General features: G+C 38.0%; 4 protein-coding genes across 11 annotated transcripts; 1 reads left to right on the forward strand and 3 right to left on the reverse strand.

The window, feature by feature from the left end:
* Positions 1-11,951: 11,951 nt before the first annotated feature.
* Positions 11,952-13,180, forward strand: LOC145160811 (6,7-dimethyl-8-ribityllumazine synthase). The gene is made up of 4 exons (XM_079080147.1): positions 11,952-12,350; positions 12,466-12,531; positions 12,656-12,828; positions 12,897-13,180. The coding sequence occupies exons 1-4, from the start codon at positions 12,050-12,052 to the stop codon at positions 13,089-13,091; spliced, it is 735 nt and encodes a 244-aa protein (XP_078936273.1). The 5' UTR covers positions 11,952-12,049; the 3' UTR covers positions 13,092-13,180.
* Positions 13,181-15,314: 2,134 nt separating this feature from the next.
* Positions 15,315-22,695, reverse strand: LOC145160812 (uncharacterized). Of its 8 annotated transcripts, XM_079080154.1 has the most exons (9): positions 22,473-22,695; positions 22,322-22,398; positions 21,979-22,124; positions 20,626-21,863; positions 19,232-20,365; positions 17,996-19,147; positions 17,454-17,919; positions 16,094-17,381; positions 15,315-15,998 (listed from the first exon to the last, which is right to left on the reverse strand). In XM_079080154.1, the coding sequence occupies exons 7-9, from the start codon at positions 17,789-17,791 to the stop codon at positions 15,585-15,587; spliced, it is 2,040 nt and encodes a 679-aa protein (XP_078936280.1). In that variant the 5' UTR covers positions 17,792-17,919; positions 17,996-19,147; positions 19,232-20,365; positions 20,626-21,863; positions 21,979-22,124; positions 22,322-22,398; positions 22,473-22,695; the 3' UTR covers positions 15,315-15,584. The 8 variants fall into 8 exon arrangements, with proteins under 8 accessions (XP_078936280.1, XP_078936279.1, XP_078936278.1 ...); XM_079080153.1 differs by having other exon boundaries at positions 20,626-22,124; XM_079080152.1 differs by having other exon boundaries at positions 21,979-22,398.
* A 2,841-nt stretch (positions 22,696-25,536) lies between these two features.
* On the reverse strand, positions 25,537-30,577 carry LOC145158413 (uncharacterized). The gene is made up of 7 exons (XM_079077318.1): positions 30,294-30,577; positions 30,142-30,196; positions 29,711-30,061; positions 27,118-27,428; positions 26,337-26,474; positions 26,005-26,278; positions 25,537-25,893 (listed from the first exon to the last, which is right to left on the reverse strand). The coding sequence occupies exons 1-7, from the start codon at positions 30,575-30,577 to the stop codon at positions 25,537-25,539; spliced, it is 1,770 nt and encodes a 589-aa protein (XP_078933444.1).
* Positions 30,578-51,669: 21,092 nt separating this feature from the next.
* Positions 51,670-52,918, reverse strand: LOC145160814 (non-specific lipid transfer protein GPI-anchored 14-like). The gene is made up of 3 exons (XM_079080156.1): positions 52,524-52,918; positions 52,267-52,368; positions 51,670-51,983 (listed from the first exon to the last, which is right to left on the reverse strand). Exons 1-3 carry the CDS (start codon positions 52,849-52,851, stop codon positions 51,862-51,864), a joined length of 552 nt encoding a protein of 183 aa, XP_078936282.1. The 5' UTR covers positions 52,852-52,918; the 3' UTR covers positions 51,670-51,861.
* Positions 52,919-72,089: the final 19,171 nt, after the last annotated feature.

The raw sequence follows: 72,089 nt of genomic DNA on the forward strand, positions 1-72,089 counted from the left end.
CAGACGTACCGTACTCCTCTGAATGTACTGCTATTTCATAAGACATACTCTAAAGGCAAGATACCACTCTTACGATATCTTCTGATAGGTGTCATCCACTATCATAAGCCTTTTTCATTTCCTCCATTTACTCAATTTCTCTACGAGTCTTCACCATGACCCTTTGTACACCCAAGCTGACATTCGGTGTACCAAGCGAGAATTTTTAAGATAAGAAAGTTGTAATTACGATAAACGTATAAATCTCCTTATCACCCCGAAACGTTTACATGCTAGATCTAATATCGTAGTCATACGCTTAGAATCCTACACACATAAGGTTTCCAGATCCGGTCGGCAACAGACCATAGATCCGAACAAATAATAGCATCAATTTAGCTATCACACAAAACAATTAGCACATAAAAGCATTTTAGGCATCATTCCTAAAATAAACTAGTGCGTGTGTCCATTTAGGTGTACTACCTAACATATTTTAGACACACTCCTCACGATCAATACTTAGCATTCTAAGTTTAAGTCTAGAAATTTCCTACAAATTCCTAGTTCGCTTAAACTAATGCTCTGATACCAACTGTGACATCCCCATTTTCACGGCCAGAAAAGACCGATTTGTTTATGCTTTGTTTTAAAATCAGAGTAATCGTTTACAGAAAACAGTTGCGAAATTTGTTCCCAAAACAAAATGTGATAAGAATTTATCAAAGCATTTCTTTAAAGAAATGTATTTTCATTAAATAACAAAATCTCGGGATGTCATGTTCCGATACAGACCAAAAGCATAAACAGTATAAAATAGACCTTACAACAGTTATTTATAACTATTGATCTATAATCCAAAATCTCTCGTCAAGTCCACCAACTTATACTCACATGCCATTACCTGTAATGCAAAGAAAACTGAGTGGGTCAGGCTTGGGAGCCTGGTGAGCATATAGGGTTTTCAACCCACAATAATATAATTATTATATTTAATCATCAAACAATCAACCCAATTACCCATCCCCATTATCTTCTTTATTTCTTAAGGTTTTACCCTAAGAATCAACTATCTTTTATTCATTCGTTCCTAAGGATTGACCTAAGGAATTGGCACGAAGTCCATTGCTGCCAAAGTTTATCTATTAGGTACTAAATCCATAGCTATCAGGTGCTAACTCCATAGTCACCAAGGTTCACTTAACAGTAGGCGCTAACTCCATAGTCACCAAGGTTTATACAATAGGCGCTAACTCCATAGTCACCAAGGTTTACTTAACATTAGGCGCTAACTCCATAGTCACCAAGGTTTACTTAACAGTAGGCGCTAACTCCATAGTCACCAAGGTTCACTTAACAGTAGGCGCTAACTCCATAGTCACCAAGGTTTATACAATAGGCGCTAACTCCATAGTCACCAACTATCCCATCTACCCATGTTCTACCCAACATTTTCATAGATACAAATACTTACACAGTTTAAATCATTTAACACCTGTATAAAACATCAATTCTATGCCCATTTCAAATAGACAAACAATATATAAACACATAGCACGTATTTCATAGCAAATACTTCGTATTTATGTGTTAGAAGAAAGTAACTACGCACTCACACATATAAACAACAATATACTTAATACATTCAAACAATACTTGTATTATTATCGTGTTTATGAAAGGGACTATACACTCACTTGATCAGAACTATACACTCACTTGATCAGAAGATGATCGGACAACACTACGACTCTAAGAGTAGTACTTCTTCGGTGAAACTGGAAGATCTTCACACACCGGGCTTCTCGCAGGCAGAGCTTCGGCTCGAAAACTCTTTTCTTCTCGGGATCTTGGGGCTTCGGGACTTGCTTCGTGTCTCGGGATGATACTGGGGCTTCGGGGGGTTAAAATAGGGCTTAGAGAGGGTATCGGGAGTGGGAGAGAAGAGATAGAGCAACCAAAATCGGCTGACCCTCGATTTCTATTTATAGGGTCATTTTTCAGCTCTCACGTCGTGAATTTTAAGTTCTCACGTCGTGAATTCAATAGTCATCAGGTGCGTCATCGCCACTTGCGTCTGTCAGGCTCCAGAAGTCATAAATACTGAGTTCACATCGTGAACACTGTATTCATGTCGTGAACTCTGACAGTTTTGGGGTTTCGCGCCCCGAACTTCAGAAATTCATAACTTTCGCATACGAACTCCGTTTTCGATGTTCTTTATATCCACGTGTATGTGAGATTATGCTCTACAACTCTCGTTTAGACTTCGTCGGCTAATTTTGAATTTATTTTTATTATATTTGTATTATATTATTTTTAGTAGGCCGGGACAGGAAAACTCCGTTCGAAATTCATAACTCCTTCATCTGAACTCCGTTTTCGTCTGTCTTTTTACCGTTGCACTACCATTGACGAGATCTTCAATTCTCGTTTAGATTGTTTCGGCTAAAAACCGCTCGATCTCAAATCGAGTATTCGGGCTGCACACTGCTAAGTCGAAACTTCGGAAAATCATAACTTCCTCATACGAAGTCAGATTTGGGCGTTCATTTTATGCACGCTCTCGGTTTAACTAATTCTACGACTTTCGTTTAGATTGCTAAGGCCAAATATCGCTCTAACGTAAATTCACTATTTACGTCGCGCTGTGTCGTGCCGGTTCTGTCGCGAAACTTCGACAGGTCATAACTTCTTCGTTATAACTCGGATTTCGGCGTTCTTTATATGTACGGAATCCTTGTAACATATACTACAACTTAGTTAAGATTATTCATCCTAAATAATCTTCTATCAAAAAGTCATTTTTGACGCTTATCGTCTCTAAATTGACTAGCCCGGATCTACGGGCGTTCAAGAAATTAAATAACTCGATAACAAATGCTGAAAAACTTGTTTTCCTGGATGACCGAGCCTTTGATGTCAAAAGGAAGTCGATTAGACACATGTGCATGTGTAGTGGAAGTAATGACTTGGTACATGTCAATGGTGCTTGTAACATCCATAAAATTTCATAAAATTTAAACTTTTCAAAACAACCCTTTTTCTATAGAAGTGTTTACAAAAACCGTCGTTCCCAAAACATTACTTAAAAATCAGAATCTCTTTCAACATAGTTTTCAAAACATTCACATTATCAGAGTTTCCCAGAAATCATAAGTCCAAAACGCGAGGATGTATATGGTCACACCTTCAACTTGCCACTGTCCACTGAAGTACAAGAAACCATAAATCAAAACTGTAAGCTAGAAGCTTAGTGAGTTCTCCCAAAGTACCAACACCCAACCAGATAACATATACAAATAAAAGCATGCATACAGAGCCTTCACCATGTCTGGACCACCTCACCGGGCCTTCAGCCTGTCTGGACCGCTCACAGAACCTTTAGCATGTCTGGACCACCTCACTGGGCCTTCAGTCTGTTTGGACCGCTCACAGAACCTTTAACATGTCTGGACCGCCTCACCGGGCCTTCAGCTTGTCTGGACCGCTTACAGAACCTTCAGCATGTCTGGACCGCCTCACCTGGCCTTCAGCCTGTCTGGACCATTCTCCGGGCCTTCGGCCTGACTGGTACACCCCACTGGCCTTCAGTCTATCCGGGCCGTCCTGGGTCTGTTGGCTTCGTTATTGGATTTCAAAATACTGATTGATCTACTTACAGGAGATGTGTATAGAATGGTCATGTTGGCTTCGTTGTTGGATTTCAAAAAAGCTATTATGTCGAAATGGTCATGCCTCCCAACCGTCCTGCATGGTTGATCCTTACTTGACAGATCTTGATGTAGGCATTGAGATTAATGAGGAATCTAGACTATAATTATTATAATCGTTGGGATTATGAAACTAGACTAATACCTAGTTTTATACATTTAGGTAATTGAAAGTGCTAAGGCGAGGTTCTGCCCAAATTCTGCGGCATCCACTTTTATCAAGTGAATGCATAGTCCCTTTCATGAACATGATTTTAATACAAGTATTAAATATATGTTAAAAAAGTTTATGTGCGAGCTATATGATTATTGTATGGTTCATGTGTTAGAAATGTATTTAAGAATATATGACATATATGGTTCTATATATGATAAAAATGTATATGTATATTTTCGCATGATAACAGTAATAAAAATATCATTAGGGAAATAAACAAAGGTATATTAATACTTAAAACACTATACGCTAAATATATATATATATATATATATATATATATATATATATATATATATATATATTTGGGTTTTTATTCAAAAATCCAGTTTCACAAACGGTAAAAAGGGCAACGGAAGCTTTAAAATTGTTGAATAAACTAAAATCTTTTTCACCCACCAAGGATCATTTTGCAAGAGTTAGAAAGATTAAAACAACCATAGAAGAGAAAGCATAACAACATTTGAAGACTTTGATTCCAATGGGAGATTGGAAGTTGATGAAGTATGACATGAAACTTCAAGGTAGAAGTTCTCTAGAGATATACACCAACAATAAATCAACTTGTAGCTAGAAATGCTCGCCTAAGTACACCGAGCGTCTTCTTGGGTGTACAAAACGTAATGGTGAAGACTCGTAGAGAATTGAGTAGATGGAGGAAATGAAAGGCTTATGATAGTGAATGACACCTATCGGAAGATATCGTAAGAGTGGTATCTTGCCTTTAGAATGTGTCTGATAAAATAACGGAACGTTTAGAGGAGTACGGTACGTCTGAAGTACACCTTCGATTGGCAGGATGATGGAACGATTGGTGTAATTCTCGAAGTTGTCCCATCGTCTGGAATTTCCATCACCAACCGAGTTGAAGTAGAATTGATGATTGAAGATACACATGGAAGAAGTCCTAGTAGAGTCTAGGAAATTTTTTATGATTAATTGAACGCATTCGTATGTGTTAAATTGTTTTGTGATTTTAGGAATTGGGGACTGCGAGACAATACTTGGGACGAGTATGAGTAGGTGTGAATAGTAGTAGAGATCTATACTACTAGAAGCACATGACTCACACTTGGATTAGGGAAAGTCACAAGGTTACCAAGAAGCTAGTAATTGATTCCGTTTTATTCAAATATGTCATTACCATTGTTTTGTTAATGACTAAGAAGATGATTGTTATTCCGACCCTAGTGCTCATATCAAATTGAGTCCGACTACAATGAGTTTGTTACGTGGTTCAGAGAACCAAGTTCGATGTAACATCTGACTTAAGTCAGAAGATTGAAATCAATGTGATCAATAGCATCGCGCTCGTTGTTAAAGAAGCTTGTAGCTAGAAATGCTACATGCTAAAATGTGATTATATCACACTAGAATATGAAGGAAGGTATATTCGATTCTGGAATTTGACTCTAAGAGACTTGAGTCTAAGCGTTGCATCATACGATGAGAGATCGTTAGAGCATGACCCATCGGTATGTTACAATAGATAAAGGAAAGTACTTATCCTAAGAAGAAGAAGGAGTCCTCAATAAGGATTTATTTTGTAACTCGAAGGTTACGATTGAGCGTCCAACATGGTACGAAGAGCAGATGCAGGATTGAGCACTACCTGCGATCGAGAAGTCCAAAAGCTAGATACTCGTTCGAAGAAACATATAGATTACGATTATTACTTAGGATGGAAAGATGATGTATGGAATCATTATACCAGACCTATTTCGTTGATGATTCCGGGACGTAATCATCCTAAGGGGGAGATAATTGTAACGCACGTAGATCAGAGCTAGTCAATTAAGAGACAATAAGTGTCGAAATATTTAGAATAAATAGTCTTAATAAAAGTCGTAGTATATGTTACAAGGATTCTGGATATATAAAGAATGCCGAAATCCGAGTTATAACGAAGAAGTTATGACCTGTCAAAGTTCCGCGACAAAACCGGCACGACATCGAATGACGTAAAAAGTGAGTTTTTGATAAACTACTTTTTAGCCTTGGGTATCTAAATGAAAGTCGTAGTGTTCGTTAAACCGAGAGTATGCATAAAAAGAACGCCCAAATCTGACTTCGTATGAGGAAGTTATGATTTTTCGAAGTTTCAGCTTAGCAGTAGACAGCTAAAAACTCGAATTTTAGATCGATTGATTTTTAGCCAACACAACCTAAACGAGAATCGAAGGTCTCGTCAATAGTAGTACAACGGTAAAAAGGCAGACGAAAACGGACATCAGATGAAGAAGTTATGAATTTTTAACGGATTTTCCTGTCCCGGTCTGTTAAAAATAATAATATTAAAATTAAATTCAAAATTAGCCGACGGAGTCTAAACAAAAGTTGTAGAGCATAACTTTACCTATGCGTGCATATAAAGAACGTCGCAAACGGAGCTCGTATGCGAAAGTTATGGATTTTAGAAGTTTGGGACACAAAATTCGAGAAAAATGCTAAAGCCGAGGAATTTCGCATGGCTGGGGTTCGGCCACGTCACCTCGCATGGATAAGGTCCGATCTCGGTGAGTCACCTGCCCCGTGTCCGATCCGATGACGTGTCCGAAGCGTGGTCCGGTAAAAATCAGACGTGTGTCACATACGTGGCGTGTCCGAAGCGAGCCACGCCTCGCCTACGAGCTTTCGACGCACCTCCCACTCCTCGCATCCGTGTCTCACCCTCTCACCAGCCACCTGTTCGCTTCGCATCCGAGCCACCTTGCGTCCGAGCCTCGCAGCAGCTGCCACGTGCTTCTTCCCCCTTGCTTCGGATCCGAGGCTCTCCTCTATAAATAGAACGGCTGCGAATCCTCCTGGGTAATTTTGGAAAATTGCCACTTTTCACCCTAAATTCAATATTTTTACTATCTTGACTTCCCCCGAAACCTCGGTATCATTTCCAACACCCGAAATACGTTCCGAAGTGCCCGAAGAGCCCGATAAATTTATCTTTTCGGTTTGAAGCTCAACCTTCGCAAGGCCCGGTTTTTCATTAAAGCTCACAGTTTCATCGGAAACGATCGTTTTAGGAAATGAAGTGTTGCCCGATTATCATTAAATCAAGTGAGTGTATAGTCACTTTCACCTTACACATAGATATGAAGTATTTTATATAAAATACGTGCTACGTGTATATATGTTGTTTGTTTATTTGGGATAGATGTTGAATGATTGTTTTATACAGGTTTTAAACTGTATATGTATTTTATATCTACAAATATGTTGGGTAAAACATGGGTTGATGAAAGAATGTTTTATACATGTTCAAAATGATTTAAAATGTATATATATTTTATCTACAAATATGTTGGGTATAACATGGGTAGGTGAAATAAGTTGATGTGTGATAAAATGATGAGATAAATGATGAGCGATGAAACATGAGTGATGATATATGAGTGGTAAATTATGGTGAGAAGCAATGACCCAAACGATGACCCAAGCGATGGCCCCGTCATCTAGCAGAGTATGGATGACAACCATGGACTATTCTAGACGGTCCATGGAACACTGGCAGGTTCGCAACCTATAGGTGTGTGAACTATATGTTCATCAGATATACTCTAAAACCCCATTGACATGTATTGTAGGTGAATTCCTGTGAATAATACTGTCGATAAATGAGAGCTATGGATTTAGCACATGTTGTAAAAACCCTGGCAGCTATGGACATAGTGTCTGTTGTATAAACCTTGCGACGATGTGACTTCGTGCCTATTCCTTAGGATGAATCCTTAAGAATGAATGATAAGATGATTCTTAGGGTAGATCCTTAAGAATAAAGAAGATAATGGGGATGAGAAATTGGGTTGATTGATTGATGTTTAAACATAATAAATTTATTTATTGTGGTTTGAAAACCCTATATGCTCACCAGGCTCCCAAGCCTGACCCACTCAGTTTATTTGTATCACAGGTATCGATATGAAGCTGCTTTACACTGAGAGATTGAAGGAGATGTAAATCACTAGTGTAAATGAATGTAAGTTCTGTTTATGCTTTTGGTCTATATCGACGATGACATCCCAAATGTTTTAATATGAATAAAAATACATTTCTTCGGAAATGCTTTGATAACGTATTTATCATATTTTTCTGGGAACAAATTCCGCAACATCTTTTGGAAAATTACTCTGATTTTATTATAAAAAGCATAAACTAAATCGGTCTTTTCTGGCCGTGAAATTAGGGATGTCACATATAGATACCTAGTTCAATTAAGTTTGATATCGGGTATACACACACACACACACACATATATATATATATATATATATATATATATATATATACGTGTGTGTGTGTGTGTTTGTGTAAGTTAGTAACATAGAATAAAGTTCTGTTCCTTGACACTTTCAGGTGTTGATGGTACGAAAATACGTATTAGAGTACAAATCGTATTCTTTTTTGGATGAACAGAAATGGTGGGTCCAAATCAGGCAACTGTAATGGTATGCGTGGTGATCTCCCAGAGTAAGATGGCAACACTTGATCATTCTAGATGGTCTTGTGAGTTACATTGCTAGTGTGGGTTCATAACCCACAGAAGTATATGAAATGGGATACCATATTCATCCAATACTCTAATGGCTCGAATGCCTTTATGACTTTCACCCACCCACCTCTACCTACCCCAACCCACCACACCCCTACCTACCCATACCTACCCACTCCCAAGCCCACCCCACCCCCCACCCACCCACACACCCACACCCACTCCCACAAACAAACACCTACACCCACACACACCCACCTACCCAACACCGCTACCACAATCACTGACCTACCATCACCACTACTGCCACAATTGCCGCCGCCACCACCACCGCCTGTCATCACCACCACCGATGTCACCCTGCTGCTGCTGCCGCCACCACCACCACCGCAGCCACCCCCACCCCACCCTACCACCGCTACCGTTTTCTAAAAATGAAAACTGATAGAAAAGTACACATCTAAAAACGTTTTCTAATTTTGTAAAACTAAAAATGAAAAATGAATAAGTTTTAACTAAACGCGTTTTCTAATTTTTCAAATGAAAACTGGAAACTGAAAACGAAAACTGAAAGGGGAAAACGAAAAACGAAAAATGTTTTTCCATAACTAAACGCAACCTATGTATCTTATCCGATTTTCCAACCTGACCCACTCAGCTTTGATGCATCATATGTGTCAAGATTTAAGCAACTGGAACTTGATTAAAATGTTGAGTGATTAAGAGAAAGCCTACAATGGTGTTCAGTACCATTAGGGCTATGTTTGACTTACTAGCTGAAAAACTAGCTGTTAAATAAAAAGCCAATTGATAGCTGAAAAGCTAGCTGATAAAAATTAATGTTTGGTAAAACTAGCTGAAAAGCTAGCTGAAAGATATAAAATAATATAAAAGGACATTTAAAAAAATGTATTTTCATAATTAATTAAGGGATATATTTGAAATTTTTTAAAAAAGCTCATAAAAAGCTAGTCCAAACAGCTTTTTAAAAAGCTAGCTTATAAGTCTCTTTTTGGTTTGCCAAACATGACAACTTTAAAAAGATCGAAAAATAAGCTAGTTGTGACACACCAAACACAACCTAGGTCTTTACGCTGTAATTTATGTATCTGTATTGATTATGAAATTTTTAGGATTTTATTTGAGACAATCTTGTCCTAATTTTTTTTATATACTGAGATTTTCTGCAAATAAAATATCACGATTTTTAAAGTGTAAAGATTTTTTTTTTCTAATTCTTAAAATTAGAAGACTTCAAATTGAACATGGTCGGCTGTGCCATAGCCGGTATAATGTGATTCAAAATAACCCTCATGTCAAGTATACACGTTTTGATGTTCGTAATATATTTGGGTTCTTTTATTTATTTATTTATTTTTTTTATGTATTGACAAAACCACCGACGAGAAAGAAGGTGATCCACAACATAGGAGGAATTAGACGGCGGTTAGATTTAGAAGAGAAGAAAAAGAAAATATTTAGAAATAATCGAAGATATTATTTGTTCAAAAAACTCTCTATACCATGACAAATATTATTTGCCTTAAAAATATCTTTTTATTAATAAGTAATATTATAGTAATACAACAATAAAACTTGGATACAAAACAAGGGATAATGACTTAAAAGGGTAACATATTATTCGATCCGTACACATTTGGTCACTGAGTTTTTTTTTCGTCAACATTTACCCCTTAAACTTGTTAAACTGTACACATTCAGTCCTTATGACCTGTTACTTCAGGTTAGCCGGGAAAAATGACTTGATAGGGTAATATATTTTTCATTTTGTACACATTTAGTCCTTAATATTTTTGTACATATTTAGTCCTTAACATTTTTTTTGTTTCAAAATAAGTCCTTTTTTTGTACTCATTCAGTACTTATGAATGATTTATTTAGGTTTTTTCACGACATCTTACGTGAGACAATCATTGATGAGGTGTTTGGGGTTGTTGATGCTTATGTCCAATGCGATCTCGACTGCTTGGTTGCGTAAGTCTTGTGGTTTGGCTTAGGTCTTGTATTTTGAACATCGTAACTTCTTCATACAATATCATATTTTAAGGATCTTTATCTATTGCGAACAGAAAAAACAGGTGTTGTCGGTGCAACACCGGGACCATACTAAATCCACCACCGCGTATGGATATAAAAATCGTAAGAAAAAATATATTATTTTTTAATGGGAGTAATCTAAATGAAAGTTGTAGTAGACTAAAATACGAACGCATGGATATAAAAATCGTTAAAATCCGAGATCATATGAAGAAGTTATGACGTTCAGAACACATGACCTAAGCAACCAAGTAGTCGAGATCGCGATGGATATAAGCATCAAAAGCCCCATACACCTCATTAATTAATGTCTCACGTAAGATTTCGTGAGAAAAAACTAAAAAATCATTCATAAGTACTGAATAAGTACAAAAAAAATGACTTATTTTGCAAAAAAAAAAAAAAAAGACTAAATGTGTACAAAAATATTAAGGACTAAATGTGTACAAAGTGAGAAATATATTACCCTATTAAGTCATTTTTACCGGGTAACCTGGAGTAGCCGGTCATAAGGACTGAATGTATACAGTTTAACAAGTTGAAGGGGTAAATGTGGACGAAAAAAAACTCAGTGACCAAATGTGTACAAATCGAAAAATATATTACCCTTTCAAGTCATTATCCCTACAAAACAATGATGGAAGATATAGGACGTGTTCGGCGCAGAGCGTTTGAGAGTTTCTAGCGTTTGACAAAATGCTCCGTTTTGAACAGAAAGTCTTGTTCGACACTACAAACTTCTAGCGTTTAGTTTAAACAAAACGCTTCAAATTCAAATGTTACTAACGTTTAACAAAACGCTACAAAGTACAAGCTACAAGCTACCCGCTACCAACTAATCTTGCCGAACACCCCATACTCATATACATACATACATATATAACATTAACATTAACCACCTCGTACTCCACATAGTGACTAACCAACAATTATTTGATTTGGGGAAAAGTTTTTTTCCACAAAAGATCATTTGTTTTTAACTCCGATTTTTGTACACATCTGTGCATATATGCAAAAAGATACATAGTTTTTTCTGTTTAGTTCAATAAATTATACTGTTAATCAAATAACAAATTTTAAATATGGATGTGGCCTATCATGACGAGGGATTGACCAGCTAAATGGATAAGATCATTCAAGCAACGACGTCGTAAATATCTACTTCACCATTATTGTCTGAGGATAACAAACTATGATAGTACACACCAATATACACGGTTTGATACTAGGCCCCCATAAACTTTAATAAATGAACAACTGCACCCCCTATATTTTAGAAACGAAATTTAACCACGCAATCTTTTCTATTCTTTTTTTGGCCTAAAGGTTTATTTTACCGTTATATAAAACTAATTCCTCATAAAAATGTCACAATCATTGTATATAAAGTATAAACAACACAAAAGTTAAGTACGTCATAACTAAAATGGAAAAAGTCAAAGGGCAAGTGTGACATATTTTAGAAATAGAAGGCAACCCAAAGGCAGCTTATACTTTGCTCTAAAATCATAAGCTCACTGCATACAACCAAGGGTATCAGTGAATCTGTTTTCATCCTCGGTTCAAATCAAGATTCCTCTCAAATTTTCCAAGAAAATGCTTCTAAACACTCCAACTTGTACACACATCTTCACCACCATAAATCATCATCATCACACCATCAATACTCCAGTTTTGCCCAAAACCCTATTTCCTATTTTTGGTAGAAAAATCAAGGGGTTTTCATCAAATTGGAGATTTATATCTGACTCAACAACTGGGACTGGAAGAAGATCAAGCATCAAAAGCTCATTGATTGAGGCACCTGTTCTATGGGCTGGAAGAGTGTGTATATTCTATGTCCTATTGAAGGCTGGTTTGGCTGGATCCCCTTCTAATCCACTCGCCTCCACCACAGGTTTTTTATCTTCTTTACTGTAAATCTATAAATAAAAAATTAAAAAATATATATATATTTTGCTGTCGATTTGTTGGTGATTTTGTTTGATCCTTGATTGATTGATGATTTATAGAACTTGAAAGTGATGGTGACGATTTGGGTTTCGCTAAGTGGTTTGAAGAGTTCCGAGGCAAACCGGGTGAGTGATTTACTTTTTCAATTTTAAAGAATACAAACAAAATGTTGGACTTGTTCATTAAATAAATCCAGGTTTTGTTTTGTAAAAAGATGAAGTATCGCTAAATCGTGTTTTCTATGAGCAGAAAGAGAAGCAGCAGATCAAAGGAAACTAGTAAGCAAATGGCACCCTACAACCAAGGGTACCCTTAGGCGAAACTACAGGATCCCTTCAAAGGCCGAAGGGCGTCGTCTTCTCAAAGCCATCGCATCCTTGCTTTCAGATGACGATCACTTCCGAGATGCCACCTCCCACAAGGTAGGTAATACCATTTCGTTCATCTTCCTTTTGTGAATTTGATCTGAAAATTGTACGATTGATTTTAGGGTTGTCAAATTAGAAGGGAGAGTGCTCATGGAGAAACCGTATGCTGCAACAACGTGAGGGCTTTGTTTGATGAACTTCCGACACCACATTTGGTTGTGGAGATTACTCCTTTTCCTGCTGGCCCGCTAACGGAAAGTGATTATGCTAGGGCACAGAAGTTAGAGAAAGTTCTTAGGACTGGTCCTTTTGTATGATTAATTTCATCATCTTCTTGTATGTAACAAACTCATATCATGTACATATACATCGTCTTTTAAGCACACCCAAAAATGGGTTTTCCAAATCTAACCTAGGAGGAAGAAGTATCTATTTCCTACTACTCAAGAGCATGAAAGATGATCTCCATATGACTGTTAGTAGACCAATTCTTCACAAAATTGCTGATGGCAGAACGATTCTTGTGTAAGAATTTGCGATGGATCGTTAATTGTCGATTTGATAGTCATCTTAATCCACTTTGGTTACCACGAGGAGGATTGGCAATGACCGATTTTGATCTGTTTTTCATACATGGGTTCTACAATCAGACACTTAGGAGGTTTTGCTATTTTTTATTTAAGTACTAGGTTAATACCCGTGGAAACCACGGGTGAAAAATAGAAAACACTAACGATAATTTTAAATCGTAATGACTAATTAATTATTTGTAAAATTTTATTAATTTACAAAAGTAGATGTTTTGTGTTTAAGTTTTTTATAATTAGTTAGATTTAATATATACACCGGTTGGAATATCCGATCGACACTTTGTATCCGTAAATATTTGATAAAATCATGATTTTGTATAATGCAATATAAATTCGAACCACCAGTAGACATTATAATTAATAAGACATTTGCAAACAGTTATAATTGTTAATTTAAATTAATTTTGAAATATGTTTTGAAGATATGAGCAATGTTCGTTTTGTCTAGATTAATAATAAAATGATTATGTTGTATAATAAAATACAAAGTTGAGAAAATTGAGGAAAAAAACATAGATAATCAACCACGAAACAACATTGTTTTGCTTAAAATTAAATAGTATGGTAATGTAATGTTTTGTTAGTTTATGATTGTGTACTACACTTTAACCACAAAATTTTTAAGGGCTAATGGCACAAAAACCCTCAAATTTGCATAAAATTGACGGATTTGCCCAAAGTTCAAATTTAGGTCCATTTTTGCCTTAAACTTGCATTTAATGTGTCGTTTTTGCCAAGTAGCTGGTTTCCCTTTAATCAATCGGTTACCACTTGAAGATACTTGGCATTTATCATTTAATAACTCATTCACAGACATCCTCGTGTGCAATTGATCCCTTTGACCCCCACAGTTAGTTACAGACTACAACGGAAAAATGACAACTTTGTCTTCAAGATCAAGCTTTAATGGTGGTACAAGAATGAGGAACAAGAAGGTAATAAGATGCGACTGTGGTGATGTTTGTGGTGTATCAGTCTCACGAACACCTGATAACCCAGGACGAAAATTTTGGGGCTGCCCTAATTATCAGGTAAAAATCTATTTATTTTTGTACTAATTTCTCCCTAAAATTTTAGGGCTGCTCTAACTTCCCAAAGAGGAACGTATGTAATAGAATCCTAATTTTTTTTTTTGTTGTAGGTAGAAGGAGGCAACTGTGGTTTTTTCAAATGGGCGGATGAAGAACTAGGTCAAAATATGGAGATGTGTCATACAGAGGAGATCAAGCCATTGTTAGAAGTGATCATAGGGTTGTTAGTGGTTATATCGCTGATGCTAGGAATAGTGGTTATTAAGATATAGTTTTGTTGGTTTTTCCTGTATTAGTAATATATTAAGCATAATCAAGAATTGTTACATCTTTGTAATGTTTTTTTTGAACGGCTGAATGTTACATGTTTGTAATGTATTAAGGGTATTAATGGTAATGTTACTAATGGTAGTTAATTGCTATCTCATGTATATGTTGCATGAATGGAAGTACAATGAAAGTACATTGCATAAAAGGAATTGTACTAAAATACCCTTGGTTACATTCACAATGAAAGTAAACTTTGCATGAATGGAATTGCACTAATGTATTAAGGGTATTTATGGTAATGTTATTAATGGTAGTTAATTGCTATCTCACTTTGCATACGGCTGAATGTTGCACTAATGGTATTAATGGAATTGCATGAATGGAATTGCACTAATTGTATTAATGGAATTACATGAATGAAAGTACATTGCATGAATGGAATTGCACTAATGGAATTGCATGAATGGAATTGCACAATGAAAGTACATTGCATGAATGGAATTGTACTAAAATACCCTCGGTTACATTCACAATGAAAGTAAACTTTGCATGAATGGAATTATACTAACTTGCATAAAAGGAATTGCACTAATGAAAGTACATTGTTAATGCTTAACATGTACTAGAAAATAAAATAAAAACATCATGGTTACCATAATAGGGGGCATCCATTATAAACCTTAATATAAAGCATCCATTACATAAGTTTTACTAGCATGTAGCAGCCATCCATTTTGTATACCAAAACATGAACCCAAAAGCCTAAAAATCACCCAAAAAAGGCAAGCCATAATGTAACACTAAACAAATGGATGTATGCTGCAAGTAGTGGGTGTATATCAAAAAATAACCAAAAAGGGCTACCTATACAATTGCCCAATGATACCATCCCCACTTTTGCCCCCATATACCTAGGTAACTACTCCAAATCTACTGGATAGCTAGATGTGGAACCCCTTCCATCTTTGTCAAAACAAGGTTTCTTTAGCTTTTGCAGGATGACCCTTTCTGAGGGCTTTCTTGTCCTTCTAGGTGGTACATGCCCTTCATCATCAGCATCATTTCCCTCCATATCTGCTGCACCATCCTCACCAGCACCATCACCTTCATCCTCAATATCACCATCACCCTCTCCATCATCCTCACCAGCACCATCACCCTCTCCATCACCCTCACCAGCACCATCACCATCACCCTCACCTGCTACTTCATCAGCATCATCACCCTCACCATCACCCTCATTTTCCTCCACACCCTCATTTATAAGACCATCATCTTCATTACCTTCCATCACACCATCAACATATGGAATATCCTCAACTTCATTCACATCCTGTTAATTAAAATTTGAAGAATACTTATTAATAAAATATATAAACATGTTTGTTACTAATGTTAGCAATTATAAAATGATGATGTCAAACTAACCATCTCAACTGTTGGCATATCATCCAATTCAACTTTGAACCCTCTCAAGCTCTCTATTTCAGCCATGCTATATCCTGCCCCAAGTAGGTCTGCTACACTTTCTAGATCTAGCATCACCATCTCTGGGAGAACATCACTTGCATTTCCTTCAGTGAATTCAGGTTCAGGATTATCCTCATTCTCAGATTGACTTTTTTGATCAATACCTTTAAGAATAGCATCCATTGCATCTTCAACCTCATCAAGTGTTTTTGTCAGGTCAGGTTCAACATCCTCAACACCTCTGTCATCATTAGCATGAAGAATACTTTGAATAATAGCATCCATTGCATCTTGGAATCCATCACCTTTCTGATAATTATCCTTTGATTGGCTAAGAGAAGCTTCAAAAGTGCACATCATATCAACCAAACTGTCATCATCAATATCTTCTTTGTCAAACAAATCTTTCACTTGTTCCTCACATCCCCTACCTTCAACATGACCATCTAAACCATCATGTTCATCAAGTAGAACTCTATCTTCCACAATGCCACCACCTTTTTTTATCCCCAACTTCTTTTTGCTTTTAACAGATTTAGAACCTGATGCTTGATTTGGGTCAGATTGGACCTTTTTCCTTGGCCTTCCTTTCTTCTTTGGTGGCATAGGAACTGCTTCCTGCCTCTCAGACCTATCATATGATGCTTGACTGGGTTCAAATTGTTCCTTCCTAGGCCTTCCTTTCTTCTTTGGTGGCATAGGGACAAGTTCCTGCCTCTCAGACCTATCACATGCTGCTTGACTGGGTTCACATTGTTCCTTCCTTGGCCTTCCTTTCTTCTTTGGTGGCATAGGGACAGGTTCCCTGGTTGCATTCTTGCATCCCTTCTGGTTATGGCCATACTCAAAGCACTTACCACACCTTACAGTTCTTGGGGTGTGTACTCTTCCATCATTTCCAGTTACATGTCTCCTTCTATTGACCTTTGGCCTACCAGGCATTCTCTTTGACACTGGTGGCAATGGCTTTATGAATTCAGTTTGAGGCCATAGATTTGAACCATTTACTGGACTAATGTTAGCAGAGTAACACTTAAGGAATTGTTCCTTGGAAAACATGTCATCAATATACTCATCAGGTGTTTGATGGATATAGTTGATAGTTGCAATGGCATGAACACATGGGATCCTAGCCAGATCCCATAACCTGCAGGTACAATGCCTTCCATCTAAATCCACCATGTAGCTATCACATCCTCTCCTTGCTTCAAACACATGTTGTTGACTATGAATTATTAACCAAAACCTGCATCCACAAGTTACATGTTAAAGTGTTACCTAATGAAATTAAAAGAAAAGTTACATGTTAAAGTGTTACCTCATGTTCTTCCCAAAAAGCTTCATCTTCTTTAACACTGCTGGACATATACGGGTATTCCATTTAGTGCTTTCCTCAATCATGTGAGCAAACCTATCCATAATGTATATCCTTATTTCTTCAAGCATTGTGATCAATGGTTTTTTCCTAGCATCCACAATGATGGAGTTGAAGCACTCTGATATACCATTCTCCACTGCCTCACATGCATACCCTGTACTCATGTAAGCTCTACACCATGTTTCGGGTTCTTTGGACATTAGATGATCATATGCACCAGGATTGAGCTTTTTAATTTTGTCCATATGTCTCTTGAAATCACCTTCCACACAGCTCATAGCTGCAGCCCAAAACAGCTTCTTGAACTCCAACCCAGTGTAAGCTTTTCTAAAATTTGCATATATGTGTCGGGCACATTGCCTGTGCTCCACATGTGGCAATATATCTTTAACAGATTGCAACAAACCTAATACAAAAACCAGCATACATGTAAGTATTTATAAGTAATTTGAAAAGGATTAATATGTTATAAAGAAACTTACTTTATGTTGATCTGATATAACTACCAAGCCCCTTCCATCAATAAGGTCTAGATCACCACTGAGTAGCTCAAGGAACCAAGTCCAGTTGGACTTATTTTCCACATCAACAACAGCCCAAGCAATTGGATAAACCCGGTTGTTGGCATCTCTACCAATGGCTGTTAGCAATTCACCCTTCACCTGCCCCTTTAGAAAGCACCCATCAAGCCCAATTACTCTCCTACATTCTCTTTTCCAGCTAACACTTAGTGCTTTGAAACAAATGTAAAACCTGTGAAAATAATTCTTTCCATCTGGATTGGTTGTTACACCAACTTGACATGTGGACCCCGGGTTTGACCTTAACAATTCATGGGCATAATCCCATATCCTTGCATAATGCTCAGTGAGTTTACCTTCTATTAAATTTTTGGCCCATTTCCTTGCCCTTCTAACCTATCATATAGATACCACACACCTATACCTTTGTCTGATGTCATCAATCATTTCCTGAAGTTTCATCTTTGGCTTATTTGCAATTTCAGTCACATAATGTCTTCCAATCCATTCAGGGGACACAATGGATCCAAACTTAAACTGCCTAGAACATTTATGGTCACCATTCATAGCTTTGATCTGAAAAGATCTTTCTTTGTACATCCATGCAGCATAAATTCTGAAAGAGCATTTATTCTCTTCCTTCCTATTGCCACATCTAGCTACAATTCTTTTACTATCACATTTTTCAAAGTATATTCTATAGCCATGTGAGACTGCATAATTGGTGACACAAAACTTCAGTTAGGTAGGGGATTCAAAGATGTCACCAAGCTTTGGTACCATCTTGTCCCACTTGATGGTTGGGTCATGAATTCTATAGTTGTTTTTCAATACCTCCTGTTCATCTTCATCACTCTGCCAATCGGTAGCATGGTACACTTGTGCTCTGATTTCATCTGCCATACTAGAATTTCATAGGTTTTCATCACTTAATAGAACATTTAGGAATATATCCTTACATTTATCAAGTGAGGACACAAATTCTTCCTCTGGTTCGTGGTCCATGTAAATACCGTGGAGTTCAAAATCCATTTCACTCAAGCCAGCAAATGGCTCATGTATGCCAGCAAAGGGGTCAGCGTACCCATCGTCTGATGAAGCCATTACACCTTCCTGCATCAACACACTAACTTTAGGAACACATTTCAAGAAATGTTAAATGTAAACGTAATTTCAGTCAACCTGTAAAAACCTTACCTTTCGAATAAATGTTGAAGAACACTTTTAACCTAATCGTCTCCAAGAAAACCCTTTTTTTTCTCTGTGTACACAGTCGATGAAATGGGAAAAGGTGATGAGTGATCGGGTTATAGAGGGAGATGAGATGCGACAGTTTAACGTATGTAACGGAATTGGAGATTTTTCCAAACGACGTTAATTAGCCTTCCACCTAAGCAAGTGGTAACCGGTTGATTAAAGTGAAACCGGCTACTTGGCAAAAACGACACATTAAATGCAAGTTTAAGGCAAAAATGGACCTAAATTTGAACTTTGGGCAAATCCGTCAATTTTGTGCAAATTTGAGGGTTTTTGTGCCATTAGCCCAATTTTTAATAATAAATGTGGTTAGATTTTTTTTCCATCGAGAAGTACGCAACAATACACAAAGTTCATTCTTGAATAGTAATTTCACTATAAGCATTAAACATATTCATAACTAAGTTAAATAATTTGGCAAAAAGAAATATTAACCGGATTATTCTCTTTTTTTTATACAACCAAACTATATAGCCTTTATAATTATATTTACATATCCTTTATTCATAAAGTTTAGTAAGAACAATAGGGCAGGTCAAACATTAATAATATCATATTTTGACTTGTTAATTTACTCATATCTAAGCTTATAAAATTTACAGTTGGTAGTTGGCCTCTCTACCTTTATCCCTTTTACTTTGGTACCTAAAATCATAAAAATAGAGTTATAAAGAGTGAAGTCTATAATGAATTGTTCTTTCCACAATACCCATATGGCTCCATAAAGCAAAAGCTACATCACTTTTTAATGTAAAAAAAAACTTTTCTACATCCGAAAAAGTACAACCATAAAATAACTTGGCCATAATTTTCTAAACCTGATGCAAATAACAATTTTAAGGTGTTCACAAAAACAAATATAAACTTATTGCTTCTTGGACACATCAATAGTCTTTCCCCTACAAGCAGTAGTCTTGGTTGTTGGAGTTTGACAAAATTTGAAAATGACCACTAACCTGATCTTCTTCAACCGTTTCAAAATCGTCCTTGAGCTTCAATTGGGGTCATATTAGATGCGGCTTGAGAGTGCTTTCCATCATTCTAATTATTTGAGCCCTTAGATGTTACCCTGTACTACAAAACAAAAGTCGAGCAAAATTTAAAAAGAATATATATATATATATATATATATATATATATATATATATATATATATATATATATATATATCCAACATAAGAAATTAAGAACCTAATACTGGAGCTTACTAAGAAACATATTTTATGTTTAACAATCAATGTATAATGTCCTAATAAGATAAAAATCAAAAGTATAGTGTTATATGAATAGTTTTCCGAAGTAAAGTGTCATAATAAGGAACATTTTGGAAGTACCAGACTACTCTTGTTACTTGTCTTGCGGAGGCCTGCAACCAAAACCAACAATAACGTACTCTTCTTCCTCATGTATAAACAGAAACATCTAGGGGCACAAATAATAAAGATTCCTAACATATCAGTCATAGTATAAATGAAATAAATATAAATTTGTGTGATTAGGTGTAGAAAGAAAGTTACCAAAGCACAAACATACATCCACAACCACACACAACTGTACACATAGATATACACACATTGAACCTAATGACAAACATTATCAAGCCAAGATATCATAATTGCAATCAAGATTAATACATGAATATAGATTCCTTTATGGAGTGGAATACCTGCTTCCCTTAACTTTAAAAAAGAAAAAAAATAAAAAATAAAAAATTTATGTGTGCATTTCATCGAACACTTTATGTGCATACAAAAGTTAAATACTTATTGAAAGAATCAATTATATACAAATAAACTACAGTGACATTGGGATTTAATAGACAAATAAGATTGAATAATAAGGCAATACATACCTTGAAAACTATATAGCGATGATGTCTAAAGCGAGAGGAGTTTTCAATTTGCTACACACGCTTTTTACTTTATATTCACAATAAACAAATTCATTAAATAGATGTATATGGAATGAGGATTGATGAACACTTAACATGGATTTTGAGAAAACGATTTGCAATGCAAGGTGGATTTTGAGAAACGATTTTGTCATTGTTGTCGTCGACTGCTTCGCTTTTGACGGGTTTTGCATCTTTAGAAGAACATTTTTTGATAAAAGGAATTGTCAATTTTAAAAATTGATTCGGTTTCCAAAAGCAAGAAAGCGAAATCGGGGTAGATAGACTGTAACTCAGGGGTACCAATGAACATATAGAAGTTGTAGAACCGATAAGAATGCATTCTCCATTTAAAAAGGATTGCAGAAAATCAGAACCAAATCAAGGCCGAATTTAACGCAGTTTAATGAGTAAAAGGGCAATATAGGTATATCAGTTTGTAAAAGTATGAGCGGGAAAAATCGATTGGAGGAGCCTTAGAGAATGACACGTGTCAATAAAAGTACTTATTTATTAGGATAGGATATCACTAATTATAAAAATTCCAAAATCAAAATCAATTGCTAGAAAAAAATTATTTATTTACATAATTACATGCTAAACATACATACATTCAATCGAGTTTCAAACTTTTGACAACAATTTTCAGCTATTAAACTTGATTGGAGAGCAATCCACTTCCTGTTAACATGATCAACAGTCAAAAGACTACATATATATATAACTTCAGCAATCAATTATCTTCTTCCTGACATGATCTTGTTTTCCATTTGGTACCACTCTTGTTAATACATACCTGAAATCATCAAATGGTGACCAGAAAACACCTCAATTTGATCAAAACTACATTGATTCCAAATAACAGAGCAGCAGCCAAGGAGTCACCAAATCAGCCATCAACGGACATAGCCTTGAAGTTTTTGAATCCAGCAACTCAAAAACCTATTTGAGCTTAAATAACTTCAACTAACCAAGACTTCAAGAACAGATTTCACATAACATATTTAACTTCAACAAAATGAATTACACACACCAAAATCACAAATTACACACTCGAAGGAATCATAGGCAAAGGAACTCCTAAACTTCAAGAACAGATTTCACAACAATAAATTTTAGGAAAATCAAAGAAAACAAACTTGGTGGGCGTGCGAGGTCGACGATGGGGGCGGTGGTGCTGTGAGAAGTCTAATGATCGGAGTGGATGGCGAATCACCTGTTCCTTGTATTCCATGCTTGAATTAGACTTCTCATTCTCCAATCAGAAAAAGTTAGGGCAAAAAAGTTTACCTGGTGTCGCCGACGAATGGCTAGAGGATGGCGCTAGTCGGAGGTGATTTAGTGGATGGTGGCAACGACCGGAGTGGAGGCCGGGGAGAGACGATGTGGAGAAGGGGAAAGTCGATTCTAAAGGCACAGAGATCTTGAGAGGCGAGAGAGAGAACCAATGGACAAAATAGGAAGCATCTCTTATTTTTTTGTTCAAATGGGTTTTGAAATCTGATTCGGTAAGATGTCTTTTTACAACTAAGATGATTTATTAAGTGGCAAACAAACACTCTGAATAGATTCAGATGTGCCTCTTATTAACCAAAGGGCTTCTAGCCCAGCGGTACCGGATGTTGTCCTCCCTTCCAGAGGTTAAGGGTTCAAGTCTCATTGGAGACATAGGTCGTATTAGGAGTAGTGTAGATTTGCCGTTCTAAAAAAAAAAAAATGATGTGCCTCTTATTAAGAGGCATTAAGTGGTAAATAAACGCGGCCTTTTGTCCGAATGATTTATGGCAAGTACTGCAGTTTGGCATCAACACACGACAATGCACCCCTCCTCCACACCCCATAGCTTTATAGGTTCGTGTAAATATTTCTTCCGAAATCTGTAATTTCAACATTGATGTTATACAAAATTGGATTTAAGATAATCCAAGAAATTGTTCTCTCGATTCTCGGACAAAGCTCAAGAGACAAAAACACCTAATACATTGATTTGTTCTAATTAACAAATTGTAGAAGAAAAGTAAACTAAAAAATTAGAAGTCTCCAAAACTACTCTAACTGGGAGTGTCTTCAAGAGCTTTTAGAGTAGTTATGTTTTGTAAAAAGCTCTTTGTAAATACTTTTATAGTTTGCTTTTCTTATTGTAAGCACTTTTAAAGAGTTATACCAAAAATGTCTATTTCCCATGTATTTATATTATCTGTACATAATTTGCTTTACTTTGTATTTGTATTTACCGAATAATTCAAATTAAATTGATTCAATTTGAAAACTATATCATACATAAGTTTGCTAAGAAAAATCCATGATAATAAGATTGCTTCCTTGTGAACTTTTGATACAAAACTATGTTGGAGGAATTAGGGTTTATATGGGAGATCTGGATACCCCTTGGATCGTGTGAACACTTCCCGAACTGATATTTCTACCCTATGCCTGGGTTGCAAGAAATTTAGCCTAGGATAATCGAAGATGACACTTACGAATCTAGGCACAAAAGTCGTAAGCCAAATTACTAGGAGGATTCTATGTTCGTTTGAAGAAAAATAGAGCTAATAACCGTGTGTCTCTTCTCAATGAGAAGAGTCATTTATATAATATACGAGATTAGGGTTTGCCTCTTAGGGTTGGCCGTCATGGGTTGCTTTGGAAGCAAATCAGGAAATCCGGAATTTAATGAGGATTTAGGGTTTCCAAAATTGACGAATTTCGTCAGTTTTACCATAATCACCATCAAGAATTCGTTTTTCCCATTATGTTCCTATATACCCCTTGGAACCCGCTAGTGACGCAGCCCCAAGATCCCGTCAAAGGGGCGTTGCCCACTTTGGAAACCCCGGACCTAGGAGTGTTGTCCCCGGACCCCCGACTTGTCGTCGAACCGACTTCTAATTTGATCTATACATGCGTGCACTCCACACAAACTCGTACATATATTAGAGTACAAATTATGAAGCCCCTTAGCTCACATGTTAGTTCCAATTACATAAGATGACATGGTGACACTAAAATCACCATCAATCCTCCCCCATTTTAGTGTAACCCTTGAACAAACATAACCTTATCAAAACAAACCAAACTAGTATATAATGAAATTATCGAAACGATTGAATTTCCACTTAGTATCATACACTTGCAAATACTCGAGAATCAGGGTGTTCTAAGAATTAAACTCATCAACCCATTTGAATACCAGAAAGTAAAATACATTCTAATTTATTGAATTTCTAGCAAAATACAACTTGACACTATTATAAAGCCGTGTGTCCCAATCCTCTCATGATCGTATCAAGGTCAAGTCCACAACCTCTTGAAATGCGGCTACACTTCACAATCACGTAGGTAACTCATTTCCATGTATCTGCACATACATTTATCAAAGGAATTATTAAGAAGTTAAACTTCAACCTGGCTAACTTGCAGAACCGAACACATACCTAGGATGAATACTTCATGTGTTCCAATCTTTAACTTTGAGCTTTCCACATTGAATTCAACTCCTAACATTATATTAGGAGGGAATTGGGTGTCTCGTGATTACAGAATTAAATGGACTGTAATCCCATCCCGATCACAAACGTGTGCACTAAGTCTCTTGTCAGACCTTTAGTCAAGTGATCTGCCAAATTTTGTTGCAATTTCACAAACTCAACCGAAATCACACCGTTCATGATTAGTTCTCTAATTATACTATGTCTAACACCTAGGTGTCTAGACTTGCCATTATAAACCTGGCTGTATGCCTTAGCCAAAGCAGTTGTACTATCACAAAGGATAGAAATAGGTGATATCGGTTTAGACCACAAAGGAATCCCATAGACTAAATTCCTTATCCATTCTGCTTCTTTACCAGCAGCTGCTAACGCAACAAACTCAGATTCCATTGTTGAGTTTGTAATGCAAGAATGCTTCTTGGAAGCCCAATAAATGACACCTCCCCCAAACAAGAATACCCAACCAGAAGTTAAGGAATGGTCCTCCATGTTGGTTATCCAACTTACATCCAAATGACCTTCTAAAACCGAAGGACTCCCCAAGTAACTTAAACCATAATCCATGGTTCTTTTGAGATACTTAAACACTCTATTCACTACTTTCCAATGTTGAGCACTAGGATTACTAGTGTACCTGCTCAACTTTCCCACAACAAAAGCAATATCAAGTCTGGTACTTGTCATGGCATACATCAAGCTACCAATAGCCTTAGAGTATTTCAATTGTGAAATAGGAACGCCATTATTTGGCATTAATTTCACACTTGGATCCATGGGAGTACTCACAGGAGAACAATCGGTAAAATTAAACCGCTTGAGAATTTTCTCAATATAATGAATTTGAGTCATTACCAAAACTTTGTTCATCCTTTTAGTATTATTCCAAGAATTACGCCAGCCTCTCCCAAATCTTTCATGGATAACTTAGATGATAACAATTTGTTTGTTTCATCTGCCTGATTTTGATCGATACCAAAAATCAGCATATCATCTACATATAAGCAAATGATTACTCCAGCTCTAGTAGCATCATCAAATCTACTATAAACACATTTTTCACATTGGTTTGTCTTGAAACCAGAAGACAAAATAACCTCATCAAACTTTTTATGCCATTGTTTAAGCGCTTGTTTCAGCCCATACAAAGATTTGACAAGTTTACAAACCATATGCTCTTTACTAGGCATAATGAAACCTTCTGGTTGTTTCATGTAAACTTCCTTGTCACGAGCACCATTTAAAAAAGATATTTTCACATCCATTTGGTGAATAACCAGATTGTGGATACTTGCCAAGGTAATCAACAATCTAATAGTAGAAATATGTGTAACCGGAGCATACATATCAAAATAGTCAACACCGGGTTTTTGTCTAAAACCTTGAATGACTAACCGGACTTTGAATTTGTCAGTAGTCCCATTAACATTAATTTTCTTTTTGGAAATCCATTTGCAACCAAGTGGTTTAGAATCTGGAGGCAAATCAGACAACACGCATGTGGTGTTCTCAAGAACTGATGACATTTCATCATCAATTGCTTCCTTCCAAAAGGCACTATTGCGAGACTCCATGGCCTCTTGATATGTATTAGGATCATCTTCAATACTATAGCAATAAGAGTATTCAAGATTAATTTCATCCCTTGAACCTTCCACCAAAATACAGTTGGAAGTCGGATCCGAATTTTTTTGCAATTTGGCCTCTTTTGCTTCTACAAAACTCTTGTGGTTCTTGCATATTACCACCATATTGAATTTCTGAACTTTGCACTTTATTAGTACCAAAAGTCAGATCCTTAGGCCTTTGAATCAATGAAAAACGCATCTCATCAAAAATTGCATCTCGTGATTCGATAACGGTGTTAATAGAAACCGAATCATTAGGTTCTATTACATAAAACCTACATGCCTTGGAATGTTCAACATATCCGATGAATATACAATCAATTCCACGTTCTCCCAAAAAAAAATTTGGGCTCGGTGAGTTTTACAACTGCCCGACATCCCCAAACCCGAAAATAACTCAGATTCGGCTTTTTCTTGAACCAAAGTTCATATGGGACTATTTTGTTCCTTTTATTTGGAACCCTATTTAATAAATAGCAGGCCGTTAACATGGCCTCTCCCCAGAATCCATCACTCAATCCCGAGAATGACAACATCGAGTTTATCATTTCCTTTAAAACTCAATTTTTGAGTTCAATAATACCATTTTGTTGGGGTGTGTAAGGTGTTGTGGTATCATGAATAATACCCACTGACTGGAAGTATATGGGATCCATATATTCATCTCCCCTATCAGTCCTAAGACATTTAACCAGATTTTCCAATTGCAATTCCACCTCGTTTTTGTATATTTTGAATTTGTCTAAGGCTTCGTCCTTAGAATGTAACAAATACACATAGCAAAACCAAGTGCAATCATCAAGAAATGTGACTACATACTTTTTATTTCCCAAAGAAGGAGTGGAGTGAAAATCACACAGGTCACTGTGTACGAGTTCCAAAACAGCTGAATTTCTAGTGACACTAGGAAAGGGCTGTTTTGTCACTTTTTGAAGCATGCATGTTTTACATTTATCAGAAGTCATATCAAAGGATGGAATTATTCCATCTTTTGACATCTCATGCATCCTTCTAAAGTTGACATGACCTAATCTTACATGCCAAAGCATAGATTTATCAACATAAGAAGCAGAAGATAAAAATGCAAAATTTTGAACAGGTAATAATTTGTCAACAATATTCAAACGAAACTGAAACATCCCAAAAATACAACCCAAAAATTTCGTTTTTAAAACATTATTAAAACCATCAACCATCCAAAATCATCAGTAAAATCATAATCATGTATCATAAAACATCATAGTATCTGTCTTAAATCAAAATCTCATATCAAATTATCATAGTGAAACTCCCAGGCTGTGGCTGTGGTGTGTGCCATGCGATCAACCCGAGCCCTTCCCTTTGCTAGTGGAAGTACCTGTAACCAAAACTGAAAACTGTAAGCACAAAGCTTAGTGAGCTCCCCCAAACTACCACATACCATACAACAACACAAATAACACATACTGGGCCTTGCCCACTGCATCGGGCCCCGCCCGGCATCGGACCGAAGTCCAGCATAATCTGGGCCCCGCCCACTACATCAGGCCCCTCCCGGCATCGTACCGAAGTCCGGAATAACTGGGGCCCCGCCCACTGCATCGGGCCCCGCCTGGCATCAGACCGAAGTCCGGAATAAACTGAACATAACACAACATGGACATATAGCATAATCACATACTGCATCGGGCTTGCACGACATCGGACCGAAGTCCAGATCATATAACACATATCACAAACATGCATGAATCACGAAGACATCAAGCATACATACTACTGCATCGGGCCCCGTCCGACATCAGACCGAAGTCCGGAACTACTATCATCTAAACGGGCCGACATTGTGGCCGTAGACCCGTTCCTACTGGAAGAAAACTCACCTCGTATGGCTGACTGCTGAAAAACTGGGCGAGGGATTCCTATTTGCTGCTCCGGCGACTCTCCGGCTATAATTCCATAACAACACTTAATCAAAAACTGATAATCACTCTTAGGGTAAAATGACCATTTTACCCTTCTGATCAAAGTCAACGCTAAGGTCAAAGTCAACTCTCAGTCAACCCAACTCGCCGAGTCCTTCTACCGACTCGTCGAGTTTACACGGTCATAACATCGGGACATCTCGATTCTACTCGTCGAGTCTCACCTTGGGCTCATCGAGTTCTTTTTGTTTCCGAGTCTCACTCCTGTCCAACTCGCTGAGTCATCTCCTTAACTCAGTGGTATCACTCATAATCGAAGAAGGGTTTGGGGACATCGATCCGACTCGTCGAGTCCCAAGAACAACTCGGCGAGTCCATTGCATGTTCAGACTATACAGTTGTTCCTAGGTGATTCCACTGCCTCCAATTCATAGATCTGGACTCATTAGGCTAGAATAACATGTAAAGTTGCTAAATTTACGTGCATGCATGGTGCTATGAAGCTAAATCACCCAAAACAAGCTAGTAATGAGAGTCTTGGGCATAGAATGGGATCTTGGCTGAATAAAGGTGGTAACTTTGAGCTTCCGGAGCTCAAGAGTGCCTAGATCTAAAGTCCTTATAGTCCCAAAAGCTCTCTACCCGAAATTATCTTGGAAAGGACCCCAAAAGTGGCAACAAACAAGCTTTCAAGAAGATCTAAGTGAAAATAAGCCAAGGTACAAACTTTATACCTTCAAGAGCTCTAAAATGCAAATAAAACTCTGGATCTTCTGCCTCTTCTTGAATCACCAATGGATCTCTTCCTTCTCCTAACTTCAAATCACACAAAAATGGCAAGAAAGGCTTTAAGACACTCAATGGTTGCTAGGGTTTCGAGAATGGACTGTGGAGGTGATGGAGGCTGGGGTGAGGACTCATAATGATGCTTAAATAGGGTGCAAACCCTAAGGATTAGGGTTTCCTCCTGATGGACCTACTCGCCGAGTCCATTTCCGACTCGTCGAGTAGTCCACTTAAACCCCGCGGTCCAGCTCGCACCTACTCGACGAGTTAGGGCTACCAACTCGTCGAGTAGCTCTTATAAAATGAACATTTAGAGAATTACTTTCGTACCAGGAATGGGGCGTTACAGAAACATTATATTATTCAAATATCCAAAGCCAACAAACATTCCACCCTTAGATAAGATGAACTTATCCGACTCAATAACTTGTTTAAAATCATCAGAATTCAAACAACTAGACCTAACAAGATTCTTGCGAATCTTAGGAACAAACAAAACATCAAAAAGCCTAATTGTCTTTCCAGAAGTAAATTCAAGAAACACAACACCAACACCTCAAATAGGAATGAAAGAATCATCTCCCATTTTCAACATTGACCCATCTTCAAGAGAAGTTATTGTTTCAAACATTCGTTTATCCTTGCATACATGGTTTGTTGCCCCCGTTTCGTTTCACCAAGCAACATCATCATCCCCATTTAAAATGGGCCTAAGACCCGTTCACCTTTCCATTGGCTCCACTGCTTCCAACACCATTGTTGCCTAAGTTCACACGACAATCACGCTTACAATGCCCAACCTGGTTGCACCTCCAACAAACCATATCCTTTTTCTTTTTGTTGGAGTTGCTTCGAACATGTTCCTGCTTACGTTTTCCATGTCCTTTGTGGTTCTTATTTCTTGGTTTGTTTTCAACCATATGAACCGAGGGCTGCCCAAATTCAACTTTTCCTTTGGCTTTATCATATTTTTCACTTTCCTTCGCACGAAGAGATTCTTCAATACGAATGTGACTAGCAAGTTGAACCAAAGAAAGTTCCTCCTTTTGATGTTCTAAGTTATGTTTGAAATCTTTCTAGGATGGAGGAAGTTTGTCAATGATGCTTGACACAACAATGGATTCATCCATATTCATATGGTGCAGTTTAAACTGACAATATATGCCAAAAAGCTTATTGTATTGTTCTGTGACATGTCTTGAATCGTCCATCTTAAAATTATTAAAATCACTGACCAGAAACTTATTGCTAGAAGCGTCCTCAATGATGTATTTCAGTTCAAGGATGTCCTACAACTCTTTGGCACACAAGGCTTCACTATGGATATCAAATAGAGCATCAGACATATCGTTCAGAATGTGAACTTTGCAGATGTAATCATCGTTGTCCCACTTCTGTCTCCTCCTTATCTCTTCAATTGTCTCAATAGCACCTTCCTTAACCTCCGGTGGTCTTGGAGTAGTCAGCACGTATGTTGCTTTCAGAGTAGTCAGCATGACGTTCATCTTCTTCTTCCAACGTCTGAAATCGACGCCTTCGAACTTCTCCAGCTTTGCAAACTTCATGGTCATCTCGCGGATTGATTCTCCCATCTCTAGAAACAGCAAATATCAGTTTGCTTGTTGGAGGAATTTGGGTTTATGTTGGAGATCTGGATACCCCTTGGATCGTGTGAACACTTTCCGAACTGATATTTCTACCCTATGCTTGGGTTGCAAGAAATTCAGCCTAGGATAATCGAAGAGGACACTTACGAATCTAGGCACAGAAGTCGTAAGCCAAATTTCTAGAAGGATTCTATGTTCGTTTGAAGAAAAAGAGAGTTAATAATCGTGTGTCTCTTCTTAAAGAGAAGAGTTGTTTATATAATAGACGAGATTAGGGTTCGCCTCTCAGGGTTGGCCGTCATGGGTTGCTTTGGAAGCAAGTCAAGAAATCCGAAATTTAATAAGGATTTAGGGTTTCCAAAACTGACGAATTTTGTCAGTTTTACCATAATCACCCACAAGAATTCGTTTTTCCCACTATGTTCCCATATGCCCCTTGGACCCCGCTAGGGGCGCTGCCCCTTTGGAAACCCCGGACCCAGGGGTGCTGCCCCCGGACCCCCCGACTTGTCGTCGAACCGGCTTCTAATTCGATCTTATCAAGGTTGTAAAAATCGTTCGACGGTAGCTCGACGGTCGACTGGTGTTAAGGGATTAATCGGTCTTGGCGGGGATTAATCGGAGATTAATCGAGGACCATAGATTATTAATAAAATATTAAAATTAATCAAATATTAATATATCTTAAGAAAAACAAGTACTTTAAAATTAAAAAATAAGAAAATTTGTAATTTGAAATTTTGAAAATACAAAAATATGAACATTTTGGTATAATATGTGAAATTTTGTAGTAAAAAAAATTGATTTTTTGAATTTTTTTTTGACCTTATTTGACTTTTTTTGACTTTTGTTGACCGATTAATCCCGCCAAGACCGATTAATCATAAATTTCCTATTAATACCCTAATCCTCGACGGTTGGAGAACGCCAAACGATTAATCCACGATTAATCGCTGATTAATCACGATTTTTGCAACCATGGATCTTATACATGCGTGCACTCCACACAAACCCGTACATATATTAGAGTACAAATTATGAAGTCTCTTAGCTCATATGTTAGTTCCAATTACATAAAATGACATGATGATACTAAAATCATCAACAATATACGACTAATAACCATATGCTAGCTTTTGCAAATTATTAATGGTTGAGGTAGGGGTGTGTTATTATGGCTCAATAGACAATAATAGTGAGTGCATTCTATGTATGTATAATTATTATGATGTATACCATATGGTTACGTAAGGTACAATATCTTTACCAATTGATGTTAAATTATTTTTAAAAATACTATTATCATGACTCCGAAACATCAATCACAATGAGATGTAGACTTCAGTGACAATCATAATATTCGTTCTTGAAATTTTGTTAAACACATTAAAAAAAATAGATATATAACTATTATAAAAGTTGCAGCTTCTGTTTACGGATCTTTTGTTTTATATTTATTAATTTTTCTTAACCTACCTTTCAGATATGTTCCAATATAGACTTGAATCATACCTATAGACAAAATGCTTGTTGATTTTCTTCATTATACTTTATAAAAGAGTTAGACAAGTCCGTCTAATTCCTATTTAACGATATTTTTGTTCTTTGTTTGCTTCACTTCATTTTATATATGAGCAGATTAATCCTAATTAAATTAATCCAAGTTAATTTGTGAAAGATTTATGATAAATGACGTTGCTTCTTCTGTCAACTTTAGGGTTAGAACTTAGAACTATGACTAATAACCACATGTTCTCTTTTGCTAATTAATAATCCGGCTAAGGTGGGGGAGGAAGTGCATTATATGTGTGTGTGTGTTGTGTTTCGATGTGTTCTATATATATGCAGGTGAACTTTTTGTGAAGAAAGAAGCGCCGGTGAACTTTTTGACGGACCCGCAGGATGAAAGGTTCACACTTAGACCGGCTGGCATTTTGGTCTTTGGATGGATAGGAAGGAAGCATGCGTGCGTGGATCTTACTCGGGTCTCTCCTCTCATTGGTTTGGGGAGCGGGGGTTTCACAGCTGGGCATGCCGCTTTGAAAGCCGCTGCGTGCAAAGTGGTAAAACACGAGAATGCATGTATAGAAAATCAACATGTGTTTGTACCTTTTTCATTCGATACATTTGGTTTTCTCGCACCAGAGGCGGTGGAGCTCCTCAATAGAGTCCAACGGGTCATGCATTCTAATGTCATATCTCCTAGATCCACAAATGTAGTTTTCAAAAGAATTGGTTTTACCATCCAAAAAGGGCTAGCGGCGCAGCTTGTTGCCCGTTTGCCTTCAATCGATATGTATTGAATATTAGACATGACTAGAAACAAAATTAATTATTGTGATGTATGGTCCACATTCTTTACCAAATGATGTTTAATTATTTAAGAAAATATCAATATCAATTACTCAAAAACATCAAATCATATAACGAGGGGTTAATATCATTGAATGATCAAATTTTCATCTATTTTGAACCATTAAAGTAAGCTTTTACCTGTGAATTTGACTATTTCTATGACTTTTGACGGATAAACATGGTTTCCTACCATGGTGGGAGTGGTGGTTAAAAGAGCAAACTTAAGAGGTCTACGGTTCAAACCTTGATACTCCTAAAACATTGATAATGTTTCACGATTGACAACTCACGTAGGTTCTAAGACGAGTTGATGTGAACGCTTTAGATGATACGATTTAACATTTTCTTTTAAATATTGTTTCATTGATGATTTGAACACCAAAATAAATGCAAAGCCGAAAAAAAAAGTTGACTTGAATTTCTTAATTTGTTACGCAATTTTGAATTAATTATAAGTAAAACTATTCGTATTATTAAACTTAAGAACACATTTGGTCTCACACTATCATTGTTGACCCTTTATTCATTTTATTAAATTTTTATAAATTAAAAAATATATATTATTAAATTCTTTTATTCTTTGGACATGTATCTTTTGGAAGCTTCTAATTTTTAGTTTTTAAGAAAAAGTTTGAAAATTTTTTAAAAAAAAAATTATACAGTAAGATTTTCTATCTTTTAGCTAAAACAAAAAACTTTAAATAAAAAAGTTACCTCCATGACTTATTTTAGGTAAGTGTGTTTATGTAATTTTACGTGTTTTAAATGTTTCCAACTATTTTTACCGAATACCCATATACAAGTAAAAACTATATTTTCCAGCTTCTAACCACTAATAATATATTAGTATATTACGACTAGTTTTCTCGAACACGCAATTTATTTGCCGATTTACATTTTCTTGATTTTCTTAGTTTTTATTCACTTTTTAATTTATCAACATGAGTTTTCTTTGTCTTTCATCTAAACTCCAGATATTCATCATTTTCACGGTGTGTTTGGGATTACTTTTTAAACTTAAAACTCCTCTTTATAAAATGAATTTTTGTAAAAGTATTTTTTCTAAAAGAAAGTTTTTAAAATGTGTTCGGTTTGGTTTTTAAAACTTTTAAATGGCAAAAGTCAAAAGTCACAATTTTATTTTTTGTAAAAGAAGGTTTTTAAAATGTATTTGGTTTGGTTTTTAAGACTTTTAAAATGCAAAAGTCAAAAAGTCATAAAAAGACATGTTTTCATGACTTTTGAAAAACCACTTTTTTATTCTTGTCAAAAAAAATTGTTTTAAAAAGAACTTTTATACTTATCAAAGATCTTCCACATTTTTTACTTTTTTAGAAAAATGAAAAGCCAAAACTCAAAGCACTGCCAAACACCCTCGAAGTCCTAATTTTTTGCATAGCGATCTTTAACGAAAATCATGTTTTATTACATCTCGTGTTTTTCATCATCTTCATATGCGTTATTTGTTTTCCAAAACTAAATACATGTCGATCGATTTAAGATATTGGCAAGTATTTGTATTCATTTTCCAGATCTTCATAGGTGTTTTTCATTTTTTTGTCCAGATCTTTATTTGTGTTCTTCGTTTTTGTTGGCCAGATCTTCATATGTATTCTTCATATATGATTTTGTGTTCTTCAATTTCCAGATCTTCATATGATTTTGTGCTCATCATCTAAGAATTGGGCATGCTTTTAGATATGGGCATGAATTAAATAATATTTAACGGTCAAAGATAAGGCATGGTGTCATACACTCATGTCCTCCAGCATCTTGCAGCTGGAGCGGCTCACAAACTGGCGGATATCACTCCGGAACATCTCATGATATCGGGCCTTCTTCATCTCCTCGTCCGCCACATACTGCGGAACGAGGAGGGCCCTCTCCCTGAACTTGGCGGTAATCTCTGCCACAGTCTCTGTCGTCTGCTGGAGGTCCTGAAACTCTCTAGCAAGCTGTTGCACCTCAATAACAGGTGCGAACTCGGCTCTGAACCTGGTCGTGAAATCACTCCAGGTCATAGCATCTAACACAGTGTCATCTCCAATAGCTCTCCCGACCTCCTCCCACCAATCTCGTGCCCTGTCCTTCAGAAGACAAGATGCTAATCTGACATTGTCCCCCTTGGGACATCTTCTGGTGCGGAACGCATTGGCGACATCCACCAACCACCTGGTACTCGCAATGGGGTCCCGATCCCCATGGTAGTCAAGAGCTCCACAAGCTCTGAACTCCCTGAACGTCAATGTGCGCGATCCCATCATGGCCGCTAACTCAGTACGGAACGCGCCCAGCTTCTCATCCAGAAGCTCTAGGATACCCTCCTTGACCGATCCAAAAATCACAGGAGTCTGGTCTAGTATGTTGCGTGTGACCTCCAAGGAGATGAACTCCCTGGTCTGCTCATCTAACTGCCCGGCTCCATAGCCAGAGCCCGATCCCTCTCCTGCACCTGAACTACCAACTGCTGGTCTAGGGCGTAAAACCACCATTGTGTAAACACATCATAACAAGCGTCAGAATACTAATATAACTGGAGGGATCACTCATACTACAAGTTCCCTGGTCTTATCTTAGCCTTCCTTGATTCGAGTACGGATCCTCTGCTTTCAGTAGTACAGGCCCATACTACCTTCCACATTTATCCGTACTTTCCTCAAGAACTGCCTTGACTCCACCAAGTCCCTTCTACTGCCACTGGTCTCTGCTACTCTCATCCTAGGCTTGCCCTAGGGTAATCACCAACTCACTCTCCGCCATCAGCTGCATAAGAAGTCCCTGCTTTCTTCCCCTAACTAGCTCGCGAATACTATTACATATTACTCAGACTAGATAATTCTTCGAATGAGAGATCCTACTCTACAACGGTTGGACTCAAACAAGAGCTACGCAATAGCACTAGACCTAACCTTCTGAAATTATTTAATCCTTGCAATATGCAACGTAACATATTCGTTTACTGGTTAGTAAAAGATAACTAAGACTCCTAAAAGCACAAAGCAAGCAGCATTCGAGCATCGAGTACACATAATCAAGCATCTACTAGTCTGGCTATCATACTGACTAATCTGTACTAGCATGCAGTTCTCATAAAGCTGAACACATATAACATGCACATAAGGCATCCTTCCTAGATCCTTATTCCTAATCTAGCATGTTGTTCTAATAAATATGATAATCATAACATAACACAATCTTGTATGGGTAATTTGGGAGTACTTACTTGAGTTCGGCTGATTGCATGCACCACACCCTTTTCTCTTTTCAAAGTTATTTTCTATTTTTCAAAATCCTTTTTGTAAAAATGATTTTCTTTTTGAAAATTTCTATACCAATTCCTTAGTTTGAGTTCAGACACACTCGAAAGTGTGCCGGGATCCCTCAAACCAAGGCTCTGATACCAACTTGAAACATCCCAAAAATACAACCCAAAAATTTCGTTTTTAAAACATTATTAAAACCATCAACCATCCAAAATCATAATCATGTATCATAAAACATCATAGTATTTGTCTCAAATCAAAATCTCATATCAAATTATCAGAGTGAACTCCCAGGCTGTGACTGTGGTGTGTGCCATGCGATCAACCCGAGCCCTTCCCTTTGCTAGTGGAAGGACCTGTAACCAAAACTGAAAACTGTAAGCACAAAGCTTAGTGAGATCCCCCAAACTACCACATACCATACAATAACACAAATAACACATATTGGGCCTTGCCCACTGCATCGGGCCCCGCCCGGCATCGGACCGAAGTCCGGCATAATCTGGCCCCCGCCCACTGCATCGGGCTCCGCCCGACATCGGACCGAAGTACAGAATAACTTGGGCCCCGCCCACTGCATCGGGCCCCGCCCGGCATCAGATCGAAGTCCAGAATAAATTGAACATAACATAACATGGACGTATAGCATAATCACACACTGCATCAGGCTTGCCCGTCATCGGACCGAAGTCCGGATCATATAACACATATCACAAACATGCATGAATCACGAAGAAATCAAGCATACATACTACTGCATCGGGCCCCGTCTGGCATCGGACCGAAGTCCGGAACTACTATCATCTAAACGAGCCGGCATTGTGGCCGTAGACCCGTTCCTACTGGAAGGAAACTCACCTCGTATGGCTGACTGCTGAAAAACTGGGCGAGGGATTCCTATCTGCTGCTCCGGCGACTCTCCGGCTATAATTCCATAACAACACTTAATCAAAAACTGATAATCACTCTTAGGGTAAAATGACCATTTTACCCTTCTGATCAAAGTCAACGCTAAGGTCAAAGTCAACTCTCAGTCAACCCAACTCGCCGAGTCCCTCTACCGACTCGTCGAGTTTAAACGGTCATAACATCGGGACATCTCGATTCTACTCGTCGAGTCTCACCTTGGGCTCGTCGAGTTCTTTTTGTTTCCGAGTCTCACTCCTGTCCAACTCGCTGAGTCATCTCCTTAACTCAGTGGTATCACTCATAATCGAAGAAGGGTTTGGGGACATCGATCCGACTCGTCGAGTCCCAAGAATGACTCGGCGAGTCCATTGCATGTTCAGACTATACAGTTGTTCCTAGGTGATTCCACTGCCTCCAATTCATAGATCTGGACTCCTTAGGCTAGACCAACATGTAAAGTTGCTAACTTTACGTGCATGCATGGTTCTATGAAGCTAAATCACCCAAAACAAGCTAGAAATGAGAGTCTAGGCCATAGAATGGTTTATTGGCTGAATAAAGGTGGTAACTTTGAGCTTCTGGAGCTCAAGAGTGCCTAGATCTAAAGTCCTTATAGTCCCAAAAGCTCTCTACCCGAAATTATCTTGGAAAGGACCCCAAAAGTGGCAACAAACAAGCTTTCAAGAAGATCTAAGTGAAAATAAGCCAAGGTACAAACTTTATACCTTCAAGAGCTCTGAAATGCAAATAAAACTCTGGATCTTCTGCCTCTTCTTGAATCACCAATGGATCTCTTCCTTCTCCTAACTTCAAATCACACAAAAATGGCAAGAAAGGCTTTAAGACACTCAATGGTTGCTAGGGTTTCGAGAATGGACTGTGGAGGTGATGGAGGCTGGGGTGAGGACTCATAATGATGCTTAAATAGGGTGCAAACCCTAAGGATTAGGGTTTCCTCCTGATGGACCTACTCGCCGAGTCCATTTCCGACTCGTCGAGTAGTCCACTTAAACCCCGCGGTCCAGCTCGCACCTAATCGACGAGTTAGGGGTACCAACTCGTCGAGTAGCTCTTATAAAATGAACATTTATAGAATTACTTTCGTATCAGGAATGGGGCTTTACAATTCTCCCCCACTTGTCTTAGACTTCGTCCTCGAAGTCTGCTGAATCTGAAAACAACTCCGGGTAGTGTTCCCTCATCTCCTCCTCGGGCTCCCATGTCCACTCTGAACCCTTCCGGTGCTGTCACTGCACCTTCACTAACTCTACTCTCTTGTTCCTCAACTCCTTCACCTTGCGATCTAAAATCGCCATTGGTCTCTCGATATAGTTTAGGCTATTGTCAACCTGAATGTCCTCTAGGGGTACTACTGCTGAATCATCCACCAAGCACTTCCGTAACTGAGAAACATGGAACGTGTTGTGGATCTGGATTAGCTCTGCTGGAAGATCTAACCGATAAGCAACCCGACCCACCCGGGCCAAAACCCTAAACGGACCAATGAACCTGGGGCCCAGCTTGCCCCGTTTCCGAAATCTGATAACACCCTTCCAGGGTGACCCTTTCAGGAGGACCATATCGCCCACCTGAAACTCCAAGTCCGAACGCCGCTTGTCGGCGTAACTCTTTTGCCGACTCTGAGCAGTCTGGAGCCTGCTCCGGACTTGCTGAATTCGCTCCGTGGTCTTGAGTACTACCTCCGTACTCCCCATGACTCTCTGACCAACCTCACCCCAACAGATTGGGGTCCTGCACTTCCTCCCATAGAGCATATCGAAGGGAGGTCGGTCTATACTGGAATGATAGCTGTTGTTATACGAAAATTCCGCTAACGGAAGATACGTATCCCAACTGCCACCGAAATCTAGCACAAATGCCCGAAGCATGTCCTCGAGAGTCTGAATCGTCCTCTCGCTCTGTCCATCCGTCTGAGGGTGGAAAGCGGTGCTGAAATGGAGACGAGTACCCATCTCGTCATGAAACCGCTTCCAAAATCTGGAAGTAAACCGGACATCTCGGTCTGACACCACCGAGACAGGCACTCTATGTCGTGCCACTACCTCTCGCACATAAATCTCGGCCAACTTCTCGGCCGAGATGCTCTCCTGGATCGGTATAAAATGGGCGCTCTTGGTCAACCGATCCACGATAACCCATATCGAATCCACCCCACGTGTGGTCCTGGGAAGCTTCGTAATGAAGTCCATAGTGATGTCCTCCCATTTCCACACAGGAATGTCTAACGGCTGCATCTTGCCGTGGGGACTCTGGTGCTCTGCCTTGACCTTCCTGCAGGCCAGGCATCTCTTCACATACCAAGCTACGTCCCGCTTCATGCAGGGCCACCAGTAATCGGGTCGAAGATCTCTGTACATCTTCGTCGCCCCTGGATGGATGGAGAACCAAGACTTGTGAGCCTCATCCATCAACACCTGTCGTACTCCGCCCCATTACGGTACCCAGACCCTCCCATGCAGGGTCAATAATCCCCGGCTGTCATAATCAAACGAAGCCACTCGACCCACTATCCTTTCGTACTTATGGCGCTTCTCCTTCAGGCCCTCAACCTGCGCCTCCCTAATCTTCTCCAACATTGGAGTAATCACTGTCATCCTCAAGCAGATATCTCAAATCGGAGCCGCTACCGCCTTACGGCTCAGGGCGTCGGCCACTACGTTTGCCTTGCCCGGGTGGTAGAGGATCTCACAATCGTAATCCTTTACCACGTCTAACCACCGACGTTGTCTCATGTTCAAATTCGGTTGATCCATGAGGTACCTCAAACTCTTGTGGTCCGTGTAAATAGTACACCGGACCCCATAGAGGTAATTCCGCCAAATCTTGAGGGCGAACACTACAGCCCCCAACTCCAAATCATGTGTCGGGTAGTTAGCCTCGTGAGGCTTCAACTGTCTCGAGGCATAAGCTATCACATGCCCCCGCTGCATCAACACTGCTCCCATACCTGTGATCGAAGCGTCACAGTAGACTACAAAGTCATGTACTCCCTCTGGCAGGGTGAGAATCGGCGCCTCGCACAGCCGTTTCCTGAGCGTCTCAAAGGTTGTCTGCTGCTCAGGACCCCAACGAAACACCACCGACTTCTTGGTCAGTCGGGACAAGGGTACTGCTATCTTGGAGAAATCCTGGATTAATCTCCTGTAGTACCCTGCCAATCCCAGGAAGCTCCAAATCTCTGATGGAGACCTCGAAACCTCCCACTGCATCACGGCCTATATCTTGGCCGGATCGACTAATATACCCTTCTGGTTGACGAGGTGACCCAAAAACTGCACCTCGCGCAACCAGAACTCGCACTTGGAGAACTTTGCAAAAAGTCTCTCCCTCCTCAAGGTCTCAAGCACCTCTCTCAGGTGTTCCTCATGCTGCTCCTCAGTCTTGGAATAAACCAAGATATCATCAATGAATACTATCACAGACCGATCCAGCATCGGCCTGCACACGCGGTTCATGAGGTCCATGAACGCGGCTGGAGCATTGGTGAGCCCAAGCGGCATCACCACAAACTCATAGTGACCATAGCGGGTCCTAAAAGCGGTCTTCTGCACATCATCATCTCTGACCTGCATCTGGTGGTATCCGGACCGTAGATCAATCTTGAAGAACCAAGATGCTCCCTGAAGCTGGTCGAACAAATCATCTATCCTCGGGAGTGGGTAACGGTTCTTCACTGTCACCTTGTTCAGCTCCCGGTAGTCTATGCACATACGGTGCGACCCGTCCTTCTTCTTCACAAACAGGATCGGGGCTCCCCATGGTGAACTGCTCGGCCTGATAAAACCCTTGTCTAACAGCTCTTGCAGCTGCGTAGACAACTCCTGCATCTCAGGAGGAGCCAACCGATATGGTGCCTTCGCTATCGGAGCCGCACCGGGGACCAGGTCAATCCGAAACTCAGCCTGTCTCTCCGGAGGTATCCCAGGAAAATCATCTAGGAATACGTCCGGGTACTCTCGTACTACTGGCACATCGTCGACTGTCGTCTTACCCTTATCCCGGGTATCCATGACATAGGCAACATATCCCGCACAACCTTGCTGAAAATAGCGTCTCACCCTCGCTGCTGAACAAAGAACCGGTCCGCGTTGTGGCCTCTCGCCCTGAATCACTAACTCTCCCCCACAAGGAGTGAGAACCCTCACCAACTGTAGCTCACAATCAATCACTGCTCCATTGGAACTCAGCCAATCCATACCCACTATAACCTTATTCCCTCGCAGGGGAATAGGAACCAAATCTACTGGGAACTGCTCATCAAATAATCGCAGTGTACATCCTCTATGAACTCTCGCGGCCCTGACGGTCCTATCATCTGCTATCTCAACGTCGAGTGGACAATCCAGCTCCCCCGGAGCTCTGCTAAATCGATTGCTAAGTGCAAGCGACACAAACGATCGGCTAGCCCCCGAATCAAACAATACCATAGCTGAAATGCTGTTCACTAGGAACGACCCTATAAACAACACATAAACATGAGTAATAATCAAGATTAATAGAGAGAAAATGGAGAAAATACGTACCAGCAACCACATCAGGAGTCGCTCGCGCCTCTTCTGCTGTCAACTGGAAAGCTCTACTCTTCGCCACTGGCGCCTCAGCACGAGCCTGCCGACCGTCTGTAATCCTCAGTGTGGTAGGAGCGGGTACCACCACCTGTCCTGCAGGTGCTAAACTCGGATACTGGGACTTCTTGTGTCCCCTCTGATTGCAATGGAAGCAAATCAGATCAGATGTTGTGGTGGTAGTGGTAGTAGCTGTACAATCCCTACTCATATGCCCAGTCCGACCGCACTCGAAGCAGCCGGAGCTCCCCGCCTTGCACACCCCATCGTGCAACCTGCCACACTTGCCACACCGACTGTGGCTCTGCTGTCCCCTAGACCTGTGATCGGACACCTTGGGCTTTTTGCCCGAACCTGTTGTGCCAGACGTCACCTCTGGCTTCCTCTTCCCCCCCATCTCTAGATCAATCTCCCTCTCACGAGCCCTAGCAATCATGTCCTCCAGCAACTTGCAGCTGGAGCGGCTCACAAACTGGCGGATATCACTCCGGAACATCTCATGATATCGGGCCTTCTTCATCTCCTCGTCCGCCACATACTGCGGAACGAGGAGGGCCCTCTCCCTGAACTTGGCGGTAATCTCTGCCACAGTCTCTGTCGTCTGCTGGAGGTCCTGAAACTCCCTAGCAAGCTGTTGCACCTCAATAACAGGTGCGAACTCGGCTCTGAACCTGGTCGTGAAATCACTCCAGGTCATAGCATCTAACACAGTGTCATCTCCAATAGCTCTCCCGACCTCCTCCCACCAATCTCGTGCCCTGTCCTTCAGAAGACAAGATGCTAATCTGACATTGTCCCCCTTGGGACATCTTCTGGTGCGGAACGCATTGGCGACATCCACCAACCACCTGGTACTCGCAATGGGGTCCCGATCCCCATGGTAGTCAAGAGCTCCACAAGCTCTGAACTCCCTGAACGTCAATGTGCGCGATCCCATCATGGCCGCTAACTCAGTACGGAACGCGCCCAGCTTCTCATCCAGAAGCTCTAGGATACCCTCCTTGACCGATCCAAAAATCACAGGAGTCTGGTCTAGTATGTTGCGTGTGACCTCCAAGGAGATGAACTCCCTGGTCTGCTCATCTAACTGCCCGGCTCCATAGCCAGAGCCCGATCCCTCTCCTGCACCTGAACTACCAACTGCTGGTCTAGGGCGTAAAACCACCATTGTGTAAACACATCATAACAAGCGTCAGAATACTAATATAACTGGAGGGATCACTCATACTACAAGTTCCCTGGTCTTATCTTAGCCTTCCTTGATTCGAGTACGGATCCTCTGCTTTCAGTAGTACAGGCCCATACTACCTTCCACATTTATCCGTACTTTCCTCAAGAACTGCCTTGACTCCACCAAGTCCCTTCTACTGCCACTGGTCTCTGCTACTCTCATCCTAGGCTTGCCCTAGGGTAATCACCAACTCACTCTCCGCCATCAGCTGCATAAGAAGTCCCTGCTTTCTTCCCCTAACTAGGTCGCGAATACTATTACATATTACTCAGACTAGATAATTCTTCGAATGAGAGATCCTACTCTACAACGGTTGGACTCAAACAAGAGCTACGCAATAGCACTAGACCTAACCTTCTGAAATTATTTAATCCTTGCAATATGCAACGTAACATATTCGTTTACTGGTTAGTAAAAGATAACTAAGACTCCTAAAAGCACAAAGCAAGCAGCATTCGAGCATCGAGTACACATAATCAAGCATCTACTAGTCTGGCTATCATACTGACTAATCTGTACTAGCATGCAGTTCTCATAAAGCTGAACACATATAACAGGCACATAAGGCATCCTTCCTAGATCCTTATTCCTAATCTAGCATGTTGTTCTAATAAATATGATAATCATAACATAACACAATCTTGTATGGGTAATTTGGGAGTACTTACTTGAGTTCGGCTGATTGCATGCACCACACCCTTTTCTCTTTTCAAAGTTATTTTCTATTTTTCAAAATCCTTTTTGTAAAAATGATTTTCTTTTTGAAAATTTCTATACCAATTCCTTAGTTTGAGTTCAGACACACTCGAAAGTGTGCCGGGATCCCTCAAACCAAGGCTCTGATACCAACTTGAAACATCCCAAAAATACAACCCAAAAATTTCGTTTTTAAAACATTATTAAAACCATCAACCATCCAAAATCATAATCATGTATCATAAAACATCATAGTATTTGTCTCAAATCAAAATCTCATATCAAATTATCAGAGTGAACTCCCAGGCTGTGACTGTGGTGTGTGTCATGCGATCAACCCGAGCCCTTCCCTTTGCTAGTGGAAGGACCTGTAACCAAAACTGAAAACTGTAAGCACAAAGCTTAGTGAGATCCCCCAAACTACCACATACCATACAATAACACAAATAACACATATTGGGCCTTGCCCACTGCATCGGGCCCCGCCCGGCATCGGACCGAAGTCCGGCATAATCTGGCCCCCGCCCACTGCATCGGGCCCCGCCCGACATCGGACCGAAGTACAGAATAACTTGGGCCCCGCCCACTGCATCGGGCCCCGCCCGGCATCAGATCGAAGTCCAGAATAAATTGAACATAACATAACATGGACGTATAGCATAATCACACACTGCATCAGGCTTGCCCGTCATCGGACCGAAGTCCGGATCATATAACACATATCACAAACATGCATGAATCACGAAGAAATCAAGCATACATACTACTGCATCGGGCCCCGTCTGGCATCGGACCGAAGTCCGGAACTACTATCATCTAAACGAGCCGGCATTGTAGCCGTAGACCCGTTCCTACTGGAAGGAAACTCACCTCGTATGGCTGACTGCTGAAAAACTGGGCGATGGATTCCTATCTGCTGCTCCGGCGACTCTCCGGCTATAATTCCATAACAACACTTAATCAAAAACTGATAATCACTCTTAGGGTAAAATGACCATTTTACCCTTCTGATCAAAGTCAACGCTAAGGTCAAAGTCAACTCTCAGTCAACCCAACTCGCCGAGTCCCTCTACCGACTCGTCGAGTTTAAACGGTCATAACATCGGGACATCTCGATTCTACTCGTCGAGTCTCACCTTGGGCTCGTCGAGTTCTTTTTGTTTCCGAGTCTCACTCCTGTCCAACTCGCTGAGTCATCTCCTTAACTCAGTGGTATCACTCATAATCGAAGAAGGGTTTGGGGACATCGATCCGACTCGTCGAGTCCCAAGAATAACTCGGCGAGTCCATTGCATGTTCAGACTATACAGTTGTTCCTAGGTGATTCCACTGCCTCCAATTCATAGATCTGGACTCATTAGGCTAGAATAACATGTAAAGTTGCTAAATTTACGTGCATGCATGGTGCTATGAAGCTAAATCACCCAAAACAAGCTAGTAATGAGAGTCTTGGGCATAGAATGGGATCTTGGCTGAATAAAGGTGGTAACTTTGAGCTTCTGGAGCTCAAGAGTGCCTAGATCTAAAGTCCTTATAGTCCCAAAAGCTCTCTACCCGAAATTATCTTGGAAAGGACCCCAAAAGTGGCAACAAACAAGCTTTCAAGAAGATCTAAGTGAAAATAAGCCAAGGTACAAACTTTATACCTTCAAGAGCTCTAAAATGCAAATAAAACTCTGGATCTTCTGCCTCTTCTTGAATCACCAATGGATCTCTTCCTTCTCCTAACTTCAAATCACACAAAAATGGCAAGAAAGGCTTTAAGACACTCAATGGTTGCTAGGGTTTCGAGAATGGACTGTGGAGGTGATGGAGGCTGGGGTGAGGACTCATAATGATGCTTAAATAGGGTGCAAACCCTAAGGATTAGGGTTTCCTCCTGATGGACCTACTCGCCGAGTCCATTTCCGACTCGTCGAGTAGTCCACTTAAACCCCGCGGTCCAGCTCGCACCTACTCGACGAGTTAGGGCTACCAACTCGTCGAGTAGCTCTTATAAAATGAACATTTAGAGAATTACTTTCGTACCAGGAATGGGGCGTTACAGAAACATTATATTATTCAAATATCCAAAGCCAACAAACATTCCACCCTTAGATAAGATGAACTTATCCGACTCAATAACTTGTTTAAAATCATCAGAATTCAAACAACTAGACCTAACAAGATTCTTGCGAATCTTAGGAACAAACAAAACATCAAAAAGCCTAATTGTCTTTCCAGAAGTAAATTCAAGAAACACAACACCAACACCTCAAATAGGAATGAAAGAATCATCTCCCATTTTCAACATTGACCCATCTTCAAGAGAAGTTATTGTTTCAAACATTCGTTTATCCTTGCATACATGGTTTGTTGCCCCCGTTTCGTTTCACCAAGCAACATCATCATCCCCATTTAAAATGGGCCTAAGACCCGTTCACCTTTCCATTGGCTCCACTGCTTCCAACACCATTGTTGCCTAAGTTCACACGACAATCACGCTTACAATGCCCAACCTGGTTGCACCTCCAACAAACCATATCCTTTTTCTTTTTGTTGGAGTTGCTTCGAACATGTTCCTGCTTACGTTTTCCATGTCCTTTGTGGTTCTTATTTCTTGGTTTGTTTTCAACCATATGAACCGAGGGCTGCCCAAATTCAACTTTTCCTTTGGCTTTATCATATTTTTCACTTTCCTTCGCACGAAGAGATTCTTCAATACGAATGTGACTAGCAAGTTGAACCAAAGAAAGTTCCTCCTTTTGATGTTCTAAGTTATGTTTGAAATCTTTCTAGGATGGAGGAAGTTTGTCAATGATGCTTGACACAACAATGGATTCATCCATATTCATATGGTGCAGTTTAAACTGACAATATATGCCAAAAAGCTTATTGTATTGTTCTGTGACATGTCTTGAATCGTCCATCTTAAAATTATTAAAATCACTGACCAGAAACTTATTGCTAGAAGCGTCCTCAATGATGTATTTCAGTTCAAGGATGTCCTACAACTCTTTGGCACACAAGGCTTCACTATGGATATCAAATAGAGCATCAGACATATCGTTCAGAATGTGAACTTTGCAGATGTAATCATCGTTGTCCCACTTCTGTCTCCTCCTTATCTCTTCAATTGTCTCAATAGCACCTTCCTTAACCTCCGGTGGTCTTGGAGTAGTCAGCACGTATGTTGCTTTCAGAGTAGTCAGCATGACGTTCATCTTCTTCTTCCAACGTCTGAAATCGACGCCTTCGAACTTCTCCAGCTTTGCAAACTTCATGGTCATCTCGCGGATTGATTCTCCCATCTCTAGAAACAGCAAATATCAGTTTGCTTGTTGGAGGAATTTGGGTTTATGTTGGAGATCTGGATACCCCTTGGATCGTGTGAACACTTTCCGAACTGATATTTCTACCCTATGCTTGGGTTGCAAGAAATTCAGCCTAGGATAATCGAAGAGGACACTTACGAATCTAGGCACAGAAGTCGTAAGCCAAATTTCTAGAAGGATTCTATGTTCGTTTGAAGAAAAAGAGAGTTAATAATCGTGTGTCTCTTCTTAAAGAGAAGAGTTGTTTATATAATAGACGAGATTAGGGTTCGCCTCTCAGGGTTGGCCGTCATGGGTTGCTTTGGAAGCAAGTCAAGAAATCCAAAATTTAATAAGGATTTAGGGTTTCCAAAACTGACGAATTTTGTCAGTTTTACCATAATCACCCACAAGAATTCGTTTTTCCCACTATGTTCCCATATGCCCCTTGGACCCCGCTAGGGGCGCTGCCCCTTTGGAAACCCCGGACCCAGGGGTGCTGCCCCCGGACCCCCCGACTTGTCGTCGAACCGGCTTCTAATTCGATCTTATCAAGGTTGTAAAAATCGTTCGACGGTAGCTCGACGGTCGACTGGTGTTAAGGGATTAATCGGTCTTGGCGGGGATTAATCGGAGATTAATCGAGGACCATAGATTATTAATAAAATATTAAAATTAATCAAATATTAATATATCTTAAGAAAAACAAGTACTTTAAAATTAAAAAATAAGAAAATTTGTAATTTGAAATTTTGAAAATACAAAAATATGAACATTTTGGTATAATATGTGAAATTTTGTAGTAAAAAAAATTGATTTTTTGAATTTTTTTTTGACCTTATTTGACTTTTTTTGACTTTTGTTGACCGATTAATCCCGCCAAGACCGATTAATCATAAATTTCCTATTAATACCCTAATCCTCGACGGTTGGAGAACGCCAAACGATTAATCCACGATTAATCGCTGATTAATCACGATTTTTGCAACCATGGATCTTATACATGCGTGCACTCCACACAAACCCGTACATATATTAGAGTACAAATTATGAAGTCTCTTAGCTCATATGTTAGTTCCAATTACATAAAATGACATGATGATACTAAAATCATCAACAATATACGACTAATAACCATATGCTAGCTTTTGCAAATTATTAATGGTTGAGGTAGGGGTGTGTTATTATGGCTCAATAGACAATAATAGTGAGTGCATTCTATGTATGTATAATTATTATGATGTATACCATATGGTTACGTAAGGTACAATATCTTTACCAATTGATGTTAAATTATTTCTAAAAATACTATTATCATGACTCCGAAACATCAATCACAATGAGATGTAGACTTCAGTGACAATCATAATATTCGTTCTTGAAATTTTGTTAAACACATTAAAAAAAATAGATATATAACTATTATAAAAGTTGCAGCTTCTGTTTACGGATCTTTTGTTTTATATTTATTAATTTTTCTTAACCTACCTTTCAGATATGTTCCAATATAGACTTGAATCATACCTATAGACAAAATGCTTGTTGATTTTCTTCATTATACTTTATAAAAGAGTTTGACAAGTCCGTCTAATTCCTATTTAACGATATTGTTGTTCTTTGTTTGCTTCACTTCATTTTATATATGAGCAGATTAATCCTAATTAAATTAATCCAAGTTAATTTGTGAAAGATTTATGATAAATGACGTTGCTTCTTCTGTCAACTTTAGGGTTAGAACTTAGAACTATGACTAATAACCACATGTTCTCTTTTGCTAATTAATAATCCGGCTAAGGTGGGGGAGGAAGTGCATTATATGTGTGTGTGTGTTGTGTTTCGATGTGTTCTATATATATGCAGGTGAACTTTTTGTGAAGAAAGAAGCGCCGGTGAACTTTTTGACGGACCCGCAGGATGAAAGGTTCACACTTAGACCGGCTGGCATTTTGGTCTTTGGATGGATAGGAAGGAAGCATGCGTGCGTGGATCTTACTGGGGTCTCTCCTCTCGTTGGTTTGGGGAGCGGGGGTTTCACAGCTGGGCATGCCGCTTTGAAAGCCGCTGCGTGCAAAGTGGTAAAACACGAGAATGCATGTATAGAAAATCAACATGTGTTTGTACCTTTTTCATTCGATACATTTGGTTTTCTCGCACCAGAGGCGGTGGAGCTCCTCAATAGAGTCCAACGGGTCATGCATTCTAATGTCATATCTCCTAGATCCACAAATGTAGTTTTCAAAAGAATTGGTTTTACCATCCAAAAAGGGCTAGCGGCGCAGCTTGTTGCCCGTTTGCCTTCAATCGATATGTATTGAATATTAGACATGACTAGAAACAAAATTAATTATTGCGATGTATGGTCCACATTCTTTACCAAATGATGTTTAATTATTTAAGAAAATATCAATATCAATTACTCAAAAACATCAAATCATATAACGAGGGGTTAATATCATTGAATGATCAAATTTTCATCTATTTTGAACCATTAAAGTAAGCTTTTACCTGTGAATTTGACTATTTCTATGACCTTTGACGGATAAACATGGTTTCCTACCATGGTGGGAGTGGTGGTTAAAAGAGCAAACTTAAGAGGTCTACGGTTCAAACCTTGATACTCCTAAAACATTGATAATGTTTCACGATTGACAACTCACGTAGGTTCTAAGACGAGTTGATGTGAACGCTTTAGATGATACGATTTAACATTTTCTTTTAAATATTGTTTCATTGATGATTTGAACACCAAAATAAATGCAAAGCCGAAAAAAAAAAGTTGACTTGAATTTCTTAATTTGTTACGCAATTTTGAATTAATTATAAGTAAAACTATTCGTATTATTAAACTTAAGAACACATTTGGTTTCACAGTTGACCGTTTATTCATTTTATTAAATTTTTATAAATTAAAAAATATATATTATTAAATTTTTTTATTCTTTGGACATGTATCTTTTGGAAGCTCCTAATTTTTAGTTTTTAAGAAAAAGTTTGAAAAATTTTTTAAAAAAAAATTGTACAGTAAGATTTTCTATCTTTTAGCTAAAACAAAAAACTTTAAATAAAAAAGTTACCTCCATGACTTATTTTAGGTAAGTCTGTTTATGTAATTTTACGTGTTTTAAATGTTTCCAACTATTTTTACCGAATACCCATATACAAGTAAAAACTATATTTTCCAGCTTCTAACCACTAATAATATATTAGTATATTACGACTAGTTTTCTCGAACACGCCATTTATTTGCCGATTTACATTTTCTTGATTTTCTTAGTTTTTATTCACTTTTTAATTTATCAACATGAGTTTTCTTTGTCTTTCATCTAAACTCCAGACATTCATCATTTTCACGGTGTGTTTGGGATTACTTTTTAAACTTAAAACTCCTCTTTATAAAATGACTTTTTGTAAAAGAATTTTTTCTAAAAGAAAGTTTTTAAAATGTGTTCGGTTTGGTTTTTAAAACTTTTAAATGGCAAAAGTCAAAAGTTACAATTTTATTTTTTGTAAAAGAAGGTTTTTAAAATGTATTTGGTTTGGTTTTTAAGACTTTTAAAATGCAAAAGTCTAAAAGTCATAAAAAGACATGATTTCATGACTTTTGAAAAACCACTTTTTTATTCTTGTCAAAAAAAATTGTTTTAAAAAGAACTTTTATACTTATCAAAGATCTTCCACATTTTTTACTTTTTTAGAAAAATGAAAAGCCAAAACTCAAAGCACTGCCAAACACCCTCGAAGTCCTAATTTTTTGCATAGCGATCTTTAACGAAAATCATGTTTTATTACATCTCGTGTTTTTCATCATCTTCATATGCGTTATTTGTTTTCCAAAACTAAATACATGTCGATCGATTTAAGATATTGGCAAGTATTTGTATTCATTTTCCAGATCTTCATAGGTGTTTTTCATTTTTTTGTCCAGATCTTTATTTGTGTTCTTCGTTTTTGTTGGCCAGATCTTCATATGTATTCTTCATATATGATTTTGTGTTCTTCAATTTCCAGATCTTCATATGATTTTGTGCTCATCATCTAAGAATTGGGCATGCTTTTAGATATGGGCATGAATTAAATAATATTTAACGGTCAAAGATAAGGCATGGTGTCATACACTCAAGTCGGCCCCGTGACACTGGGCATGAATGAAAGCCTATAAATGGATGTCTTTAACAGAGTTTGAGACGATTGGCAAGATTGAAACACCACACATAATCCTGCAAATTCATTTTTTTGATCATGAGGAAAACATAGTGATTTTCGTTGGATTCAAGATCCAATCTTGAATAGAAAGATGAATCTTCTGGACAAATTCTTGGTGGAAAATTTGTCTCGGGACACTGAATCACATGCCTATATCTGCACAAAAACTTGTGCTCGTGTTTTAGGCAGTTGTTTTTGATTTTTGACATGTTTTTAACAGACTTTGAGGAAGTCAGAAAGATTGAAACATCACACATGTTCTAGCAAATTCATTTTCTGGATCATGAGGCAGACATAGTGATTTTGGTTAGATTCAAGATTCAATCTTTAATAGATAGTTGAATCCTCTAGCCTGATTATTGGCAGGAATTTTTGTCTTAGGTCACTACAATCAAATGCATCTAGCTGTTTAAAAATTCATGTTTTAATCTTCAATCAAGTACTTTTTCTGTTTTGTGTAAGCTTCTGTACATTCAACTTAGTAATTTTATAATTGTTTGTTTATGTTTTCAACTTATGGTCATTGGTCACCCACCAACTCTTGATAGCTAAAAAAGACTTTATAATTCATTCTAATAAAAAACATACATACATATGTAATCCATAGTGATTGGTAACATAAGAACCGTCTATCTATTTTATTTCACATTAGACGTCTATTTCAATTTTCAGCATCAAGATATTGGAAACCCATTGATGATAAAAATGAGATATTAAACATTTATTGAAAGATTTAGACAATTTGAAAGAGAAACATGATGACAATGTATAAAACCGCACAAATCTTCTCAAATCCCAACCATTTCTTTCCCCTGCCAACATCACTTGCTTCAATTTTGCCGTTGCTTGTGTCCCCTTCAATAATATTAATTAAATGACAATTACTCCCATGCATCAATTATTAAATATGATAATGGTCATTACATATATTTTCAAAAACAAATAAATAAAAGCATTTGTTTTAATAAATGAAATCATATATACGGTTGTTTCATGCATGATTCTGATTGATAAGTTATCGTTCCAGTAATTAGTATATATATTTGAAAATTTTACATATATTTGTTAGTTATGATTTTCAAAAAAACCAAAACATTTGATTCTTGAAGGTGGAACTTTAAAAAAAATTCTAATTTACCTGGTGGAGAAGCTACGTTGGTGATGTTGTTCTTTTTTGCGTTTTTTCCATAATCTTCAAAAATCTTGGCCTCTGGGGAGTTGGGTGGCAGCTTCATAAGCTCTAAAAACACACAAAACAGTAAGAGAATACATTAAATCACTATATGAGTTAGCAATTTCGTTAAACGAAGATGTATATAGAACATAAGCAGACAAAAGGAATAAAGTCTGAAAAACTCACAAACCCTACAATTCATGTAACAAGTTATAACTTACTAGGACACTCAGTGATGTTAGTAGGCGTATGACATGAATCAGGCAAACCCAATGCTAAGGTGGCATTGATCTTGATTCCGAGCTTGGGATCATCACGATCCTTGACCAAGATGCATAGACATCTCAAGTTCTTCTGCACGACTTGTTTGAGCCCAGAGCAACAGTCCATGGTTGGAGTCTTGGCGTCACCACTCACATAAGGCAGGCATGTGGCTAACCCAATCAAAGTGTCTGCACACTCTTGTTGGTCTTTGTCGAAGTCTCCCTTAGCCAAACCTACAAACACCATCACCATAGCTAGCCATGGAAGCAACTTCCGTGAACCCATTTTAGAGAGATGAGAAGAAGTTTAAAGAAGATTACTAGTTGGAATGTTAGATGCCCTTTTATGCTATGATTGGGGGTGTTAATTTATAGTTATTGTGGTTAAAGGGACTATAAAAGGAATATTTAATTAGTTGACACAGTTGTCCTATGCTCTAGATGTTTGGTTTGATATGTTTGTGAAGGTTCAATGAACTTTTTTTTTTTAAATTTCGTATAAAATCAAATATTTGTTTTTAGAAAAAAAATTAACATTTGATATGATTATGATCTAATAAGAATCTTCCATTAATAATAAAATATTTTTTCGATGGAAACTTGATACCATGATTAACATCATAAACGACCGGTAATATAGTTTGTAGTAATTATAACAAAATATCTGCATTTTTTATTCAAATGTTTCTTTCTTTTGTCTTTTACAAAGATATTTTTGATGTTGACAGCATTAACTTCCAATTTAGCAAAAGAAATAACTTCATGTTGGCATATAACTTGATAAAAACATATATATTTTTTATATGAGTTAACATGAGTTGGATCATTTGAATTAACTCATAACATATTATGTGGTTTGTTATTTAATTAATTAATTAATTTATTATTATTATTATTATTATTATTATTACTATTATTATTATTATTATTATTATTTTGTATTCTAATACATGCAATAATTTACTTAGAGATAAAATAATGAAATGGAATGAAAAGGCACCCGTGAAGAAAGGGGGGTTGTCCTTTTATGTTAATGTGTTTTGGCCCCGTGATAATATCGAGACTTATGCCCTTCACCATATTTGTTGGAGTATTTATTAGTTTCTTTTAATGTTCCTTATCCTATAAACCATGTGTTTCTCCTACTTGTATTTATTAAATATGATACAAAATATATTCGAATGGATCTAGATCCATTTTTATTTTGTCTTCTTTTAGGTTGATATGCAATTATAAATAAAATTTAACGCGTGAACGGTTGTCAAATATATGGCTTTAGCAATTTGAACTCGTGACGGTAGATAAAGTTGTTGTTTTAGGTCTAACATAGAGTTATATGAAACAAGAGTAATTTTGGTAATATGTGGTAACGTTTCACCAAAACTATGTAAAAGCTAGTTTATAACTTATAAGTGATAAATAATTTCCTATAGAAAATGGTCTTTTGAATGATGACGTATCAAATTACTGATTGTTGTTTTGAAATAATTAAGATATACTAATTCGCGATTTTTATGAAATGAAAAGAAGCTCATTGTCGGGAAAAACAATACATAGTATTTTTGGACTAAGCCACAAACTTATATGGTCAATGAAAGAAATTGCTCAAAAAATTCTATTAAAAGTATTTTTAAAATGTACATAAATGTTCAAATAAATAATTGTTTTTATAAAAATAAGATCAAACTGACATTTTGCTTATTCTATTTTGGGTTCATTTTGTGGTATTATTTGTTTTAGGGTTTTACAGGTTAAGTTATTGAAAGGTGAAGGGCGCAAGGTGTAAATTGAGCAAATATTTTATGGGTTTATACACGGATCTTCGGATCCTGTGTGACCCGGGTACTTAAGGGTTGAACAAGTGGAGGAGAGTCATTAACCAGCTCATTCAGATTTTATGTGCTCTCTTGTTCTCTCGTTTTCACCTTCTCTGATTAGGGTTAGTTCTTAGTGTAGGTATTTTGTAGTGAGGTTTTATTGTAAGTTGATGAGAACCATTTGTCTATTGATCCTCAAATGATATAATAGATGATGATGTTGGGTAATTGTGTTTCTACAAATTTTTACATGGTATCAGAGTTGTTAGGCTCCGATTCTAGTCTCTGATTGTTCATCGAAACTTCATCTTCTTTGTGAATCAAGGTAACTGTACTTGTTTCCTTTTGATCACTTCTGGTTTTTCACTATATGTTTTGATCTAGTTTTCTTTCACTGTTCGTGTGAAAAACTAGGGTTTCAGTCTCGTTTTTTTGGATCGATTTGTTCTTTATTATTGCTTCGATCTTGGTTACTGCGAGTTGTATGTGTCTCTTGTAGATTACGAGACTTGTTCTTGGCTTCTTGTCCTTTGGTTGACTGGAGACTGCTCTCTTCTACCAGATCGGTTGGTTAATCTCGCTGATTTGAAATAACTCTCTAAGGATCGGAGTTCATCACCGATCAACTTTAGTATGGAACGGATCTTGAGAGCCGATCGGTTCTCTATGTTACTTAAGCTCTTCAGGAATGTTTGTGAGGGTTTCTTTTCCCTTTTTTTTTATATTGTTCTGGGAGATCTTGGTCGTCTTGAGTACGCCAGTTCCTTTTGTGTTGCTTATTACTGTTTTCTCTTGACACTGTGATCGCTTGTCTTGGGCCCCAACATACTGTGGTGACCATCTAGACTTCAAGGCTTTCATTGTTGTCTGTGTTTTCATTTGTAATTAAGATTTTAGGCTTATCTGTTTGTTCTTGATTACTTGTTAATATAACGGGTCATGTAATTGAGTCTTTTAGTGGGTCTAAGCCTGATCCTGCTGCAAACTTTGATGACCCTTTATATGTTCATCCTTCTGATAATATTGTTACTAGTGTTATAAGTTTTAAGTTGTTAGGAACTGAAAACTATAGAATATGACGTAGTTCTATGGTTAGAGCCTTAAAAGCTCGTAATAAACTTGGTTTTACTGATGGAACAATTTCTAAATCTGCTAATGATCCTATTAAAGAATCTAAATGGGAACTTGCTAATGCTATTACTTATTCTTGTATCCTTGGGTCTAATTCTGAAAATTTGTGTGCTAATCATGCCTACTCTGAAAGTACTCAAGAATTATGGAATGATTTATTTGAAACTTATCATAAAATTGATGGTTCTGTTATTTTTAATGTCCATCAAAATAAATTCACTTACTCAGGGTAGTTTGTCCTTATCTGATTATTTTAGTAAATTAGATTCTTACTGGAAAGAATTTGATGGGCTAACTAATCTTACTGGGTGTACTTGTGAAGCTGCAAATAGTTTCAAAAATCATTGAAAGTTAATGAAATTAATGCAATTTTTGAGTGGGTTAGATGAGTCTTATAATCAGGTTAAAAGTCATATTTTGTTAATGGAACCTCTCCATCTATTAAAACTGCTTTATCATTAGTTTCTCGTGAGGAGTCAAATAAAATTCATAATTCCAGTTCTTTAAACTCAAATTCTAAAACTTCGTCTTCCGCTTTTGTGTCTAAGTTTGTTGATCAGAAGAAGTCTAAATCTAAGGTCAAATATCACAGTGTAAACATTGTGGTCTTAAAGATCACTATATAGAAAAGTGTTTCAAGATAACATGGTATCCTAAAGATTTTAAACCAATGTCTGATTCTAACAATCAAAACAAGAGTTTCTCTGGTAATTCTACTTCTGTTTTTCAGACTGAGTCTTCTGGGTCTAGAACTAATGATAATGGTAATGATTGTCGTTATTTGACTAATGAGCAATATGTTAAGTTTCTCAATCTCATTGGTTAAAGTAAACAAGATTTTGATGAAACATCATGCCAATGCCAATATGGCAGGTATTTCATGCATCTCTTTCCTTAGTACTAATTGTAATAAGTGGGTTGTTGACTTTGGAGCTAGTCAACATATGATTAGTTATGAGTCACATCTTCAAGCTTCTGTTGATGAATCTAAACTGAACCTTAGGGTTAGTCACCTAAATGGTTCCTCTGCCCAAATTAATAAAATTGGAAACATGCAACTGACAAACACTCTTACACTATTTGATGTGTTTGCAGTTCTTGATTTCAATGTTAACTTGTTATCTATTCATAAGCTTTGTAAGGACAGTAAATGTGAAGTTGTTTTTAATGAACATAACTTTCATATTCAAGATTCACAGTCCAAGGGGACGGTGGAGACTGGTAATCAATCTAGGGGACTTTATTATCTTGATCCCCATGTTTCAGGTAATAAGTCCTCTATTGTTAAAAATGTTTGTTGTGTCTCTAACTTTACTTGGCACAATAGACCTGGTTAGGGATGAGTATATGGACCGGGGAACCGGCCGGAACCGGTACCGGAATCGGAACCCGATGGACCGGGACGATATTCTTATGGATTTTTGGAACCGATAGAACCGGCAAAAACCGGAACCATTTGTTGCTATATCGAGGACCGGTTCCAACATCGAAGACACGACAAAAACCGATAGGAACCGGGAACCGATAGAACCGGAACCGGTAGAGCCGGCGGTCTGGTTCGGTTCTTAATTTCGGCCATGGTTGTAAAAATCGGCCTAGGCAGCCGATTAATCGGCGCCTAGGCGCTTGGCGGGCTCCATCCGCCTACGAATAAGGGTTAGAGGGTAAAATAATCAGCCTTGGTCAATATCGGTCAAAACCGGTCCAACTCGGTCCAAATCGGACCAACTCGGACTCCCAATTGGGCCAAATCGGTCCAGGTAACCATGGGCTCAAAGAACCAGTTAGCCCACCGAGTAGTTGGGTTTGATTTTTTAAAGGAACCTAAGTCTCCTTTTATTAGATATGTGTGCCTTCATTTTTTTGTCCCACCAGCGATGTGGGATGCCAAACTTGTAACCTTCATTTTTTTGTTCACAACTCCATCGATGTGGGATGCCGACGGTGAAGCATGGGAATCCGAATGCTTTCTTATGAATTAAAATCGCTCGAAACGTGAAATCGTGGACTGCTTTCTTCTCCAAGCTGTGGACTCATCTTCTCCGACGGACGATGCAACAACTTTGGTCTGAATCCTTTACATGACTGCTTTCACACAAGTTTTCTGCTCTCTCCTTTTTTTGATTTTAGTAATCGATCGAAGGTTATCACAGTTACAACATGGTTATGGCTTTATTAGGTCATAGGTTTATTTCAGCAGATTTGGTGTTCCACCCTCTAGCGATTGTTGATCAAATAACAATCCGATCTCCTCTGTATATGATAACCGAAATGCTTATTATCGCAAATGCTTAGTATACGATGCTCCTCCTAATCCGAGCTAGGAGAAATTGGAATCTATCGATGTCAATTCCAATACAGTGGAACCTAATAATCTCAAATCAATCTGTCCAAATGACAACAAGATATGATTCCAGTGGATTGATTTTTGGTTTAAGAAGTAACAACACAATTATTGAATCGATACAATGTTCGATGCGACGATGCACTCCATGTGCTCGATTAAATGTGTCTGTGAAATAACAATGGAATTGTTGTTGCTGCTCATTCTACACACATAACTTCTTTTGGTGGAAGAAAGATAACTGAAAGATACCAGCCAATTAGGTTTTAGCTATGCCTAGCATTATTGTGATGTTATTTAAGGTTGTCTAATGAACTACATTGAGGATTTCTTAGTCTGCATGGGTTTAACACAATGCACATAACTAATAACAATTACTCTTAAGATATTTAGAGAAAATTGATTCAAGGATTAATGTTATATTTAATATATTCTTAGGATTAATGTTATGTTTATTAATTTTTATATATTTTTTAATAATGAATGGTCCCCGATTAATCCCCGCCTAGCCGATTAATCCCTTGACCCCAGTCCACCGCCGAGCTACCGTTGAGGTTTGTCATAAATCTAAGCAGACTAGGGATGTTTTTCATAATAGTCTTCATGTAACTAAGGTTCTTGGTGAGCTCATTCATGTAGATGTGTGGGGAACATATCGTATTGAGTGTGTAGGTGGTTTCAGATTCTTTTTGACTATTATGGATGACTACACTAGGGCTACTTGGGTTTTTCTTCTTAAATCTAAAGAAGAAGTTTTCAAAGTTATGTTACTTTCATGAACATGATTAAAAATCAATTTCAAGTTGTTATTAAAACCATAAGGACTGATAATAGAACTGAATTTATAAAATTTTATTTTAAAACTTTTAATGATAATAATAGGATTGTCCATCAGACTTCTTGTGTTTACACTCCACAACAAAATGGAGTTGTGGAGAGGAAACACAGGCATGTTCTTAATGTTACAAGATCTTTCATGTTTCAATCAGGAGTTCCATTAAAGTGATGGGGTGATGCTATTACATCAATATTCTTGATTTATATAACTCCTTCTATTGTAAAAGGCTTGTCTCCTTATGCATCAGTTTATAAAAAATCTCCTTATTTTGATAATCTTCGTGTTTTTGGTTGTTTGTGTTTTTCTACAAATCTAAATAATAATGATAAGTTTTCTGCTCGTGCTGAAAAAATGTGTTTTTATGGGTTATTCTTTGGACAACAAAGGGTATAAGGTTTTAAGTATTGATTCCAATTCCTTGTTTGTTTCCAGGGATGTTAAATTCAATGAGTTAGTTTTTTCGTTCAGAATGCTAAATCCTTTTTTTGTAAGTCTAGTGATAGTTCTAGTGGGGTTGATCCGTTTTCCTAAGATGATCTTGTTCAATCTGAGTCCTTTATTGATGATGGTTTGTATAATAGAACTCATAGACTGGATCATCAGCTAGATGGTGCTAGTTCTCCTTTGAACCTAAATAGAACAGATCCTGTAAAAGAAAGTTAAGATACTAGGTTAGGGTTTGAGGAGTCCTTTGTGCCTTTATCTGTTGGGTCTGGTCCTAGTTCTCCTGTTTCTCCTGATTCTCTTGGTTCACCTGTCAGGACTGATGAAAGTAGTTGTTCTATTGATGAACCCCTCGATTCTCAATCAATTGGTCTCACACGTACTAGGAGAGAGACTCATCTTCTGTCTAGGTATAATGACTATTTCATTGAGGGAAAATACAAGTATGGCGTTGAGAAAACTCTAAATTACTCTAACTTGACTTCTAAACATAAGTGATTCATTTCTAATCTTGATAAAGCCGTTAAACCTCAGTCTTATTATGAGGCTTCTCTTAATCCTGAATGGGTTAAGGCCATGAATCAAGAAATGGAAACCTTGTATAGGAATAATACAGGGGTAATAACTGAATTACCTAAAAATAGAAAACATATTGGTTGCCGTTGGATTTACAAAATTAAATACAAGGCCAATGGGGAAGTAGAAAGGTATAAAGCTCGTTTTGTAGCTAAAGGCTACAATTAAAGAGTTGGTATTGACTATGAGGAGACTTTTGCTCTGTGACGCCCGTAAAATAGGGCAAGATGATTAAAGAATAAATGATATAATTATTAGTCGCAACGATAATTAGATCTTATCAAAAAAGGATTATTTAGGGAAAGTCGTAGTAGTCGTTAAACCGAGAGCGTATATATATATATATATATATATATATATATATATATATATATATATATATATATATATATATATATATAGAGAGAGAGAGAGAGAGAGAGAGAACACCCCATCTGACTACGTAAGAGGAAGTTAGGATTTTTAGAAGTTTCAGCGTAGCATTATACGACTCAGAAACTGAAGTAGAAATGGGTTGATTGTTAGGAAAATCAATCTAAATGAGGGTTGAAGATCTCGTCAATATGGTTTCGTCGATATAAATACAGTCGAGAACGTATATCATATGAGGAAGTTATGAATTTTTAACGGACTTTAACAGTCTAAGCCTGTTAAAAATATAGCTTTAAAAATAAAGTCAAAATTAGTCGACAAAGTCTAAACGAAACTTGTAGATCTCGTTGAGAGCTTTCTGGGATATAAAGAACGTCAAAAAACGGAGCTCGTATGAAGAAGATACGATTTTCTGAAGTTTTCCGAGAAGCGTTACATGCAGGTGGGTTGCACGGTGCGCACCTTCTAGAAGATAGGGCGTATACCATCATATTTGCGACACGTGGCAGAAAATGGGAGGAGCAACGTCTCAGGTGTGCGCGGTGCGCAGCTGTGCTATAAATAGACTTCGGCTGCTCATATTCTTCCTCACTCCTCATCCTCCTCTCTCTCGAAATTCTCTCGGTTTTAGCCCATTTCCCTTAGTTTTAGCCTTCGGCGAAGCCCTGTGATTCCTGAAGAAGTAGTAGCTTGCGAGTACAAGCTCTGCCAGTTCAATTTCCTAATTTTTGTCAGGAAAACCTCTGTAAGTTAAGCTACACTCTACTCTTTTCTGTGTAACTTATATTTATAGTCATAAGTCGTTATTATGAACCTATAAATAAGATTTATCAGTAATTTCATGTTGTTATTTTGAATCTACTTACGAGAGAGGTGTCTAGAATGGTCATGTTGGCTTGGTTGTTGGATTTTAGAAAAGCTATTATGCCGAAATGATATTGTCTCCCAACTGTCATGCCTAGCTGATCCTTACTTGATAAATCTTGATATAGACATTAGGATTAGTGAGGATCTAGACTATTCTTAGTCTCCAGGATCATTCGACTAAAACTTTGTAGTAATTATACTTAGGTCACGTCAAGGAATATTTGAGGTGTTAGACGAAGCTCTGCCCAGATCACCAGTCACCCATTTTATCAGACGAGTGCATAGTCCCTTTCATGAACATGATTTAATACAAGTATTATTTAAAATATTAAATATTTGATGGAAGTCGTATGTGAATTATGTGCTTATTGCATGGATTATATGTTAGGATATATATTGTGCTATGTGCAAACCAAAAATGGTTCTATTTGATGTTAGGATTAAATATATAACATCATATAATAGTATTAAAGGTAGCTTTGTTGAGAAGATAAAGGAATAATAATACCTAATGCTCTGTAGGGAATATAAATACACTAGAGATAGGTTAATGTCACCCAAGAATTAAGTTGGTATTAAAAGTTGGGTATAGGCGATGTGATCTAGTCTAGGGATAAACTCAGACTTATGGAAGATACCTAACTCAATTGATTTTATATTACGTAGTCTCATTAGGAGAATGTGCGTAACCTTGGAACTGAGAGTAAAGTTCTGTTCCATGACACTATCAGGTGTTGATGTACGGTAGCTCCGTACGGGATGGCCAGAAATGGTGGGTCCCAATGAGGCAACTGTTAGTGGTATGTCTAGTCACCCTGCAGAGTAGGTGACAACACTTGATCATTCTAGACGGTCTTGTGAATTACGTTGCTAGTGTGAGCTCATTACTCACACACATAGATGAATTGCAAAACTATATTCATCAAATACTCTGACCGCCCATAAGCCTTTATGATTTACAATGGCAAGGAAGCCCCTAGCTGTGTAGTCAACGATTCATCAGGCGAGATAAACTTCTCTCTGATAATCACTATTCAGGATCTGTGAGGATCGATATAATGGATAGTCTAGGATATGTGAGGGTCGATAGAAATGGATACTCTAGGATCTGTGAGGATCAGTAGGAATGAATATGTAGGAGTGGTTATTTTATAGTAACGGTTGGTTTGCAGGTCTGATAATTATGTAATATTATCATCTCAATATCATGGGATTGAAATCCCCATGTATCTCACCAGGTTTCCCCAACCTGACCCACTCAATTCATATGCATCACATGTATCAAGACTTAAGCCAATGGAACTTGATTAGGATGTCGAATGATTAAGAGATAGTCTGCAATAGTATTTAAAACCATCAGGTATTTAAGCTATAACTTATGTATATGTATTGATTATGACATCCTTATGGTTTTAACATTTTGGAAACAAACATTTGTAATCAAAATGATATTTTGTACTGGGATTTTCAGCAAATATAAATAAATGATTTTTAAAGCGTAAAGAAAAGTTTGAATTGGTTCTAAAAATTAGAGGATGTCGCATGCTCATGCAGCCAAAATTGTTACCATTCGTGTTGTTATTACCTTGGCAGTTAGTTATGGTTGGAATTTGTATCAATAAGATATAAATAATGCTTTCTTGTATGGTTCTCTTGAAGAGGATGTTTATATGATTTTACCTCCTGGATATCATAGTAAAAATGACAATAGGGTATGGAAGTTGTTGAAGTCTTTGTATGGTTTAAAACAGGCTCCACGTAAGTGGAATGAAAAATTGAGTAACTCTTTAGTTAGTTTTGGTTTTAAATAGAGTTTTAATGATTATTCTATGATTGTTAAGGTTGTTGAAAAGATTGTTATAATCTTACTGGTATATGTAGATGATATCATTGTTACTGGAAATTATGAATCTAAAATTAATAAAATGAAAGATTTTCTCGAGTCTCAGTTTCTTATAAAAGACTTAGGAAAATTAAAGTATTTTTTGCGTATTGAAGTTGTGGAAGTTCCAAATGGTGTTTGTTTGTCACAGAGGAAATATTGATTGGAATTACTTCACGACTTTGATATGTTGGGTTGCAAACTTGTTACGACTCCTCTTGAGTCAAATCTTAACTTTGATAATAATAATGATGTTTTGTTGGAAAATACAACTAGTTTTCAGATACTTGTTGGAAAAATCATTTACCTTACAATTATAAGGCCTGATATTGCTTATTTTGTTTAAGTGTTAAGCCAATACATGCACAAACCCTCTAAGGCTCATTTGCAAGTTGCAATGAGATTATTGAGGTATCTGAAACTCAGTCCAGGAAAAGGGGTTAGTTACTTGAATTCTGAATCAGTTTCTACATCAGGTTCTCTTTTATTAAAAGGTTTCTCTAATGCTGATTGGGCTAAAATACTTTTCTCTAGAAAGTCCGTTACTGATTAGGTAGTGTATCTTGGTAATTCTCCTATTTCTTGGAGAAGAAAAAAGTAGTCTACTATATCTCATTCTTCAACTGATTCATAGTATCGAGCTTTGGGTTCTTTGCAAGGTTGTAGAACTCGCTACCCGGTGCCTACTCGGCCGACTGCCGAGTAGCGAGTACTCGGGGAGTACTCGGATTCGGTAATTCATGTTGGAATATTTTTAGGAAAATTATATATGTCAAAATCATAAGTTAAAATCATAGTTTGATTGAAATATATAACAAAATTAGATACATGTGAGTACATAAAAACTGAAATATACACAATTGTTCCACTTCGTGAATAATTACTGAAAATTTTAGATATATATATGTAGTAATAATCACATGTGTGTTAAATAATAAATCATTAAGTGCATTATACATATTAATCTTGAAATTCTTTATTTTTTTTTCTCTTTTTATGACAATTTTGACCCTTTGACCGAGTAGGTCGAGTTTGACTTTATTGACCGAGTAGGCCCGAGTTAGGGAGATTTTGACCGAGTTTTTACCGAGTTTTACCGAGTTTAACTTTATCCAAGTTTTTTTTGCCGAGTTCACATAACTCCCCTCGGTGGATGGCTGATTCCGAGTATTCGGCCGAGTAGGTCGGGTTTTGCAACACTGGTTCTTTGTCTTGTGAATTAATTTGGGTTTTAAAAATTTATATGACATGCTTTTTAAGAATATAGTTCCTGTAAATATTTTTTGTGACAATGATCCTGCCATTAAGTTGGCAATGAATCCAGTTTCCATGATAAGACAAAACATTTCGAAATTGATGTTCATTTTATAAGGGAAGATTTTTCAAAAGGAGTTGTTAAGTTGGTTAAGGTTAGTTCTTCTAATCAGGTTGCAGATATTTTAACTAAGTCTCTTGTGTCTTCTCAACATGAGATTCTTAGTGAAAATTTGGGTTTGGTTGATCCTTTTTCTTCGAAATAGTATTTTCAAAATGATTAGTTTGAGAGGGGTTGTTGAAATAAATAATTGTTTTTATAAAAATAAGATCAAACTAACATTTTGCTTATTTTATTATGGGTTCATTTTATGGTATTATTTGTTTTAAGGTTTTACAGGTTAAGTCATTGAAAGGTGAAGGGTGCAAGGTGTAAATGGAGCAAATATTTTATGGGTTTATACACGGATCTTCGGATCCTGTGTGACCCGGGTACTTAAGGGTTGAACAAGTGGAGGAGAGTCATTAACCAACTCATTCAGATTTTGTGTGCTCTCTTGTTCTCTCGTTTTCACCTTCTCTGATTAGGTTTAGTTCTTAGAGTTTGTACAATCTGTTGTCTAATCTTGTAGATAGGTTAGTTTTAGGTTGAAAAAGTTGTATAGAGAGTAGTGTAGGTATTTTGTAGTGAGCTTTCCTTGTAAGTTGATGAGAACCATATGTTTGTTGATCCTCAAATTATAAAATAGATGATGATGTTGGGTAATCATTTTTCTACAAATTTTTACAATAAATAATTAACTAAATTACATAAAAGAAGGGTATTTTTAAAAAAGTACAATAAATAATAGACTAAATTACAAACATGGGTATTTTTAAAGTACATAAATAATAGGCTAAATTGCATAATATGGTTCTTGTTGTTTTGTGGATAAAACAACTTGAGTCCAGTTTCTTTTTCTTATACCATTAGTCATTTTTTTAACCGACAAATATAATCTACTCCTAACCTACCATGTAAATCAATATATGTCCACGATGTGACTTGAACTCTCGACCTCGAAGAGGGAGAACAACACCTAATACCGTTGGGCTAGGAGCCCCTTTACCATTAATCATTTAAATTTTTTTCCCTTGCTCCGGTCGTCCCTCTTTTCCTCTAACATTGTTTGGAAATTATTGTTACATGTGTATGTAAAAATACGTCTTTTATACTATTGTAACGTCTCAAACTTCAAACCAAAATTTTGCATTTTTCTATTTAATAGTAATCATTCCAAAATAAATCTCAAGATAGATAAATAGCCACTTTTTCAAGTTTGACAAACCATAATAAAAACCAGAGTCATAAAAATGGTAAAAATCAAAAGTGCGGAAGTCTCTAGAATAATGCATTCAAGTCACGCCCTTCCCCTTACTTCCAGAATAATCTGAAACATTTTAAACTTAAACCACTAAACACAAAGCTTAGTGAGTTCCACAAAATACCACATAATCATGTGAATGATATGATACCATCATAGTCTTACACTCACTTGCGTTGTTGCAGTAGCAGTATAGTATTTCCTATTGTGATCTCACAATAGTCTTTTATACATGTGTTATGGTACCACCATAGTCTTTCATATAGGTACTATGGTACCACCATTGTCTTTCATGTAAAAGTCATAAAGACAATCCAACATACATCGACACCTAGTGTTCTACTTAGTATGGTGAGAAACCTTATGTGAATTAAAGAGTTAAATCCCAACTACTCGAATTCCCAAAGAATCAGTTGCACGAACCGCCTAAACCAATTAGAGGCTAAACTTCATTCAATAGCTCAAAACCTCCAATTTGACCAAAAGTCAAATTGGTCAAAAAGTTGACGGTCAACTACTCAAAGTTAATGGTCACCAGTCAAATGGCAGTTGCCTCGTGACCACTAAACGTCACAACAATCATGATTGCTCATTGCGACATCAATACCTCTAATTCACGTCTCGGGTGAAGTCTTCCACTTATAGGGAAAAAACAAGTGACTGTCTTTGTTAATGATGTTTGTTCTTTATCTGCTAATTCCTTCGATTGTCGTTCATTTTTGTTTTGTGTTCTCTGTTGATGCATGTGTATTTTCCCATTTTTTAGATTATTTTTTGTCTTCTGAGTTACATCCTAGGTTTTTGTTTCTTTATTTTTGTAGGGTTTATGCAATTTTTGGATTATTGTTCTTTTTTGTTGATGCAAGGATCATCTAGCAAGCCTGATCCAGCCTCTTGAGCATTCTCTCAACTTTTGTAAGTCTTTTTAACTCAACTTTGTGGTTGTTCTTTCTTGATCTTGAGTTCTATGTTGGTTTGGTCCATTTTGATGACTTTGAATGAAAGGTTGGAATAAAGTTTGCAACTTTATTGTTTTCCAAAGTCCCTAAAGTGTTATTGGCTTTGGATTTGGATCCTACTCTCCATTTAAAGCCACGTTTGGAGTTTGGGCCATATTTCACCATTTTTGACCTAGAATGGTGTGAGCTTTGCATGAGTTGTGCATGTCATAGAGTTTAGATTTTTATGGACTATAAGAGTGTATTAAAGGCTTCTGGAAAGTTTGAGGCTTGGACTTAACAAATTAAGAACTTAATGAAGAAGCTAATCTGCCAGGCAAACCGCGTCGCGGTCAAGGTTCGACCACGACGCGTTGGAAGAAAGGTCTCGTGATTGTTTTGTCATGACTAGGGCACGACGTTGTTGATCGTTGACCGTTGGCTTTTTTTACCAGCCCGACTTTTAGTTAACTTTGAGGAATTAGGTTGTAGACTGAGGTGTGACCTTTGTTTGTTATAATAGGTTCGTGTAGTTGAATATGTGTGAATTATAGTGTTGTTATTTCAGCTTTTGATTCATGTCAGTCTTCTCACTATACTATAGGACATGGGGTGTGAGGCTATGCTTGTTGTCTTTGTAATTATTGCTTGTATGCTTATATGTTTGTTGGGTTGGGTTCGTTTGCATGCTTGTTGGGTTGGGCTCGTTGGGTTGACCCTTCTGGGCTGGGCCTGCATGAATGAAACATTATTCTCGGGTTAGGCCCGTTACTGTATAGTATGTGGTATTTTGGGAAACTCACTAAGCTTTATACTTAGAGTTTAAGTTTAAATGTTTCAGGTATTTTTGGTAGCAAGTGGAAGATCCAGCATGATTACATCACATTTGCTTATTGATTGTGGGAAGTTCCACATTATGACTCTGTTACTCTAATTTTTATTATCAAAACCTTGGATGTTTACTCTTTATGGTTGTATGAAATGTTTTATTTGGATTTTCAAATTGAAAATTTTGTCTTGAAATTTTGGAATGTTACAAGCAAAGTCCCTTGAAGAATTTCTCATCACTTTGACCACTTCTCCTTTGGTTTTTTAGGTTGTTGTATAACCCATTCATCTTCGAAACACATTTCGCGATATCTTTCCACTTTGAATTTAGTTGGTGCTTATTACGATACTCATCACCTTCACCAAACTCCTTGTAAAAACTTTCAAGAATGTGTAACCATAAATGGTCAATCGTTTGTGCATTTCCTAGCTCTGAATCCTCCGGAATGTCAACCCAATATCGTCTCAATACTAACTCTTTTGTCGGAGTCTATGCTTTAGGCTTGGCCTTTTTTTCTCATCTATCAGTTCTTTTCCTTTACGACGTAGAGGGGTGAGGGGTTTTGTGTTTCCCCGTACGACTTCGTCACCCGAGTCCTCGAGAATTTGGGTTTGAGGGTGGTATGGAGGTGTTTGGGTTTGAGAGTGATAGGGTGGGGTTTGGATTTGGGGTTGATTTGGTGAAAGTTGATATGGAAAAAAGTCAAACTTGTTGAACATGTTGGGGTTGACATTTGGCACTTGCAAGAAATGTATTGTCGAACATTTTAGTGTTGAAATTGTGGAGGGGATCACATCAAGTTGGGGACGATAAACCGAGAGCGATGAATCAAAAGCTAAAATGTTTCTCGTTAGCGTATTTGAACTAGAAACACGGGTTTTTCTTCTATCATATTTTGGAGTTGGGTTGCTGGGATTCATTTTTCTTAGAAATAGAGAGAAAAAAGGATAGAAGAATGTGTGATTTTGATTGTATAATAAAAGTGATATTTACAGGGTTGTAAATTGGTAAAAAAAATATTTTTTTTACCATTGGCAAAAAAGTATACGAATTCAATTCAAAAAAATAAATAAATAAATTATATCTGAAATGTACCGATCACAGCGAGATAGAGACAGCGGTGAGGGGCTACCGCACCAGGATGTGGTGTTCCTGGGTTCGGTTTCGGACACCTTTCATTTAAACCTCATGTATTCCATCCGACCTTATATATAAAGACCCAAGGATGATACTTGCATGAAAAACGAACCTAAAAAATGAGTGGTACAAGAAAAAAATTGGATTCAAATTGAGTAATTCATAAAACCACATGGACCATTTGTGTAATTTAGTCTAAGTAATATCAAATTGACGGGAAATTAAGTAATTTAACCACTTTTTTGGGGTTTTTTTTAAGTATAACATTTTTTTGCAAAATAACCACATGTTCCAGAATGGGTCGTTCCGGAACGAATTCCGAATTATTTTTCGGGTGGCCCAACCCATTGCATTGGATCTGGAATGCCTATTTCGGATCAGGATTTTGAATTTCAAAATTCGGAATATAATTTGAGGCGGCGATTTCATTCCGGAAAGACGCTTTCCGATTCCGACGTTCCGACTCGATTTCGGCACGCAACGCAACTCCCATCTCCGACACCCATCTTCGACATGGAAGACGAGCACTACGACCCTGTTATTTGAGGCGGCGATTTCATTCCGGAAAGACGCTTTCCGATTCCGACGTTCCGACTCGATTTCGGCACGCAACGCAACTCCCATCTTCGACATGGAAGACGAGCACTACGACCATGTTATTTTATGGGTACGTTCTTTGTTTTCTCTTTGTTTGTTTAAGGTTCCTATTTTTCTACTGTCACTGTTCCGGAATTCGTAGATCACCTCCGGAATGAACTGAAAACATTCCGAAGTTTAAATTAAAGATGTCATTGTTGTAGGATCAACTGAAAAATAGTTTATATGTTTAGGTATTGTTGATTTACATCGAAATTTCGTGTTCCTGATCTTAAAATCTTATTCTGAAAGCCTCCGGAACGCGAAGAACTGTTCCGGAACACGATGAACTCGTCCGAAACATGAAGAACAGGTCCGGAATTGGTCCGGAATATTGGTCATTTCCATTTTAGAATGAAGTGATAACATATTTTTTATTTGTGCGGCACGACATGGTTTTTGATGCATCAATTACACTCTCGTGTAAACCCACAATCGGCGGGGAAATCCTTGCGGCATTCAGAAATAGACCCGAATGCGAGACTATGTTCCGCAATACATGTTTCGGGAGGTTTTAATACATTCATAATGTAGATGGGGATCATTTGCTTCTACATTACGTCTTTTGCCACGAAGTTCTCACCGACCCCTGAAGCTAAGTACATGAAATGGTTTTTGAGATTAGGGGTTACGAGCTGTCTTTTGGGAAGAAATAATTTTGTCTCATCACCGGGTTCCGGTTTGGTGACTATTTTCCTGCTTCTGCATCCGACGTCGCCTTCTGTTCCCGTGCCTTTCCTTTGGTCCCGACGAATGTCTTGGTCAAATTAGACCATGTTACAAAGGTGTTTCAAAATTCACTTAATGAGTTATAGGACAAGGATGCAGTCCGTATATGTCTTCGATACCTGTTAGAGAAAGGTTTCAATGGGCGGTTGGCTAAACATCCTATTACAGAAGAGTATTTCACTTTGCTATCCAACCTTGATGAATTCAACAGGTATAATGTCGTCTATTTTATAATTATTGATAATAATTACTTACCGTTACTAATATTTTTTAGAAATTTAATTGTTAACTGATTTTTTTTGTGGAAGATATCCATGGGGGGAGGATAATTTGGGATCAATTATACAAACAGCTTTGTACTGTATTCAATAAGCTTGACGAGCTTATACATCTAGAAGAACCGAAAGAGAACGAACCTCTAAAATTGTGTAACACCCCGTTTATAAAATAAATAAATAAATGTATAGAAGCCTTAAAATCAATAATAATTGAGCAAGGCGTTAGTTTCGAGGAGTTAAAAGTCATAATTATAGAAGTTGGGGGTTAAAATGTGATTTTTGGATTAAATTGTATAGAAGTTTGAAGGTTGAGGTCTGTTTGGTAATTATTAGGACATACTATGAAAGGGATTTTCAAAGTCAGGGACTGAACGGTAAATTTTGGATTGAAGTTGGAAAGATTTTATGGGGCCAGGGGCTAAAGTGTAAGTGTTGAGCTTAAGATGAAAGAAAAGGGGGAATGAGGGATCGAATTTGTCAATATGGGAAATTTTCTTATGGGATCGGGGTATATAAGACCTGTCACCCGGTAACCTAACCCTAGCTCATAGAGGCAGCTGCCATCATCGGAAGCCCTCCAGAAGCCACCTTCACCTCACCTCCCTTCCAGTCGTCGCAACCTCCTAGCCACCGTGAATCCGGAAACCGCCGAAGTCGACCACCATGCGTGTTTTCCGGTCAGCTGTGGCTGCTGTGTGAGCTTTTGCCGCCTGACTTTCCTCCTCGCCGCCACTGAAGCCAAGTCGTCGGAGTCCAACCCTTCTATGTCAGAAATTGTTGCCTTGGACCGCCGCTGCCGTCCCCCGGATAGTTACGATCGCCACCTTCCTCTCCCTTTCTTGATGCCGGCGTTGCCTCGTTTCGCGGTGGTTTCTTCTCAGTCACGATCACCACCGCTGTTTGGCTCGGTTCGACTACTCAGGTCGCTGCTCCAGCCATTGCAACCACCAACATCTCGTGCCGCCGCCATATCTCCCGACCGTCGTGGCTGTCATCGCAAAAAACCTTGCTGCCTTCACCATTGCACGCCACCAGATTCGGGACTCTGTCATCCAGCAGCTAGGGTTTTGTCAGCAGGACTTCAGCAGTGTGAGGTGAGTTTCCTTCCAATAGGAACGGGTCTACGGCCACAATGTCGACCCGTTTAGATTATAGTAGTTTCTGACTGTGGTCCGATGCCGGGGTGGTCCCGAGAAGTAGTTCTATATGCTTGATGTCTTTTTGATACAGGCATGTCTATGTGTTATGTGTTCCGGACTGCGGTCCGATGCCGGCCAAGCCCGATGCAGTATATGTGTTATGATTATATGTTTATGATTAAGTTATGCTATGTTGAGTTATTCCGGACTTCGGTCCGATGCAGTGGGCAGGGCCCTAGTAGTTCCAGACTTCGGTCCGATGCAGTGGGCAGGGCCCTAGTAGTTCCAGACTTCGGTCCGATGCAGAGGGCAAGGCCCTAGTAGTTCCGAACTTCGGTCTGATGCAGAGGGCAAGGCCCTAGTAGTTCCGGACTTCGGTCCGATGCAGAGGGCAGGGCCCAAGTAGTTCCGGACTTCAGTCCGATGCAGAGGGCAAGGCCCTAGTAGTTCCGAACTTCGGTCCGATGCAGTGGGCGAGGCCCAAGTTATTCCGGACTTCGGTCCGATGTAGTGGGCAAGGCTCAGTAGTTGCTTTATATGTTATTGTATGGTAGTTGCTTTATATGTGGTAGTTTGGGGGAGCTCACTAAGCTTCGTGCTTACAGTTTCAGTTTTGGTTTCAGGTACTCAGTTTTCAAAAGAGGAGCTCGGGAAGATTGCAGTGCACACACCATCTGTTCAGCATGGGATGTTTATACTCTGATATTTTGACAATTGTTACGATATTTTGAGATACACTGTTTATGATTTTTATATGATGTTCGATAACTATGGTTTTATTATTAAATTAGAACGAAATTTTTAGACTGTATTTTTGGGATGTTTCAAGTTGGTATCAGAGCCTTGGTTTGAGGGATTCGGGTATACTTTCGGGTGTGCCTGAACTCAAACTAAGGAATTGGTATAGAAATTTTCAAAAAGAAAAACCAATTTTTTGTAAGAATGATTT

This window comes from Lactuca virosa, chromosome 2 (assembly GCF_052849685.1).
Source record: "Lactuca virosa cultivar CGN04683 chromosome 2, Lactuca_virosa_CGN04683_v6, whole genome shotgun sequence".
Taxonomy (NCBI): domain Eukaryota; kingdom Viridiplantae; phylum Streptophyta; class Magnoliopsida; order Asterales; family Asteraceae; genus Lactuca; species Lactuca virosa.

What these genes read in the sequence shown, in the direction of transcription:
- LOC145160814 (XM_079080156.1), bottom strand. Translation starts at nt 52,851, where the DNA reads ATGGGTTCACGGAAGTTGCTTCCATGGCTAGCTATGGTGATGGTGTTT. An exon ending in TAACATCACTGAGTGTCCTA is followed by an intron (nt 52,369 to 52,523) that starts GTAAGTTATAAC and finishes GTGTGTTTTTAG; the next exon opens with AGCTTATGAAGCTGCCACCC. An exon ending in CAACGTAGCTTCTCCACCAG is followed by an intron (nt 51,984 to 52,266) that starts GTAAATTAGAAT and finishes ATATTATTGAAG; the next exon opens with GGGACACAAGCAACGGCAAA.
- LOC145158413 (XM_079077318.1), bottom strand. Translation starts at nt 30,577, where the DNA reads ATGGGAGAATCAATCCGCGAGATGACCATGAAGTTTGCAAAGCTGGAG. An exon ending in GATATCCATAGTGAAGCCTT is followed by an intron (nt 30,197 to 30,293) that starts GTGTGCCAAAGA and finishes AATAATTTTAAG; the next exon opens with ATGGACGATTCAAGACATGT. An exon ending in CCTTCTTTGGGAAATAAAAA is followed by an intron (nt 26,475 to 27,117) that starts GTATGTAGTCAC and finishes ATTGATTCAAAG; the next exon opens with GCCTAAGGATCTGACTTTTG.
- LOC145160811 (XM_079080147.1), top strand. Translation starts at nt 12,050, where the DNA reads ATGCTTCTAAACACTCCAACTTGTACACACATCTTCACCACCATAAAT. An exon ending in TCCACTCGCCTCCACCACAG is followed by an intron (nt 12,351 to 12,465) that starts GTTTTTTATCTT and finishes GATGATTTATAG; the next exon opens with AACTTGAAAGTGATGGTGAC. An exon ending in GAGATGCCACCTCCCACAAG is followed by an intron (nt 12,829 to 12,896) that starts GTAGGTAATACC and finishes GATTGATTTTAG; the next exon opens with GGTTGTCAAATTAGAAGGGA.
- LOC145160812 (XM_079080154.1), bottom strand. Translation starts at nt 17,791, where the DNA reads ATGAGCTGTGTGGAAGGTGATTTCAAGAGACATATGGACAAAATTAAA. An exon ending in CTTTTTGGGAAGAACATGAG is followed by an intron (nt 17,382 to 17,453) that starts GTAACACTTTAA and finishes TTGTGGATGCAG; the next exon opens with GTTTTGGTTAATAATTCATA. An exon ending in ATATGCCAACAGTTGAGATG is followed by an intron (nt 15,999 to 16,093) that starts GTTAGTTTGACA and finishes TTTAATTAACAG; the next exon opens with GATGTGAATGAAGTTGAGGA.